This window comes from Macrosteles quadrilineatus, unplaced genomic scaffold (assembly GCF_028750875.1).
Source record: "Macrosteles quadrilineatus isolate MER2022 unplaced genomic scaffold, UCM_ALF_1.0 Scaffold_8__2_contigs__length_117827958, whole genome shotgun sequence".
Lineage (NCBI taxonomy): Eukaryota > Metazoa > Arthropoda > Insecta > Hemiptera > Cicadellidae > Macrosteles > Macrosteles quadrilineatus.
In genome coordinates this window covers 21,564,506-21,636,594 of record NW_026542601.1, presented here as the reverse complement: position 1 = coordinate 21,636,594, position 72,089 = coordinate 21,564,506, and the positions used below count along the sequence as shown (strand labels likewise).

Below are 72,089 nucleotides of genomic sequence, written 5' to 3'. Positions count from 1 at the left end.
GCTGCGATCTTAAGCTTTCTTGTAAAAATTAAATGTTTTATTCATCTTGATTGGTCGACATCCAATTTTCTTTTTTAAGTCTTTTGCTCAATGAAGATTTTTAGAAGCGTCCATTCTGAAAACCATTTTGATAACACTGTTATAGGCCTATTCTAATTTATATCTCTACTGATTATTTTGTCACAGTTACATTGCAGTAATGGTTATATTTTCCCTATTTCTTTAGTATTTTCTTTTATTAAGGCCACAATCTGTCGTTATCTAGATGATGACTGCAAATCTGTTTACAATTATGCCTCGTAAATTTATTGTGTTGGCAATAAATTGACAAATGTCTTTTTTAAACGGCATGCTACAAAACGCAACTTGGTCCATTTTAAAACAATTTTTAATCTATAAATTATTGTTATGATTAATTAACTAATTTTAATAATATATTATTACCTCAGAGTACTTTTCAAAGGGAAGTATGTTTCAAAGCCACGTTTGACAAAGTGATCGCGTTACAAGAACTAAATTAGAATATCACATATTTTATATGTAATTAGCAAGAAAACCCTGTTGACGAGAAATATTTATATTATCAGCAGTTGCAATGGCTTGGTTGCAGATAACTAACAACAGTGTATATATTTGTTATAGAATGAAAAAGACTGTTCGTTATTTCTTCATACGTCGGAAGAAATAGTAGTAAAGTGATGATTATCAGCAATTGTATATAACATTTCGGTGTCCTGAAAATCACAGTGAAATTCACGACCAGCACAGTCTCTACCTTGAGTTCAAAAAGTTCAACTATACCTAAAATATGTGAAAAATATACAACCCTAAGTATATGAATCGATAACTTTATGAACATTTTTGAGTGGTTTGCCACAAAAAGTTATTTTTATAAGAATTTAATAAATAAATTTCTTCCTATCATGCTATATTCACTATTTGGACTGGCCAAATATAATAGTTATTTGTGCAACTAGTGAGCAAAGGGAGCAATTGACTCACTCGAGAGAAATACTTACTCACGAGCCGTAGGTGAGTGAGTAATGGTTTCTCGAGTGAGGCAATTGCACTTTGCACTCGAGTTGCACATTATATTTTTCCTACAGTTACTATAAAACAAATAAATTGGTAAAGATACGTGACATATTTTTACACAGAAGTGAACTATTAATATTACATTTAATGAAACAACAGTACAACAGCTGACCAGCTGATTTACAACCAGTGCTGCCAACGTATTTCGCGCGCATACGACCTTGTCTTCATGTTACGCGCTCACTATTTCGTGCCTTCACGTTGCAAATCTGGAGTGAGTGAGACAAAGTAATTTAGAGTGAGACAATGTTAACATTGGCTCACTGATGAGCGAGTTGGCCACTTTGCTTTCTCAAATCAGTGAGAGAACATGTACATTGTTAGGTAACTGTAGAAAAAGTATTTTTTTTTTTTACATTTAAGCATGTTTAAAATCTGCTTAAAGAATCTTCAACTTTTTTCGTTACTTGCTGTTATAGTATAGCATTTCCTTGACAAAATAAAATCCTCGATTATGGAGGACATATGGTTTAAAACAGGTTATATTTCTCTCGTCCTCTCTTCTTCGCCTTGGTTACAGCCTTATGTACTTATGGGCGGAAGTCCACAATTATGACCAATGTATGATTATCGAAGAACCTAATTTTCAACCATATGTAATGTAATGAGTTATTTAAGATTGAAAATATATCTGCTATATGTTTAGTTATTCATGTTTGGAAATATTAAGTGTCATGTAACTGCTTTTTGACAAAAATTGCTCTTTTTGAGTCGGTGCCGTATTGTCATTACTTTAATTTACTAATTGCGATTTATGTTATGTATTTTTTTCTCATTAGAGGTTATGTATTTTTTGTAAATGTCATAGCACCCAATAGGGACTATGGTTTATCTATGCCAATACTTTACGCAATTGTTTTCTGTAGAATAATTAGAATTTTTATTTTATTTACTGTGTCAATACTAGACTATAAAATCAAGGGTTTTATCTTTGTTAGTATGTGTGCAATACTTTGAAATAGTCTAGGCCTACTAATTGAACTGATTATAAGATAATATTGTTATTATGATTTATTAAAGATTGTGGTAAAGAGAAACAATATCATACTGTATTTTATTTCTATACCATAATTGCTTAAACACAAACAAAATTAAAAATAACATGGAACAAAACGATTAAGGGAACTAAAATAAGGTGATTTGTTCTTAAATAGAGACGAAGAAAGCAAATAATTTATTACGGGTATACCTATAATGAGCTATAGCCTAAAACAAACTTCCATAGTCAATTTTATTTCCAATACTTAACCAAGGTACTTTTGCAATCACTAAGATTAAGACATAACCTCAATCTCTCACGGACGGATCTGACAGTTTACCCCAGTTTCTCCAAATGTTGCAGATTGAGATTAGCTGAGAAATGGATCAAGAATTTAGATTTAGAGGTTAGATCACAGCTCGCAAGTTGCTCTGCACTGTGATTGGTTCAAAATGATGTCATCTGTATTTCGTGCGGTGTTTGCCGCTTTCATCACCAAACGAGTCACTCAACTAGTGATTAACTCACTTCTCAGCTATTGGTTTTTTTTTTAAATACCAAATTCTGTTGTTGGTTGAGTTGAGTGTTGACGATTGACTCAACTGTCTACCATTTCAAAAATAGGGCCCCTGATCTCTGGATGTAAAAAGCCACACAAGTTTGTAATGATTTACTGTCGGCAATGCAGTATAAAGGCTATCTAAATACAGTTCTGTTTGTAGATTATTTACAGTAAATGTTCAACCCTGTTACGAGTTATTGTTAAACTTAGTTTGCAGTTGGGGCATGTAACCTCAGGTCAGCTTTCGCTTATCATCTCTAACGCATTATTACTCGACTATGTTTTGCTCCGGGTAATTCAGTCGTCCCATACTTAATGTACTGGACACAGCAAAACCAACAAACCAAACTCACTCAGATAATTCGATCATTGGTTTTTGTTCAGAGGGTTCCTTTAAGGGATCAATTTTACCCTTTTGTTAGATTTTTTTTATAAATATTTCTTATATTCCACTTTTTCTGTATCATAATTTCAGCTTAATTAACGGAGTTCTGTTTGAGTGTTGCGGTTGATGGCAATAGCTATATAAGATATACTTACTAACTGCTGTAGCCACTGATACTAAATGTTACTTGGACTCCTCAACGAACTGACTCCATACATCCCTGCATATTTCGTCCTCCTTCCATCGTTCCAGTAAGTCCCTTTTAACTTGGTCCCACCATCTCAGTTTATATGAAATATAAATAAACGAAAATTAATGGTCCAAAGAATGTTGCATTATATTGTCACCTTTCCCATCCGTCTAATTTAAAGGTTCAACTCAAATATGAAATTAAGAACGAGATACTAATTTCAGCGTAAATAATTAAGTTCTCGTATTTATGTACTGGTTTTGCTGAAGACATTTAAATTAAATGAATGTTTGAAAAGTCTCAATTGAAAACCTAAACCGCTAATCTCAAATCTCTTTGTAAAACCTCAATAAAATATGCATATATCAAAAACAAATTAAAATAGTAAAAAAAAACAGAAATGTATGGGGTATTTCGCTTATGAGGTTAATCACAGAAATTTAAAAAAAGAAAAAAGTTTGGAGGGATGGTAAGCAGTTAAAAAAAGCTTAAAAAGGAGGACAAGAAAAAGGTGAAATATTAAAATTCAGGTTAATTGATTTAAATTTATAAGATTAACTGACTACTAGAGTTGATAGTGTGTAACTGCTGAATTGAACTTAGTTAATTCCATAATGTTGTGCACTACGAGAAGGAAAGAAAAAATTGCTTAGTGTAACGTATTAAAAAAAACGCTTCTGCCCAAATCGATTATAAAATTGTTTGTAGCCAAAGAGTAGAGGAACAAACAGGATAACGATTACAATCAGCTTCAGTTTGGCAGAAAATTATTCATTGTCCAATAAATTCCACACCATTCTATGAAGTTATCATCCGCTTAGAACTTCTTGTTTGTAGGACTTGAAAGAAATAACAGTGAAGTGGTTTTATACTGATATTTGCTATTCTAACCCACCTTTGCGTGTAATAATTGCTACCCACTTAATTCTATAGCTTAACTTTTAAACATATAATCTTTTTTTTCTTGACGAGAAAAAAAGATTTTTTAAAGTATGCAATTGATAATTTTGCCTTTTCTATTTATATGTACATTAATTCAAATGTAAACTTGTATAAACCTTGGTTAAACTTTTGCATAAACAATAACACAATTTTTTTATGATCTCTACAAAATAGTAAAATGTATCTCATAGTTAATAAATATTGTTTGGATGTATTTAACTTAGACATGTGCTTTTATGACAGTATTAACAAGTAAAGATTGAAAAATGTAACTATTTAACATTTAAAACTAGTGCACATACAATTTTTACCATTTTGTGAAAGAAAAGTAAACAGTCGCAATGCTTTAAGTAATAACATATACCCCCCCACTCGTTTTTTAAAAAATTACGTAAGGAAGTGAACTAATAGGAACCTTATTTACGCCAAATGGCACAACTGACCTTAAAGCAAATTTTAATCAAATTATGGTGATTAACAGATACCTCGAGAGGGGCATACTGCTTTGGTAAACTGGTTTTGGTTTTAATGACGTACTACTTCTGATAGCGATTCCGATAACAGCTCATTTAACTGTGTTGGTTGCTATCACTATCGATTAGCATAACTACTTGTTTACTTACCAGTTTATTCTTTGTTCACAGGTAACAGTTATTGAGGTCTGGTGCTTCCTTGGTAAGTAGTATGTGTAAATATTTTATTTTTATTGTTTATTTTGGTCATACTGTCCGTAATCGATGTAAGATCTGAAGAATTATTAAGACCAGGCTACATAGAACTCCACTTATATTATAATTAGGCATGTAAAATATGGTACAGTATGTTATAGTTTAATTATGTTTTGCCTCAACATATGAACTGTATATTGGTGAAGTGGAATCAATAATCTCGTTTCCAGTATTCGCTTTATTGTTAGTAATTTATTGTTATAAAAGAAAGAAATTGAAAATGTAAATGATTTTCTATATTTATAATTAGTCAATGCCTTCAGAGTTTTCTAATTGAGTTTCCAATTCTTTTGAAGCATATAGTTTTTTTGTTCACTGGTTTCATTTAAGAGGATTTTTATTTTAAGTTAATAATTTTTTACCGAAGAGTACTATTAGTATAGTGACTGATTTTTTGGTCGATTCATTGTGAGAGCTATGTAGGATTTAATTATAATCATAATACACTGGAAGTACATTATGATAACTATTTTCAGCAAATATAATAAAATGTTTTCTTCAATAGGTTCAGTTTTAATCGATTATGGCATTACTAATCTAATACAAAATGTATTGACCGTTTTAACGTGGTGCTTAAAACACAGAGTAATTTGACTCTTCGATTTTATACTTGAATACAGCTAGAAATAAAATATCCAATACTGATCCTTCTATCTTAGAGCTTTAACCGCCTCTTTTTATGGTTCTCGACCCTTTCAGAAATGTTGATTGAATATAAATATCCAACCTTCTAAGTTTTGATCTTCCCTTAAACCTATTTATCCTTCAGCAAGTTGAACAAAGTTGAAACGTAACCCACAGGAGTTTGAAGTATTCATTTCTCGTCTAGATTTTCGGAGATTTTGTTGGGTTACAGTTCAGCTTTTCACACGTTTGAAAACGTATATCTAGCCGAAATAAAGAAGAAAAAAATTACAATCTTGTAACCGACTACAAATTATTTACTCACAATCGTGTTTTTAGAAACAGTCAAATAATACGCAATGAATAGAGTTAATAGGAGGTCATAATTACTGAAGATAATTTCTCTAAGTTTTTTGCTATGTTAAAATCTATATCCGAGATTAAGACTTCTTTGACTCAGTGTTATTAGATGGTTTGATCTACAAAAGCACGTCGGAATTGTTTTACTAGCTCAGCTGGCCTTATAGGATTGGGAATTGCTCTTGGGGCAAATAAACTATTATTCCTGAATCCAGAGGGAATTAAACAATGAACAGTTGCATAGTAGTAAAGTTTTTTTTCATATACTTATCTCGTACTAAAAGTGTATAGTAAAAATTTTACTATACATTTTCTATTATCATGCCTATTATCATTATAATAACTGCACACATGGTCATTTCTTAAAAAAAAAACACCACAGTCTTAACATCTTGGCTTAGGTATTAAACACTTATATTTAAATAAGAATGTTTTAATTATTTTAATTTGATTAGTAGTATATTAAAAATTTTACTTTTTTACTCTTACAATTGAGTTGAAGTAAATTAATAACTTATTTGCTGGAATCTTTATCGGTGACTAAATTTGATACGGCAAGTTTATTAATGCAATGTATGAATATTCATAATGTTATTTAGAATGTGTCTGGTACTTAACAAGGCTTTGGATCCTGGGTCAAGTTTCTGACAATAATAGGATTTACTCCATGGATTTGGACACAGGAGCAACGACAGAGATTAAAACGTCACTGTTAAATGTCGGCAATTGTTTCGCCCGTAAGTTTAATGGAATGCCTTTGTCACAACCTAGGAAATAAATGGCACCGTTAATGTCCTTTGCATTAATTACTGTTGTATTTGAAGCTCACGGCTTAACTTTACATGCTTACACATCTCTCACCATTGTTATGAAACACTGAAACCATAAATATTCACATAATTACCATTCTATTATGGTATGATACTATTCTAAATGTGGTAAAAGTGAAAAAGTTGTACCACATTTAGTATGGAAATTGCAATATATAACAAATATTTCGCGTTTAGTCAAACGTAAAATATTTTATAGTTTACTGTGCAAATGTTACAAAGATTCTATTTTGTGATTTCACTTAAGTTTATTTATCATGAACTGGTATATTATAACGTAAAAAAAAAAAAACTTAAAAAAATTGATCCATAGCTTGAGTTTCCTAGAAGAGATTAAAAATACTGCTTTTTATAAAATTAATTAAATGGCGAGTACTCTTTTATGAAATCCAATCGAACAAAATGTTTTCATAAACCAGCTACTTTGTTTGGTTTAGAAAAAGATCTTTAGAAAATTACGCCTTTTTAAAATATGTATTTAAAGTCATGTAATACCATTCTAATTCGTTATTATTTGTAGGCACACATATTAGTAGCAATATTATTAAAATTATTTAGTATTATAGATAATAAAACTGCGGATGTGAATGCTACGGTGATATTATAAATGGTTATAATTCATACGTTTAGGCTACTACTTTACTTACTTACTTACTTACTTTACTTTACTTTACGCAAACATATTGGTTTAGTTCGTTGGAAGTACGCCATAAAAATTGGGGAAAAAATCTACTCTTTTTTGTTTGGAATTGAGTCATTTTATTGATCTTGAAAAAATTTTGAAACTGAAAATGCTTATGATACAATTTATGATATTTTTGTAATTTTATCTTATGATTTTATAAGTGTAAAATATAGACGTACCTAGTATTGTCAAAAAGTTATAGATATGTTCATACTTTATTCATTGTGTACGCATTGTTAAGATGTCAAAATAATATTCTTAGTGTTTTAACAATATATTTTATGCGTATTATCATCGACTATATAACAGTAAGTATTGTTATACAGTCAATGGTATTATGCAGTTGTTTTTGTGATATAAATTGTGTGGTTTTGTTTGCGCTTGATAGGTTTTTGTTAATGTTTTGTATTTGTGCAATTAGTGTAATGATAAAAAGGCAAAAAGTTGAATTTTGAAACAGCTTCTGTACAAATGATTATGCTCGTTAGTGCACTCTACGTTGAATTCAAACATGAAAACAAGATGACCATTCTTTATTTATCATTAATATTTCAATAACAATATTGTTAAACAGTTGCGAGAGTGAACGTAAGAAAAGGGCTCGAAAAAAACAGTTTGTTATTACGGTAAAAACAATAAAACCATCTCCAGCTCTAGGGGCGAGCAGATAATTTGTGGCACGCCGTTATTGTATAAAGCACTTCCTTTCCTCTCTACTTGCATACCATTGTCTACTGTATTATCATATAAATCTCATGCATCATTATTGCTAAATCGAGGATAGCAGGAGTAATGGAAGTTAAATTAAACTACTTACTTAATGAAATGTGATTTATAATATATATTAAGGAAATTATTTGTTGCATAAAATTAGTCAGATCGATCATATTTTGGCCATAGTGAAAGAATTTTGAAGAATAAAAACAGATTTATGTAAACATGTGTAGACTAAGAGTAGTACTACACAAATTCCTATTTCCTACCACTGCATGGAAACAATCGCATGTCCATACCTGTAAATTATACACAAAATAGCTCATTGCCGCTCTAGAGCGGGAATGTATCATTCCTACTCTCTAATCAGCTAATTTCACAGTTATCGTTTCTACACCAATTACAGCCAAGGATCCGGTACTTTAGTTAACAACCGGTAAGCAAATAACATAACCTTCGAAAAAACCTAACCTAAATGAAATTGTATATACTAAAAACTTAATCTGTGTGTTGTGTGTATTACGAGCACAAACAGTCATTGCGCTCTTAATACACAAATACCTGTTTTAAACCCCAATTTTTTGGCCAAGTTTTTGATTATAATTAATGTAAAACTGTATCTAATAAGTTATAGATGATAGTAAACTGATGACATAGATAAAACATACTCCTCAAGTACTCCTTGAGGAGCATGTTTTATCTATGCTGATGACCCTGAAAACCAAGCGGTTTTCTAGTATTTCCTTTAGGTTTTCGTGCAAATAGGTTAGTTATTAAGAAATACGCGTTATCAACACGAAGTAAAAACAACACTTAGCCTAATGAGTGAAGGTAAAGAAGCTTTTAGTTATACCCTTGACTGCATCGACGGCCGCAAACCAATATATGCTGAATTTACTATATAGGTAGAATTATTTACGTAACAGATATTCTTAATATTGAATACAACTTTTAAGTCAACGTTTTAAATAACAAAGAGAATAATTGTTTATATAAATAACTCATTTGTTATAATAATTTGAAAAGTCTTATTTTGGTTGTATGTTAAATGAAATATAAATAAAGAAGTAAAGGTGATTAAATATGCAAATCAGCATAACGTAGATAACATACAGCTTTTAATACAACCAAGAAGGTGGAATAATTCAACAGTTTTAAAACCCTAAGTGAACAGTTTTAAGTAATTCACAATTCACTTGTACAATTGGGAAAGGTCTAACTGTATCATTTAAGGTACGCACAATACATTTAGCTCGATTAAATACAAATACTTACTTAAATAAATATATGACTTCTATTTTATTTAGGAGTTCTATCTGAGGTACTAAAGTTAACCTACTTTAATGGAATTCGTTTATGAAATACTTTGTAGAATGTAAATTACCATAATTCACATATTGTATTTTTCAAAACATATTAAAACAAGTTACAATGTATCACTTTTTTGTTTTAAAGCATTTTTACAGCCACTATAGAAAGTGGAAGTAGTTTATATTCTTATACTCTCCTTCAATGGGGGTTTTCAAGACTCAGCTAATGGAGATGCATGTAAATAGCGTTGGTTGAACCCAATTGACTCAACCTCTTTAAATATTTTATCACTCTATATAGTCATCACTTGACGAAGGTGGATGCAAATTATGTGACAGTTCGGTCCATTATTTATTTTATTTTTATCCCCCAACTTTGAATGTTGTAAAAATTCTAAGGAATCAAACCGGTTTATCACACACAGGATATGTGATTTTATTTTATTTTTATTGTTGAAATAATGCTTTATTACTTGTAACAATAAAGATTGATTTGATTTGTTTGATTTGAAATATTGTGACTGATAAAAACAGCATGGCTCATTGTCTATTGCAGTACCTCGGAGAGTTGATGAGATGCACCAGCTTGTAGACCACCTCATTGTTGTTAACTGGCTGCAGCTCATGTCGGATATGAAGATTACAAATGGCCGCCTGATGGTGCAATACCATTCTTAGGTTTCGTTTATGTTTCCCAAAATGGTGCTGAACAAAAACTAAGGTGATAAATAAAACTTCCTCAAATTAGTTTGAAAGTAACAAGTACCCAACGTTCACGCACTTTATTATACAGTATATTGCTCCTCACTTCCCCACTTTTCCATCATCCATAAGATAAATTAGTATTTTTTTAACACTATTATGTTTTACAGCATAAATGAAGTGTTGGCAATGGTTTTTGCAGTCCTTTTGAAGAAAGATGTTATAAAAGAAAACTAAAAATAAAAACGACACAAAAGTAAATTAATATTGCCAATAACCTTTGTAACATGGCGAAGTTTATTCTTTTATGTTTCTTATGTTATTATGATGAAAGACGAGAGACTTTTCGAAATGTAATTAGAAACCTTTGAAGAGTCTTATACGCTTTTTCAATTAAACTTGTTCCTTTTTGAAATGTCAAAAGTAAAAAATTAAATTGTTTTCTCGAATAAGTATGAATTAGTGAATTTATTTTTTAGTCAGAAATAGATTTGCGAATTAATAAGACTGCATTGAAAGCACATTTTACTGTCACCCCTTAAAAAAGGACCGTTGTCAAGTTTAAAGGTTCACTAACTTACAATTTTAATTTAAGTTTCTTTATATTGAAACAGTTACAAAGTAATACTGTTTGGAAGTTAGGTATTTTTATTAGAAAGAGAGTTTTTCAGCCAAAAAGTATTTGAGCAACTTTTGGACAAAACATTACTTACAACATTTAATATTAGTTTAACTACTAGTTAAGCTACCTTTACGAGGAACTTCACTAACATCCTTTAATGGTTTAAAAGTAACTAGTTTGAAAGTTACCTTCCATTATAATTTTAACCTTATTTTATTTAATCTACTTTTGATTTGAAAAAAAACGTCATTATTATGTATTTTTTTAAATTATACAAAATTTATTTCAAACCTGGCTAAGAGAAATCACACCATCAAAATATTGGATATAAACTTTCCGATTATGGAGTTTTTGTTGGTTTTGGAATAATTTGAATGCTAGTAGTTCCTATGTAAAATGTTTAGTTAAGTTTCTTACTAAAAGTGTCCAAATTTATTGTTTAAGGTTAATTTATTTATATGTGAAAAAATGATTAATTAATTTATTCTTAAATGGATATAAATATTTAAATGCTCCTTCGCAAAATTTTGGTTATTTTAAACCTGAAAGACACAAAAGTCTGAAAATGCAAAGTGTCTATATAAACTTGTGTGTGACTGCGAAAGCATGTAATCGTCTGGACCATCTAAGATGCAAAGTTTGTATGCGTGTTCCATTTAGGATTAAGTTTCATTGCAGTAAAAAGTTTTCCCTTTAGTAATCTTTGTAATTTTTATTGTGTTAGGTGCCAGGGGACCGAGCATTGCTCGATGGTGTTAATTTGTTTGAAAGTCTGTCCAATGTCCAAGCCACTACAGTTTTGTGCTAGGCCTACAAAAGGTACAGTTTTATTTTAAACAAATTTATTCCAATGATAAATTTACTTTAACAATAACATAAAATTCATAGGCCAAACTTAAGGGTTTGAGAGACGGAGAATGTCAAAGCCTACAACAGACTTTAAAGTACTACATTGAACTTTTTATACATCTATTTCTTAATAGTCACCTTTATCACAAGACAGCAATCTTTAAAATTACAAAATAAATGGCGTAATATTTATATGAAAGATATTTAATTTTTACGGGACATTTCATGAAGCCAGATAGAAATCAGCTTCGAATAGAAATTCGTGGCATTCCCCCTTTATTGTTAGGCTGTGAAGATATTTTCCTCTTGATATTTCCTTTAACGCAATAATATAGGATCATAATATTTCGGTGAAATGACTACAATACTATATAAGTTCTAGATCATTTCTGCACTAAACATGCATGAACAGAAAAAGTTAAACAAAATCAATACAAACTTAATATTAGCAATATTGTTTGTAGTTGCAATTATTATACCTAAACTTTCTAATTGAACATAGGTTTTATTTTCTCTCAAGTTTAACTTACGTACGAATGAGAACTTCAATTAACTTAACTTTCATAAACAATTGTCCACGACTTTGAGTTAAATAATCAAAGGAACATTATTTAATGAGCTATAACTTATGACTACACCCAAAATAATAAAGCACAAAATTTCAAAAAAAATTTTAAAACAACACAGTTTGAAATAGTACTCTATCATATACAAATCTCTTCCCTTATTAAGTACTTTTGTTAGTACTGTAGTAGAAATTGGAATAATCAGAATGTCGTATACCGTCTAAAATATTTAGATTTGTATGACTCATCACAAGTCAGTTGGTAGGATTTGAACCCGCATTTGTGCCAAACGCTTAAGTCTACAAAAAAATTGTAATATGTACTGTATATTTAAAAAAATCTCCAAAGTCTAAAACCATTACAAATTTCTAAACTCTAAAATACAATGATAAACATTTCGAAAGTGGAACAATGATAGCATTGTCAAATTTATTATTTGTTAATGAGTAAAACTTAAAATTCAATAACGTCATAAAAAGATTAGTTATTCGTGGGTTAAAATTATGTGAAAGAGTTAATAATTTGAACGAGGTAACAAATAATTACATCCATCAATACAATCTGGCGGGATTTAAATTGGTTTTTACAAAACAGATCTCAGTAATAATGATCGGTTGTAATTTTGATGTATCCAATATAGGTCGATTAAGGGATTTTGGTTTATAATTTATATCGAAGCGCAGTATAATGAGGGGGCATGGTTGCTCTTTAGCTTGTAATCAAATTAATAATATGGTTATCTGATGTAAGTTAATGTTTGTCCATTAACAAAAACTGACATTACAAAATCCACTCATATTGTGGTTTCATAAAAATGTCTACCATTGGGACCATGTGGGGTGATTGCTAGATATAATTGAAGATCCTTGTTCCTTGTTCCCAAAATTAAGCGTTAATTTAACAATAATTAAAGATCTTGCAGGATATACAGAATACATCAAGCTATATAAATAAATATTTAAGATTAAGACAACTGTAAGATTAAGTTTTTTCAAAAGTTTATATCAGATTGGTTTTTTTATTAATTTATATTTCATTTTAAACACACCTTATTGTAAATTTCATTATTGAAAAAATTACTATATGATTTGAGTTGGCTGTTTTATACAAGTTATTTGCACAAGTGAAACCATACACTTTTAATTAACAGAATCCAACAAAAAACTTATAGTAAAAATCCTGGAATATGAAAAGGGTATTTATGACTAAATTTTCTCTCAGTCCTTTGAATTTCTCTAGATTAATTCAGAAAAAAAAATTACATTTTGCAATAAACTGCGAACTTTAAAAATATTTTGGTGTATAGGGTATAAATTGTTTTGTATTTATCTTTTCATCGGAGGTAAAAAATGCGTTTACGTACACTGAGAGGCTCAATATCCACTCAGCGCCAGACTCTCGCGGGCTCAAGTCCCGGGGCTACTGGCTAAAACCCCATCATCTTCTCTTTTAGCACATTACATCGTGCTAGGCTTTTTTAACTATGTCATTCGTACTTTCCTTCTTATTTTCTTTCGATGGCTAAGGTCAGCCGAGATCGACCTTCAGTAGACGTGGCTGTTCAGTTACATTTTCTTAATTTTTGTTATGCTGTAATGTTGGTTTTAGAAGATAACAGTCATGCTGTCTAAAATAAAACTTGTGTGTGTAATGAAAGCAAGTGATTTACTAAGAACAAATAACATAAGTCATCGGATTCATCCTTTTTGTTGTAAACGTGATGCAGGTGAACGTTTCCTTAAGTTGTTCAATAACATCAGGAAACACGAGGCAAAGTTTTTTGTTGTTGATACAATCGTATGTCAGTCCAGTCATTCGATGAGGTTCTTCAGATCATGAGGCCCCATATAAAAAAAATTAACACGAAACGATGAAACATTAGTAGATTCTACAACCGCACAACGCAACAGGATAGTGTGCCAAGACTGAATGTGTTTTTTGTCTTTCTCCGGTTGTACCGCACGTCCTGCTATCCCGCCACGCCACAGCATTATCCAGTTGACAGTGCGTTGCGTTTTCGCGTCCGGTTTTGACCGGACAATGTGTACGCGCCAATTAAATACAATGTGTTGGCGTCTTCCTTCAAAAACGCTCCCTTAAACGGGACCGTTGAAAACGGATAGTGTGGACCCGGCCTTAAGCCTTAAGTATGGCCTCGGTGAACTGCTCGACACAGTTCCAGGCGCCCTCCTCCTGGAGCATAGCTCCAACTATGTTATCGGGAGTGATGTCAACGCCGATCTCAGAGACCGAAGAGGCTCGGCGGACAAATGTCGCAAACGAAGGTGTGCTAGGCCATGTCAACAATTCCGGCTCAGTAAAGACAGTCATGGCTGGAGGTCTTCCTTATTTTGTGCAAAAAGGCTCAAAAGTACCCGTGACCCTACGAAAACTGGGTCACGAAATACCCTACCTCACCATGCTCCCGTTCCACCCATGGTCGGATGCTGGGTATGAGCCAGGCGTCCCATTCTCGTTGCCAGCGGTTGAATCTGCGGTCGCTTTCATCTGTGGCAGGAGGCTCTCCATTCTTCAGGTCTCAAATCCCCATACGTATTTTGCACTATTGGATTTGTTAAACAAATAAAAATCCTCCTCGAATAGTGAAGAATATAATTCTTTCGTCTAAATGAAAATTATAGATAATGTCTACTAAAATATTATTCGAATAATGTTTAAGAGTTTCCCTTTTCTATTTAAATTACATGTTTAAAAAGTACTCTGTTCCTACGATTTATAACTTCTAGTTCTTGACTCGTGAATTTATTTATCGTTGCTATAGTACTTTTAGTGTACAGCTCTAGTTTGTTTGTTACATATTTCCAAATATTCATACAAGTCAGAAAATGTAGATGGTTATAACAGCTTTTTTATAATCAATAGCTAGGTTTACAGACCGAACATTTTGGCACACTTCCCAGCCACGAGTATTCCATATTTTGGCTTTATGTTTGGTTTCGTGCAGATTCATAGAATGTTCAATGGACTAGTGCCAACATAACTAAAATAACTGAAAACGATTTCATATTTTCTTTACGTTTTTGTATTTTCCAAAATAATAAATTTGACTCTTTCATAACACTAGCCATAGAAAGAAATTTTATGAGGCAATTATGTTAAACCTATAAAAGAACTGATCAAGTATCATATATTTATATGGTAAATAATTTGTATACATTGTTTTTTTTTCTTGAATAACAAAAAAAATATTATTTTTTATTAAATTTCATTCAGAAATTGAAATGAGAGCACTTTTATCTGTTCAACAACCATCTCTTAATCTACAACCCCCTTACATGGAATGCAAAAAAACAACTTTTTTGTAAATTTATATTACAAAATCGAATAGACAATATTTTTCGCTACTAAAAACATATTTATTTATCATTTGGCTTTTAAGTTAAAAGGGGAAGGTTAATTTACATCAAAAGCGGTGAAAAGTGGCAATAAATTTATCCCAACTAACAATCGAGCCATTGTCACCGAAAGCCATTAACGAAGCTATTTATATTCGGTTTCGTGAAAAAAGGCTCCATTTGAATCATGGAAGTAAAACACGTGGTTTGCGTAAATGTTTGACATTTTGTTCCCCTCTGTATGTTTCGATTACAATCAACATGTTGCAAACTATTTTAGAGAAGCAGTTAATTGTTACAATCACCCTCGACCAAATACATGCTTGCACAGTAAATATATGAATTATTAAGCATACAGGGTATTTATTTCTTATATATAAACACTAAGAATATTGTCTTCGTGATTTTAATAAGTATAACTACGATGATAGATCGTGTAATTCATGCATATTGTTCCTTCAGTTATTTAATTCGTAATCAATTCGGATTATAAAAAAATCCATATTTGCCAATTTTTCTTTTCAACCCAAAGACGACCATATCAAATAACCATCCTAAAATCTTTACGCGAAGTGTTTCATAAATAAAATACCCAACAATGTACACAGAACGCTAAGTTCACTTCCAATCTATATGTAATCTGCTTTTCACGTGACTTGAGCTACATATACAGATCAATCTACAATCTACATGCAAAGTAGCCTGCACAACAATGGGTGCTGCCCTAGTATAGCCAAATGAAGTTGGTCCCTTTGTCTATACCTTTGGCTTTAACTGTGAATGCATTGTCTTCAATGAAAGAATGACCATACGAGTTGTCTACATCGATTATGATACAACTGTTGGTCAGTATTCTGAAGTCAATGGTAACCTTCTCGAAATAAAGCATCCTTAGATTCCCGCTTTGTTCTGAAATTTAATTATCTTGATCATATATTTAATCTAAATCATCATAAAATAAAATCTAATATATAAAATTCTCGTGTCACAGTGTTTGTCTGCAAACTCCTCCGGAACGACTTCACCGATCGTTATGAAATTTGGTGTGTAAATTCTGTAGGTATGCGAATAGGAAGTAAACTATTTCCCGTTTCGAAATTCTTAAAAGGGCTCCGCCCCAGTGGCTCTGGAGTTTCCCATGTTAACCTTATGAGAAATGGAATTAATGAATCTTCAAGTTGGTTCTGTTCTATGATGTTCAATAGCATTAAAGTTACAAGGATTACCAACAGGGTGCAGCACTATTATTTCTTTTACATTTATGACAACAGCTAATTTGCAACCAAAAGGTGAGTGAGCGTAGCGAACGAACTTCAACCTGGAGGCGAGTTAGCGTAGCGAACGAGCTAACCTGAAGGCAAGTGAGCGCAGCGAACGAGCTCCAACCTAAAGGTGAGTGAGCGTAGCGAACGAGCTCCAACCCAAAGGTGAGTGAGCGTAGCGAACGAACTTCAACCAGGACGTGATTGAGCGATGCGAACGAGATCATCTTGAAAATTAAACGTAACGGTACTTTCTTTCCATCGGTCTGTCTTAGGGGAAACCTATAACTTAGGCGATACGAAGTTCGCCGGGTCAGCTAGTATATATATATAATTATACATTTTCAGCAGATCTACATAAAACTCCAATTTACACATTATATGATGATACAAGCTGCTATACCCGTGCTTTGCAACGGGAAGAAAATGTGACCTAGAGAGCTATTGAAGTAATTCTGATGTGTGTTTTAAAATACGGAAACTTTATGATTTAGTTTGAAAATATAAACTGATTTAAAAGTGTAAACCTGCTTACTTCAAAACCCTACTTTTCATGTTAATAGATCCAAAAGAATATGACAACATACCTTAGTGTAGCAATAGCATCAATTGATTCATATTGATGCTTCACGAATGACATGTTTTACCATAATTCTTCAACTTTAGTCAAGCCTCTTTACACTTAGCTTACTATATAAATTACAAAATGAAATCTTCGAGCAATTCTTTACAAACCGTATACAAACTTTTCTTTAAAACCAAACATAACCCTCCTAAATCTACATAAAGCGTAACAAACATATTTTTCGAGTAAATAAACAAACACCAGTTCATTGTACTGACCAGCTGTTTCATTAACTAAAATTAAATTAAATCGTGTAAACTTAGGAAGCATGCCAGGCGTAACCCTTTGAAAATTAGCCTGTGGGGCAGAGCCCTTAGGAAATTCGTCCATATCAATACTTTTCGGCAAATCTACACACTCTAAGCTTCATTTTGATGTGCCATATGCCTATATTTTCATTTGGTAAATGGCCTTAACCGTTTACATAAAATTTGATTGTATCACTTTAATAATATAATAGATTTACCATTAAAAATTACAAAAAATGTACTTTCCGAGAGTATTAGAGTAGTAAATAAATATGAATTGGGAGCAAACCCAAATTCAATCAATACAATTCAAATAAATAAATTCAAGCACCCAATCTCCTTTTTATCTCCTCAGTAATTGCAGTCGGCATTTAAAGTCCAACTATCCTCTACTGTTATAAATCAATACCCCGATATTATATAAAGAGAGTAAAGTTGGGTCTTATTTTACTCCATACGGATTATCTCATATGTTCAACATTGAATAACGCACAATTTATTACTGCGCTCAGACTGCAATGCTCAGCTCATTTGTAAATATGTTTTATTCATCCTGCTCCATAAATATTGGTATTCTTCTGATCAGCATTCCGCTGATATAATATCTTTTGCAAGATTTTGTCGTGAAAAACAATTTGATTAGACTAAATAATTTTAAATTTATAGTTAGTTCAATTGTATATTAGAAATTTTGTACTTTTAACACAATCCTGGGAAATATTTTCACGTCTATTCGTTATAAGTTTTTTTAGCCACAATCTATCGTCATGTTAATGATATAATGACAAAGACTGTGCTTAAGTACTATGTATGGATACAGCACAATATATTTCAAAATCATTTTATATAAGTAAATAATCGCTCAGAATGATCATACTTTTATATAACAACATCGAACAATACTAATAAAAAGTTATTCAGCGTTAATCAAAATAATTAATTACTATTATTTCCTTAATTTTAAACAAACAATAAATGAGTTTAAACAAATAGGCTACAGGTGATGCCACTGTTATTAAAATTTTCCCCCACTACAGCGAATCAACGAAATACCCAATTTTCCATTTCCCCGGTTGGATTTTCGCCAAACAATTTTCTTTAACATGCCAAATTATTCCACATTTAAATAATATTCGATTTAAACAAGTACTAGGGTTTGCAGCTAGAGTGAGGGGAATGATGTTTGTTTTTAATGGAGAGGTGATAGTATAAAATAAATAGATAAAAACAAATAATTTGGACAAGTATAATAGAAAAATGTTTTCATAGACAAGCATAAGCATATTCAAACCCTTTACTTATTTTCTGTCAAAATAAATATTTAATACTTAAATACCTTTTTATGAACAAGGGAATTTCAAATTTAAAGCCCTTCGAATTTCCTTCGTAGCCATTATGTGCACAATAACGTCTCATCATACTAAACTGTTTGTTATTCAAGCTATGTTTGGAAAACATTGCAAAACTTTATGTTCTGAGGGACCTAAGGGTTTCCTCATTGAAACCTCCAATAAAACCCCATTCTGATAGTTCTTGAAAACTCTTAAAACAAAATTAGGTCTATGAATTTGTACCAATTTTATTAAAAACTGAATGATTTTTACTAGATAGTTATTGTGCTGCAGATGAGCATATACTGTAGGCCTATAAATGAACTTAAATTAATTTCTTTGGACGTGTGAACGATTAGTAAATCAGTTCCGGGTCTATGTCTTACCATGAGACCTATGGTAATAGCTTATTTCCTGTAGAGGAAATGCGTAATGCCATATATGGCTGTGGTTTAAAGGAAACAGCGGAAACAGTTTTCATCATTTATTTATTTTTTAACCAAATCAACTGTTCTGGATTTTTATTATATTTCTTACACATTTATTACACTAAGATAAAACATACGTTTAAGTGTTGTAGTTTCGACAAAGTGAAATATTTTTTTAATGGATGAATCCAAATTATATCCAAATATACGCCACTTTCCAAATAAACTTCTATAGATATAAGTTAACGAAGTGATAATAAAATTATGTGTTTACACTAACTTGTGTGCACGACTTAATTCTACAATATTTCAGTTACTGTATTAACAACTTAGACGTTTTTTTTTTTCACAAAAGTTTACTACTCAATCTATCTATTAAGAATAAACTATGTAAATATAATAGTGAGATTTAATTATTAAAAACGATGAAATAATAATTTTATTCAGTTCACAATAACTAAATATGGATAGTATCACTATTTAACTAAGGGGTACGATTGCCACGCTTACAACAAATACCGCTAATCTGTGGTTAAACATATTGAATGAATGAGGTCAAACCTAAACAATAAATATTTTAGCTAAATAAATTTAGTATAGTAATGATTTCAGTGTCAGTGGTTTTTAGCTCCATTTGTCCACTATTTTAATTTTATAACATGACTAATAGCATAAGGAACTAAATACTTTAATCAACATACGAAACTACGTAACTTTAAATCGTCCGGTGGCACTTATTTGGAATATTACAATAATTTAAAATGTTTACAAGTTTTAAAGGATTGACAAGTTCGGGTTGTCCCAAAGCTAAGGTCTCCATCGTACTCTCGTGCAATTTTGTGTTCTTTACATCTATAGGACGATTAATCCAGTCATAGTATTAAATAAACTTTTTGAAAAAGACTTAAACTTTCAAGTATGAATAGCATTCTAGACGTAAAAAACATGCGTGGTGTTTTCAATGTGCGATTCTAATTCTTTTGTCCCGTTTGATGCAATGATCAAAGTTAAGGAAATTATGAATCCGGATTATGGCGTAATCGAATGAGAGATATTGTCGTATAAAACTAAAGTGTACAGGTAAAATTACCTGCTGTCAAGTGATTCTTATGACCTTGAAAGGCAAAAATCTAAATGAAGTTAGAAGCTAGTCAGGAATCTAAAGCCTGCCTTTCAAGGTCACAAGAATCACTTGACAGCGGGTAATTTCACCAATACACGTCCTTTCAAGGTCACAAGAATCACTTGACAGCGGGTAATTTCACCAATACACGTACTGATCAGTGATTCGGAGGCTTAACTCAAACATCACTAAGGCCAGGATGTGTGAAACACGACGTTCAGCAAGCAAAGTTTTCTCAAATTCAATCTCTATCTTCGATGGAAACTGATTAACAATTGATGTTAAGTAAATATTAAGAAATAAATAAGGACAAAACCAAGTTGTATTTAAGTGCAGCCCATTTTGTCACTCATACATAAACAGACTCATTGCTAGTTATTCTTTTCTTCCAAGTTGGCAATCCTGCCAGTGACGTAGCATTGCATACTCCTCTTTCCTCTTATCTAGTCCCTTGTCAACTTTTATTCCACTTTCGCTTATTACGCACCAGTTTGTACCTTGAGCTTTCTTACACTGTAATTGGTTTCAAAATTAAATAAATACCGTGTAGCACCTCCGGGAATCTCTATGTGTCCGTGGAGGACGTTATCTACAATGGCAGGATGATCTACCACTTACTCAATCCACAACACTTGCTACCGGCCTCCTTGTACGGTCTACGGAAAATCTTTTATGCTACTTTTGCACATTTTCTATTTTGAAACACTTTTGTGCACATATGTCAACTAACTACAGTTATCAACAGGTATAAGCCTCTTTATACAGTAACATCATCACAGAGCGCAATTCATAGGCCTACTTGTATGGAGCTTAAATTTCTTTCACAACGTTTTCGAATATTTTAACGTGACATTCTCCCAAGAGGGTGTATAATGGAATCGATAAAAAGTCATATTATGTATTTAATACTATACCTAAGCTAAAGTTTAGTCTAGTACAAAAGTAGTTACTATAGGAAAAAATTTAACTAAGAATACTAGGTGCCAATAAATTAGCAAAATTGATTACATATTTACGTCACTAGAAGATACCAATAATGTGTTACCAGGACCAAACCATTGCCTCCTTGTTTGTCTGTTACATGAACATGTAGCTGTCCATTTGTGCTGATTAATTATCTGTGAAGTAATTATCAAGTAGGATTGAACAGTGACAACATTGGTTGAACTACTCAATGTGGGTCGCTTAAACAGATTAACTTGTTAACAAAATATTTTTAATTATTTGTTCAAGATAGATTTTAGTTTTTTCAAAATAACCTATATTAAAAATATTTATGCGTGGTTAAATAAACGTAAAGCATCTCAAACTCGATTCATGTATTGTTTGTACTTGTTCATTTTAGAGTTTGACTTTGGTTTTCAAATACAAAATCTCACCAGATTTATTACAACAAGGCCTCTTAGTTGAAAGTAACTAACCATTTTCAAAATATTAATTTCAAAGCAGGGCAAACGCTTTGAAAAGCTCGGGTCGAACTATTTCTCTTACAGTCAAGTCTTACTATATGATATACTTGACAGTATATGACCAGTATATTATATGCAACAACCTTTACACAGAACATAAGTAATATATTGAATGTTATTATTTGAATAGCCATTTTACGTTGAGACTTTTAATTTTTACTAGGACTGACAGAAATTGTGTTATAAGATTCCAAATGCTTTCCTAATTAACAGACTTGTTTCTCATCTAACTTTTTTGACGAGGAGAGGAGGCAAGTTGAATCGTGTGTCTGATTAGTAAGTCTTTTTTAAATATTTTTATTATATTATGACTCAACTGACTAAACTGTTTTGATGGCACACATTTTCAGGTTTAGCTTTGTTTGAGGTGGCAGGTAGTCCTTTAATTATTTGGACTATGTAAGAACTCGATTAGAACAATTATTATTTAAAGCTACGTCTCTTAAGTTTTTTTTAACGCATCAGTTTAAATTGAGTTGTGCAGTATTTTATGCTCCACAAGGGAATAAATAACAATACAAATTAGTTACGGGTTTTTACTTTAAAACATGTTCTAGCTTAACATTGACAAGTAATTTTTCACCAACCGTCTTCACCTGGTGAAGGTTTAAAGACATTAAGTGGAATACACAATTGGCTGCTTCTAAGCATTATCGTGAACAAAAATTCATTTTGGTGAAAATCCCTAATGCATGCTCACAAAAAGATTATATATCACATTCATCATTTTGTACATTTGTGTTTTGTTAGTAAGGGATATCATTGTACACAAAATTTGTACGCATAAATAGTCTAAAGACTTCTTATGTCACGTGTCCGTTTGCATTTGTTTACAAAGAAACATATTGGATAAAGATGACATATTTAAAAATGTGAAACTGCCGTGCTCAAGCCAAATTGATGATAAAATATTGCGTTTAAGATTGAATTATTACTTTGCATCAATGTATTAAGTAATAATTTTACGTGTTCATTAAGTCTCTCGGAAATGAATGTCTTGGACCAATAAGCTGCGCTAGTTTTCATATGAATTTACCATGCAATCATTACTCGGAAAAGTTATAAAATATTCAAAAGTAATTATTTTGACTTGCCTTAGAAATTTAAAGCTAATAAACATTTTAAGATATACAACTATATATATGTAAGTAAAATGCCTAAGTATATTTCTGTAACTTTGTTGAAATTGAATATTACCCTCTTAAAACTTTAACGGATAACGTATCTTACATGGTACTGTGCACATGTTACATCTTACATGAGACTGCACTGTGTGGGTACTTAAGTCTGTAAAAGGTTTTGATAGTGAAATCATTACATACGTTTCCATTTTCTCTGAAATATACAGTATAGTCAAGTATATCATGATAAAGAAACTGTAGCCCAACGGCTGAAACTGATATAGACAAAACTAAAAATAAATTTAATTAAATCCGGTACGCTGTCTGTGGACAACAAATCAAGCTTCGTATGAAAATCAACTCTTAAGATGAGATTAAACACTTGCAGTTTATTTAAGTTCTTTTCTTAGACCTTATAAATTTAATTTGAAAAGTGATATTTTGTTGTTTTATGTTTTTTTTGTTGTGTGCTTTTAAATACAAATTTTTCTTCATTTAACATTTATTTTGTTGCACACCAGAAAAGAGTTTGATTCGGTTTTCGTGTTTAATCATGTAGTTGACAACTCTGTCGTTTTTGAAGAGAAATATCAAAGCCCTGGTAGTTTCACTGGTTGTAATGTCAACCTTTTTCAAAATAGCATGCTTATTTGATAGTTAATGTCAAAGAGCGTATGGATCCAGTAACGACTTCGCTTGGATTTGAACCAGATAGTTATTACCTCGGAAGTTTTAAGTATTTGATCATATAAATACTAAGCCGACGTGGAGCCCAAAATATTAATGGTCTTCAGTTTGACAGAAAGAAAAGAAGTAAAGAAACGATTTAGATTGCTGACAATTTTAAGGCTAAATATGCCACCTCCTAAAATATCAAAGCTACAAAAGTGGTGAATTGTTCCAATAAGTGCTTGTACAGCATTTATATCATTCTTGAAATTTATTATATTTCTGTCTTGATTCCCAAAACCTTTTAAACTGTTAGATAACACTTATTAAATTAATGGACATTTTGTAGTACACAAGTACAGTACAAGTAAAAAAATATATACATATAGTTATCAACAGACTAAGTTTAAAACAGACCGATCTGAACGTTATCTTGGGGTATATTTTGACGAGTTTTCCTCATATGTTTGAAGAGATTGTGATTTCATTAGACTCAAGAAACATGATTGATATCAAACAACGTTGTTTCCTCCTCATCCCATTGCAATGATAATTTATCTTCACATCCTAGGGGTCCAGTGCCAAAGAATCTTTATTGTGTGCCAACTACACATAATAACTTTGCAGAGTAAATCACATATCACTGGGAGCTGTCGCCATGGGATAGATGTAAAACATAATCTGTGGAAATTTTATAGTCTTTATCGAAATAAACTAACCACCACCAGAATTGTTTCCTATTATGTCGAGCCTTTGGGATATTTTGTTGAGTTTACTGAATTAAAAATAAACAACTCAACTTTACCTAATGGTTAAAGTATTTTACCTACGACCGTTTTTTAAAGTAGCCATTTCAGTCCAGTTCTTAGAATTGAAAAGTTTCACTTTACAGCTGTTTACTTTCATATCAGCATAGTTTTCTCATATCCACACAGGTAACGGACCAATGAGGTTCAAGTATTGAGAGAAAAGAATTAAAATTGTAATGTTTCGAACGTCAACTAATCAGCTGATCAGCTGATCAGTTGACCAATTTAATTGTTTATCCGACTTGTTCATGTTGATACACGCGTATTCTTAATTAAATTGGTGGAAGTCCAAAAATAAATGAAATATTTGCCGAATTGTACCTGATACAATATTATTTATGGTAAGAATGCTGCTAGCAATGTAATATTTAACGAAGTTTAACAAACACGTAATTACGGGAAATCAGCTGATTATACAACAAGTCGTTGCATCACTTTCAGTGGCAATGACAATACACGAAAACATAACCTCTCTAAAATCAGTAGTTATTGTTAGTAATTAAATCCAGATTGATAATAATTAAAAAACGGTCGTAGGTAAAGTAGTGTACGCAACTCGCGTTAATAGTCTTTACGACACTCGTAGAAGTTTTTAAGGCACTCGCCAAGGCTCGTGCCTTAAATTTTCTACTCGTGTCGTAAAGACTCACTTAACGCAATCGTTGCGTAAACTACTATTTAATGATAGTTTATCTGCTAGAAGGCACAAATGAAGAATAATTAAATAAAATTATAAAATACTTTAGTATCGACAAGAATAATTAAGTAACATTCCTAAAACATCTTGGAAGGTAATCCTAGGTGAGTAATGCCTATTTTTGTATAAATGGCTTTCACACTAGCATTATTCCGTAGTGAAATCGTAATTATTTTAGAACCTAAACTACATGGCGAACATGCCAGTACATGCAGACTCCTAGATTCAATAATTTACTGACTATACGTGTTTTTCTTTCAAACAAAGTTACAATCTTATAGCACCACCAGTGTAATACATAATATTCTAAGGAGTATTGGTGCGTTGTACATTAACTTAATACTCCACTTAAGAGGGTATAATTTAGGGGAAACTAGGGCTTACGGACTGCTAAAAAATGAGAGCTGTTTGTGAATTGAGTATCAGAGGTATTTATTTCCAAGAAATTTATTAAAAATTCCCCTTTCAATATACACTTTTCCTTCTTCTACATTTTGCCAAGCGATTAAACATATTGGGCCTACTGACTATCAATAAAGGTCTACATAACATAAAAGTATAACCTATAGGGTAAGTAATAACTATTGAATCGAAATTCAATATTTATTTGATTTCAAATGAGCAAAAACCAGTGCTTACAACATTTACATCATTTAAACATAGATCAGACATTTTAAAGGAATGACAAAACAGCCACTGACACTCTGACATAATAAAGATGATAAATTACGTATTTATTGACATTAGAGTTGCATACTATAGCTTTGAAACAGTAGAATATACTTCTTTTTTGTTGAAATGTATATTATATTATTATAGAAACTGTACTTTAATCTTCATATTGGAATACTTCAATAAACCCAATTTATTATAGCAGTAAGTAGTACATGATTTTATAATTTATTCATTTTCGACACTCCAAATCAATAAAATTTAGCTCACTTTAACATAGCCTAATGAATGAACTATCTACCTAATTTAAAAACTTCAATCTCCATTTCTTTAAATAATATTACTGTTTTTTGTATCTTTAGTCCTAATCATGATAAAATTTATACGTTTGTGTTTTTAAAACAACGTAAGACGATCTGTATTCGTATCAACCCTATACAGTACAAATTATAATTTTTCAATCAGAAAACAGTAGATAGAGAACGAAGTAAAAAATGTGGACAATGGCCCAAACCATAGAGCAATATTTGACACCAACAATAGTTTCTGTAAGATATAAGTTAAATTGCGATCTTGGTCAAGAATTTCGCTATTACAAACTTACTGAGTTGTGAGTTTCTTTCAATTACAAGTACAGCTGAGGAGCTATAACTTTGTTGATAACTAATCTAAGCATTTTTAGTTTCATTAAAGATTTTAAAAGTAAAATTACCATGAAGAAAAAATTAATAACACATTGTAACCACCAAATAACTGTTAAGTTCTTAAATGTGAAATTAATGCGTTTATAAAATCATAAAAGTATTCTTAAAAACTAAATATGAATAAAAAAAGTACACAAATTTAAACTTTGTCATTTATACTATAAAAAGTATTAAAAGAACCAGAATTTAATTAGTGTGTCTAGTCTAACCACTTTTACTCAATTCACTCCAGAATGATTATTTATATTTCGCAATATAAAACAGCTTAACTATAAACACAAAAATAGACCATAACGAATATTTTAGACTAACCTATATATATACATATATAATTACAATAAATAAATTAATTAATCAAAATAAATAAATGTAAATAAATAATAAATAATCATTCATTTAGTTAATTTAAATAAATATATTTTATGTTTGTTATATTAATATTCTATGGTTAGTATTGTAATTATTTTCTCATGTAGTATTATAAATTTATAACATAATAGTAGACAAAGTTTGAAGCTGTACAAACAATGAACACATCGTATAGTTTTAACCCAAAACAATAAACTATCAAGGACCTCTGGGAGTATTCTGCAATACAGATGAATAATGTATGAACCACTTTACTTCCCTTTATGTACAAATTATATTTTAACCATTTTATTCCAGTTACTTTATTTGTGACCATTTTAAATAATTTTAGCTATCCATACTTCTTAAAAACCAACAGAGGAAACTGTAAATAACCAATTAAATATGCCTTAGTAATCAACGACACAATTTATCCTCTAATATCCAACCCTGTGGCGTTAACAATCACCTAGATGGGATCGACAAATTAATAACATCTCAGTCATCCACACCATCAATCTACCAAGGAAGGCATCCGTTTCAATTTGTATTGTAACAGAGTATGTAAAGACCCGTCATAAGGGGGTGGTGCGGGAGGAGCCGAGGTTACCCGAGGTGGGGCGAAGGTTCCCGAACTGCGGCGGACTTTACCGAAGGGTCGACAGGGGTTCGACCGTATCGCGGCCCGGGTAGTGGTGACCTAGCGTTTACGAAGGACACAAGAGGTGAGTTCATATATACTTATCTTACTTAGTACATAGCGCTTCGGGTGCGGTCGGATCATGATTGGCGGGTCTAGGATAACTTGTTTGTCGTTTAAAACTGTTTCCGATATCCTATAAACCCTAATAATGCAAGAAATTACATTTTGGAAGGGTTTTGTTGAGTATTGTTTACGAAATATATTTGCAAATAAGATTCATAGTTGAGATAGTGATTAAAATTAGACACAAGTATTTTAACAGAATAATAAGGCGTAAATGAAATTTTGAAGGAAGAAGGAGGTTTTGTAAGAATATAACTCTTTGAATATATATCTCAGCTAATCAACAATAATCGCTAACTCAATGAAATTATTTAAAATACAGAGCATATTTTTGATATATAATCAAGTGAGACCGATAATATTGAAGCGTTAAAACGAACAAACTGCTAAATTATCGCAGAGTTTTAATGAGGCCCGCATAAAACTGTATACTTTGTGCGTGATGATTCTACAGCGTGCGATTTTAACAAAGGACGCTGCTTCTTTCAACCCCCTCTTGTAACTCGAGCCTAAGCTTGTACAAGGAACTAAAGCGACACAGCTAGTAATTAGTGTTCCGCTCTCGGCGTTCTGTTGTAACTTGTAAATGTTCTCTTGTTCCTCTCCTCGTCAAGGTAGGGGACCACAATCGATATAAACGGCCTCTCGGTCTCTCCCTCACCTCTAGCAAGCGATGTAAAAGTTCTGTTGTACAATATCTAGATATGGTAGAGGCACAGGAACAATTTCTTGTATATTCCTCGTAAAGTTAGGAAATCACACAATCAATATGGATTTGCTTTTGTTCACTTTACGTCAGAAGAGCTAATTTGAAACCAATTTATAAAGCTCATTTTTGTATTTAAGGTAGGTAGATTGGATGCTACCTGTATATAATTTCTTATCTTCAGCAAGGGAAGCACAATCGGTATAAGCGTTCTCATATTCAATGTCTACACCAGTGCCGTTTTAAAAACAATAGAAGCATCACAAACTTTTTCTATTTTTAACTTTTCAAGAAACGATCAAACTTTCAACAAATTAAAAAATTACTTTTGACTCTATTATTTGACCAGTAAAACTTTTAAAACACAACATAACTTACCTCTATACAGGATATAGGATGCTTATCTGTATCTCGTCGTAACACGATCGATATGTTCGCTCGCACTCCTCTGTTCAATTGATCAAGTTAACAACCGATGTGGAAGTTGTATTACTATATCAGGTGGAGGATATGGTAGCTATAAATAATATCTTGTCCATCTTTCGTAAAGGTAGGAGACCACAACTGATCAAATTGTCCAGATTTATCGTTGACATTATTGATATCTTTGATGAAATTCTCGTCGTTTTAGTAGTATGGTTGACATCTCACGAAGCGATAAAGTCTGCAACAGATTTTAAAAGTATCATGAAAAATATAGACAAGCAGAGAAATGGTACAATTCTCTATTTTTTCAAACGTCTGAATAGAAAACTACGATTGATGTAACTCTTGGTCACCTCTCGTCAAAATTAACAAGTTAGCAACTGAGGTGATGTAAAACCATGTTATACAAATTGAGACAAGGTAGCCGTCAGTGCAGAATTTCGTATTTGCCTCTTGTCTAAGAGGCCGGAGACCACAATCGATACCAATTTTCTCAAATAGTTTTGGTAATAGCATCGTTCACTTGTCATGGAATGACGAAGATTTTAATAGATTTAAAATTTTGTTTTTAAATATTGACGAGGTAGAGAAAACGTAACTGTAAATAGATCTTGTTCGTCGCTCGTCAAGGTAGCGATCCACAATCGATACAAACCTTCTCTTGTACACCTCACGCCAAATGATTAAGTTAGCAACCGATGTTAGAGTTCTGTTGTTTGAATACGGAAGCGACAGAAGTACTGAAAATAATCTTTTGATCATCTCGTGTTAAAGTAGGAAATTTATACATTTATTTATCACTAAAAGACATAAATAATTGTTTGTTTGACCTTTTGAAAAGCAGTAAGATCACAATCAATGTAAATGTTGTTAATTTTTTTAGTATTAATGAAATCAAGAAATTGTAGGAATATGTTTTTCAAGTTTTCAACGAGATAAGGCAATCATCAATATGAACAAACAATTTTTCTGCCATATTATGCGAAAAAGAATCAAAACAAAAATCCCTTTTTTCTATCCGTAGTCCTTATTACAACCAGAAGATAGCAATCCTTATCAATATTCCCTATTCTCTCAGTCTACATATAAGGTATAAAGGTTTTCTCGAATATATTTTGTAATTAAGTTAGTTTCTATAAAGAATATATAATAACTAATATCTTATAAATAATAGACTACATTTTTATACTCTCATTAAGTTTTTAACATAATTAAGACCAAGGTTTTTGATTGCCTGTAAATATTGAGGGAAGTAATAGGTAAATTAAATGTTTTATTTGTTGTTTATGAGTTAATTATTAAAGACTCTAATTGAAATAAAAAATTCTTATAACTATTTATATTTTAAGTATGAGACTATTATTAAAATAAATGTTATGATTTTTTATCATTAAAGTAAGTAACTTAGTACATTCTCTATCGATTAACTTCAAATAAAATACGGGTAATAATCACAATCGTGATTAATGTTTCATGTTTTGTAGTTATCAAAACATTTGTTCACGTGTTGTCTGTCGTCAAGGTAGGGAACCACAATCGATGTAAATGTTTCATGTTTTGTAGTTATCAAAACATTTGTTCACTTGCTCGTCTGTCGTCAAGGTAGGGAACCACAATCGATGTAAATGTTTCATGTTTTGTAGTTATCAAAACATTTGTTCACTTGCTCGTCTGTCGTCAAGGTAGGGAACCACAATCGATGTAAATGTTTCATGTTTCGTAGTTATCAAAACATTTGTTCACGCGCTCGTCCGTCGTCAAGGTAGGGAAGCACAATCGATGTAAATGTTACAGCGAACATTGTCGGGCGTCATTCTCTCTTAATGGAATTTCAAAACGAGTTTCAAGCGGCATCTTTAAAACTTACGATTATTTTGAGTGAAACGTTAAAACCAGAGGCGGGGTTTTAAAGTGTAGCAAATATCTGTATAGCCTTACTCGATGGTCGTAAATGTTTATAAATTTGAAATTTATAAACTGCAATGAATAAATAAATTATTTTATCTATAAATTTACTAGCAGAGTACCCGTCCTTCGTACGGGGTTGGCGTATAAGCTTAAAATGCTTATTGCATACTTGGCTTTGAGTTTGCAATGGGAGAGGAAACGGTCTTTGTATTGATATGAATGGAAATATTCAACAATGGAGTTGACCCAAAATGACCAAACCTGTTGCACCGAAGGCTACTTACTAAATAAAGTTTGCTTTAATTCTATAACATGATCCATCCTATGTTCGTGGGATGGTTATTACTAAGGGTTGGTATGTATCTTGTCCTATGGTTGCACTCAAATACTTTCAACAACATTCTATAATTTAAACAATATACAATAAGTTGTTACAGTTTATATCGATTGTGAAACGATGCGTTTCACTCATGTGTTTTTCAACATATTTCTATTCTCGAAATAAGTTACCAACGCAAAATTATTATAAAAATTGCAATGTGTTAAAGGAGATCCGGGCTAGAACCTAGCATCATAGGATGTGAAGGTGACATAACAAATACCACACTATCTCCTGCTTGAAAATTAACGTGTGATTTCACCGAGATAGAGTACTACTCATAGTTTTTCGTTTATTCTCTCAACATATTTTTTACCAGCCTTGAACCAGAAGCTGGCATCTCTTTTACAAACTACACAAGTTTACTTTTGTGGTTCAGGTCTGAAGCAGTTGCTACGGCATTCTTTCAAGTAAAGAGTACAGTGTGTACTGTTTGCTTGTTGCTCTCTCCAGGTTTCAGGGTTTTACAGAGGGCTATCAGCCCACGAAAAGTTTCATGGCTGTAAAAGTTCAATTAAACAACCAACTAGACAAGATCCTGGTGTGCAGTTTGTAAAGTTCTGCCGGACTTCTCGATTGAGCTGTCTGGGCTTTGCATGGATCAGGGCCACAATGTTTAAATAAGTGTTTCACGTCCAAAAAATAAGGTTTAATAAACAAAATTTTATGACGATAATTTTTAAATACTTAAAATATTGATGAAACTTCTTATTAAATTGATATATCTTTAAAATATTTAATATTTGAACATAATTAAAAGATTTTAATTTTCCTCTATCACGCTTATTTGCAAATCCACAAGTGCGGTGATCAATGTAATATATAAACAAATTCATATATAATAACATTGTGTACTTCAAACATATTTTAGAGCAATAATATGGTACAATCGTTGATTTCTGTACTAAGGACAATTAGTTTGAACATACATAGATAGCGCATTTGCCGCAGGGCAGGGGTCGATTCTTTCTGTAGTATTGGCCATAAATAACTCAAAGATGGTTCGCTGAGTAACCAGTTTTAGTCTGTCTACTTCAAAACTGGTCTATAGTTTGAGTACATGTGAATAGTATAATAATTTGTATGAGTTTTAAAATATTGGCAAACACTGGTTTTTTTATATATTTTTTTATAGTGATAAGAATCTCTTAAAGATTATTTCTTTGGGTCTGAATAGGAAAGAATCTTGCCCCCTTTTAATAAGAGCGTTTTATTTAAGTATTACAAAGCGTAAACTTAGAGACAATGATCGCTGTTTCTAAAGGTTGGATACGAAAATTATACATGATTAATATTTAACCTAAATAAAGATGTAGCATTATTTTTTATCTTTAAAACATAACAAGAGTTTATTTGAAAAAATATATATATATAAATTGTGTAGCATCGAGTTTTTGTACTGTGTAGTGCGAATATTATTTTTTTAAAGCTCCCTCACGGGATATTATTTGAAGAAAGGCAAAACTTATTAGCTATATGAGATAGCACGTCAAATACTTTTCTGTTAAAACCATAATAAGAAAACAACTACACGTTTGAAATACGCGTTTCACGAACTAACTGTTTTTATAATTTGTAATATATTCATGCAAAGCCCTCAAAGCTTAATAAATAGGCACTAATGTTGACCATTAAGATGATTGTGATAGGTTTCGTTGCAAGCGCAATATTGTGAAAAGTTTCGTGGCGTCAATTAGGCCGCCATTTTGTGTGTGAATATTTTGGACTAGATGCGTAGTTAAGTAAACCCAAGTAAACCTCTTTTGTAGTCAAAGAAGTCCAAGCTATAAAATATGTGAAGGCCATTTGGATGAAATCAAATAATAACCCGGAAATATGCCATTTAGACCATGAACACAAAAAATGTCAAAGCTTTACTAGTAATATTTCTTGTGTTGATTTGTTATTGTCTATTGCGCTTATACGTCTATCAGGGTTGTGTACTACAAATACGAATGTCACTGATCAATATTTGGTGTATGAAATTTGATAACTCAGCTGAGATTAGTTATATCGATAAATGGGGGAGCGAGCTGGTCTAGTGGTTAGAGCGCGGAACTTCGGTTCCTGAGGTCCCGGGTTCAAATCCCGCCTAATCACCAATGGATTCTATCTAAGTGATCATGCTGCAACCCCTATGTCTAGCCTGAAGTAATGTGAAAAACAATCCTGGTCTCGTGTGTAGTGTCCTAGGACAAAGAAAGTTATAACGATAAATGCACATTTTATAGTACATATGATATACAAAAAGAGCCTTGATCAGAAAAGTCCATGCATGATACATTGAAAAAAATTCGCCAGTCTTAAGATTTAATAAAGTGACAAGATAAGATAACGATTCCATAACGACTGACGAGGTATGAGAATATCTGTTACAGTATTATGTTTATCAATATGCTTATCAATATTCGGCCTGACATCTTGAAACTAATATCGTTTACAATGAACGATCACTGGAGAGATTGATGATCTACATGCTATATTGATCAATATTGACAAATCTGAAACTGAAACTTAATCAATTTAAAGATTTCAGATGAGTTACAATGATGAAGGATCACTGTGAGTTGTGCAGATCTGCATTTCATTGATCAAACATGTGACATCACGAAGCTGAGACCAGTTATGATGATAAACATTCACTGAAGATCACAAACTGAAGTCATACGACCACTTGTCTGTCTAGCTATGTTTCTTTGCAGTCCAACTTAGTTTTGGTTCTGATTTCCTCACTCCCGTTATGCACATAACATTAATTGTTTGTTTTCAGGCAGCTTTGAGTTGTTTTGTAACTTTTATCTTCATTACCGGTACAGCATTCGATTACATTACCATTTTACGTCTACGATTCTGTGTTTAAATTTTAGTATGTAATTTGATTCCTAAACTTTTTACTACTTAATTCATGGTTAAAATGTGACAGGTTGCCTATCTTTGATAAATTAGCGTATTGATTTGACTTTAGGTTTGAAATACATATCAACAATTTGGTTTCTCATTTTGTTTTTGGACTTAGATATTTACAAATACCCCCGCCGCAGCAAACCTGCCGACTAAGCGAATTTCCATTTGTCTGAATTGATTTTCAGTTAAATATATTTTAATAACATTAGGTTTAACGAGTACCTAGGTTTGCTGCTACAAGGAAACTAATAAAGTGTGTTTTTGAGTAAAATATTGATAGCTTAGTACAAAATAAATAAATTTGCCAAGTTTGATCAAAATATATCCATAATTAAGCAACAACATTTGACAATACTGTATTCTCCATAAGAATAACATGGGAATTTTAAATTTACAATTTTTTTAATTTTCTCCGTTACTAATAACCGAACAAAAATACTTTTATATACAAAATTATTTGTTTTTTTAAGCTCTTTAAAAAGGTCTAAAGAGAAATTGGGAAATTTTGTGTTTTGAGGGTCAAAAGTGAGAAAAACAAAATTTTACCCCATAAAACCCCCCGTAAAGCCCCGTTCCCATGGTCCGATCATGCTGGTTCGCGAACTCATTCAAGTTTATCCCGCTTTACACCTTTAAACCAAATTTCATCAAAATCGGACAAAAATTACTCAAGTTATCGCGTTCACGGACGTATATATATATATATAAATCTATATAGTATCTATAGTTTACTGTACTGTGCTATATTCGTATTTGTGAGTGTGTCTTTCGAAAATTGTTCATGAAAATTGTCTGTAAACTACAGTTTATATATATATATATATATATATGTATATATATACATATATAAAAATTTGAACGAATGGTGTTTTTGGCCTCTGGGGACATCAAAATGAAAAAGTAAATCGGTCCCGGGTCTAGGTCTTACCGTGCCACCTACGGTAATAGCTACTTCCCTATAGGGAAATTCGCTAAAAGTACTTTAAATCTTCGTGAAAAGCAAAGCAAAACCCAAAATGAACCAGATTTTCTTTCGGTCTCTTAGCTAGGGTTAAAGTTTACTGTACTGTGCTATATTCGTATTTGTGAGTGTGTCTTTCGAAAATTGTTCATGAAAATTGTCTGTAAACTACAGTTTATATCGCTATAATATCAAATAACAAATAAAACTATAAACGAAGTAGTTTCTTTAATACTACTACATTTATTGAATAACAAATATAGCTTTGGATCATCATACAGTAGTTTCTTGCAAAATCAATTGATATCAGAAAGAAAATATCTAAACTTTGTGAGAAAAACAATTACACACACACACTTTATTCAAACAGCATATGTTTTGAACGTTTCTAGCTGAATACCATGTGTACAATGAGAATCTAGTATGCATAGTGCAATCGTGTATGAAAAACTGATAATAAAGTCTATTGATGTGCATCGCAAATCCAAACAAACCAATACCAATACGTATTGGATGGCATGTCAGGGCTCAATATAGGGCTGTTCCTTTCTTTTCATATTTATGAGCATTTGTCTCATACACAGTTTAGTTTATCTTTCCGATACTGGCACAAGTTGCCTTAGTCCTCTTATTTTTGGATCATTTTATGTTGTTCTGATATCTTATATAGTAATTTGTTACTTCGAACCCATCCTAATACATTTTTTTACGTACTATTTAAGTTTACAGATTTCAAGGCATATGATTTATTTGGTTTTAAATTTGTTTATACATTGGCGTTTCTAAGTTAGCTATTTTCAAAAATGATTTTAGGGTACTAAGAATTACGAATAATTTGGTACTTTTTACATTTATTTGGTCCCTCAAGAAAAAAAATACAACATTTAAACATGCCATAACTTGAAATGTGTTAGCAAAATAGATACATTAAATGTATAGCTTATGTTAACATTTCCACATATTTACAATCTTTTATACAAATGAATCCATGCTCCAGAATACAAAAATAATGAAATACTCACAATCAAGCATAGCCTATAAAAAATAGATGTAAAAAATAATATACAAAACACAATATGACTTTGGAATGAAATTAATCAATAAATTATTAGTAATGTCTTTTGTGTTATATTTTTAGACATATTTCACCTAAGATTTAACTTGCAATATACTTAATATCACAAAAGTATTATTATTTCATGGAAAATACTAATCGTCCTTATTAACAAGGGAGCTTAGAAATTCAACGAAAAACACTGCCAGTAGATTGATTGTAATCATACTCAAAATTTTCATAGTGCATGTAAAAAGCCTTTGATACCAAAATAAGTATGCTGTATGTAATTAAAATTTGAAGGGATCACAGATATTTCACAATCAATATTTAAATAATCTATACAGAATACTAATGACTAAGTCTTGGCAATAGTATACAGTATTTCTGAAAATAAACCTGTTCTAAAATTTTCAGCCAACCCATTTGCAATTTTTCGAACACAAGATATGTGTATGAATGATCATTTCAGAATTTAAGATTTTCCCAGTCACTAAATAAGATACTCTAAGAATATTCTTATCATAAAAACAAAGGTTGAAAGAGTGTTTAAGAATGTCAACCAGCTCCAATTAATTTTCCAATACTCATTAAAATCGGAAGGCTGGGCGGGGATGGCGTGTTCCTGCCGCAAGCGAGGGCTGCTTTTATTGATTTGCAGCAAAATAGAATATTTTCAAGGTTAAATATGAGATGTTTCATAAGTTGTTGTAGACCGGATTACAAATGACACTTCAGAGCTAGGCACAGACATCGGGAATTCAAACCTGACTTTCAATAAAACATTATATCAACAATAATTATTCTTTTACTCTACCGGCTCCAACCACCAACTACAACTAGCTTCGATATCCGAAAATGGATGTAAGCATACTGATGAAAATAAATAATCTACCAACATTTTAATAAGATGGAAAATGTTGGATAATGTCCCAGAGCCACATCACAAATATAAAATTAATAAACTGTAGAAAGGAGAATGTAAAAAAAAAATTAATAACAATCTTTTGTAATATAAACTTAAAGAACGTTTTTAAGTGTTGAAAAAGTGTTTTTTTTAATGCAAAAACACTGCAAATGTAATTAAAAACACTGTTTAAAGTAATTTAAGTTAGTAGTAATAATAAAAAAAAACAGCTAAATGAACATCTCGTATAAAAAATTGTATTATTATGAAATAATAACAAGACCCAAAGAAATACAAAAACAACCAATAAACCTTTGAATAAAATATTGAATCCATCTGCAGAATCACAAAAAAATAACATTAATTTTATGGCATATTTATTTTGGAGTAGAATATTTAGTGTCATTATTCTAGAAACTTCTCTAGTTATAACAAATATTTCTTTATAGCACAGTTGCAGTAGTAAGTGACGTTGGTAGGCACGTTTGATGATAGAGAGAGATGGCGAGTGGGGCAGAATGCTGATTAGGAAAACCCTCGAAACTTTTATTGATCACCAGAGATACCAAACCTGCCTAAATGCCACTCTGAAACCTTCACCAATAAGCTCGTTGCATTTTTTAGTTCATTTACTTGTTTCAATTGCCAATATTTGCTTACGAGTGAAATTAAATGTATATTATTATTTTTTTTTATTATTTTGTAGCATGTTGTTATGTTTTATTTCAGTCTTTTCCTTTGAATGTTCTGTAGATAAAACTACTAACAAATCGAGGTACGATCGGGTACGATTTAAGGTCAATGTTTTTTTTATTTTACTTTTATAATTCATTTGGATTAATTGTAAAACACAATATTAATAACACAAATACTCTTGTAGTTGCAGTTTAATTGAAAATATTTTAATTGATAATCTTTGTTGCAGATTAATATAAAATCTTTAAAGTAAAATTCTATGAAAACCAGCCTTCAAAACAAAATTGTAAATGGCCGCCATTTTGAAATTTGATGAGTCTAATCAAAGATATTTTCGGAGAATGTTTGTACCTGTAGACTTAAAGTTTATACCAGGTTTCATAATAATATCTCCAACGGTTTTTGAGTTATTAGTTATTAAAAAAAAAAAAAAATGGCGGATTACGGCTAAACTAAGCCGAAAACGAAAAAACGTTATACAACATTTTCGACTTATTTTTGCATGTAGAATCTAAATCATAGCCCGATACGCTTTACTGAAACACCCTGCACAAAATAATATGATCAACTAATCTACAAACATGGACAACAGATCAATTCCAGGAACATTCTTGTCAAAGAACAGTACATATAATAAAACAGAGAGCTTATTTAGGCAATATTATTTCTACTCTGTCAATTGTCTGGACATAATTTATTATTTGTGGAAAATTATAACCTTTGTTATATTAATTGTATAGGTCATTTTCCTTTCGCTTTTTTTATACAGTGTGACAATAAAGTCTGGAACCTCTTTTTACATTTTTAAACCTCAATAAAAAAAACTTACAAAGTTCACAAAGTAACGCCCACATCTATCCAATTACCAACTGGATAACCACTTTGGGGGACGGCCCACTAGGAGTCAGACAACATTCTTAAATAGCAGCATAGGTCGAGTTTGGTATGAAATTTAAGATATTCGTTAGTAAAATACAATGCCTCAAACCCGAACTCAAATGGACAATGGAGTCAAAAATGACAGCTGTTCAAATATTCCTTGAATTTGCAATGCTTATTTTACTGTGAGGCGCCTGTTAGAAGCTGGATGAAAATCATAAACGAAAGCACAGGTCGAAATGTACATCACATTAACTAATATTAATGGTTTAAATACCTGATTCAGGCAGTCCAATTGTTGTGTTCACGACTATTTTCAATCTTCTAAGAGATCGTCATCAGGTGAGTACAAGGATGCTTACCTCATGTAAATCATGAAGCATCCTTAAACTAACCTGATGATGATCTCTTAGAAGACCGAAACTAGTTGTGAACACAACAATTGTATTGAGTGAATCAGGTATTTAAACCATTATTCTAAGTTATTCTTCGCAATCCTGAAACTATTCACACTACAATGAACCTCACATTAATTAGAAGAATACAATGCCGCAAATTTCAGCTCAAAATATCAGCTGGGTAAGAAATTACAGTCGTTCAAAGATTCAAAATGGCAGATTTAAGAAATATTTAAACGGTTGCCATTTTTGACTAGGTGGACAACCTAGTTTGAGTTCGGATTTGTGGAAATTTTTACTAAGAAGACCTTTAATTTTATACCAAACTCGTGCGTTACTATCACCAGTACGTGTGAACTTTGGTATGTATTTTTTTCTATTGTGGTTTGAAAATTAAACAAAGAGGTTCCAAGACCCCGTTTTGGTCACACTGTATAACAGTGATATACTTATATCTTACTAGGCCATTTTAAATCATTATTCCAATAAACCAATATATATAGATTGGTTGACTGAATAAAATGTAACATTCGATTACAGCGATAGATGATAAACGTTAACTTTTGATGTACTTTCAAAATTATTGTAAAGTAATAAAGAAAAAAATGAATGCGGCTCATTTGATGGAAAGTTTCCTTGAGTTCGCCATTGAACCGAGGTTAATCTAACTAATTTATGTAGGAGCCAGATGTCACCTTATTTTGCAGGCAACACGTGCACTGCAAGCTATTCTACTAAATTGAAACTTTAACTTATAATCTTTTCAATAAATAAGTATGATCAAAATTATGAGTTAATGTTCTTGTTTTATCAAGGTCGTATTAGTAAAACACAATTGCCAATTAACTTAAATATTTTTGCTATTACAATTTCTTCTTCTAATCTGCATACAAATTTTCCGGAATTGTTAGACTTTACATACGATAATTAGGATTAACATCGATGTTCGTATAAGTTAACAGAATACGATATTCATTTTGTAAATAAGTGGGTTGATAGCATTCATAACTTTTGGGTTGCATAATAATGTAAAATTTATTTTATAAGGTGATGTAAAAGGTTATCTTGATATAAAACGCGATTCTAAGCATACAAAATAACTTACTCACAGCCCTCTTTTTGAAAATTGTGTGTACTAGTCTTTTTAACCATGTTAAAAATATAACTAACAGCCTCTCTTTGAAAACAACCATCTAATATTTAATCGCCCTTCTTCTATAATAAGGCTTTGATAGATTTGCTTCTTCCAAAGCTAGCGAATTTGGAAAAGGAGATGCATTAATGAATTTAATATTCTTAATATCCATACAAATAGGTTCAATAAATACTTACCAAGGCATAATAGCTCTAAAGAAAAAAAACATGATTTAAGAGACAAAGAAATTATATCTTTGGACATCACAGTAGTGACATTTTCTAAATGATTGCCATGAGTAATTATTAATAGTTGTCGCAATTAATGTTCCAATACTAACAAGTAGTGACCATTCCAACTATGGAAACTCGTACTATTTTACCTGTAACTTGTACCTCAAGTGTCTATTATAAGTGTCGTTGTTTTATGTTATTCAAAATGCTTATTAAAATTTGCTTGAGTAAACATCATTTTAAAATTTGTTGGTTAGAATTTCACCCACAGTTAACCCTGTTTTAACACGATATTCAGATTAAGAGCCTACATAATACATGGACTATTACAATGATAAATGCCCAGGGGACACGCGACTCTAGTCGTTGTAATAAATATTCAATACTTTACATTACTCAATAGTTAAGTAACATAAGGCACAAGCGTATAAGGGAATCACCCAAATTTATGCTGTTGAATAATTTTAAACTGTTCAAAACACTGTTTCCCCACACTACGATGTTTAGCCGTTTTACAAACGTTTATTCGAGGCTGAAAGCTACGTATCTATGCTATGTATGGAAATTGGGCTCTAGTCTTCCCCTTGCTGGGGACCAAAGGACGGAGATCTTTTACCCTGACCGGAAAAGCCAAGCCAGCTTTGATTACAATTGTTAATTAACCAATATTGAAACCTTCCACACTAACCTATAGAAATATGATTGAGCACAAGATGATTTGAGATTGAAACTAAGCTATTTACACAGTAAGTTATTGTAATTCGACTAATGGTGGCCCGTTTTCTGGCATTTTAAGCGAAACCAATCATTTACCCATATTAAAACGATTCCAGTGAAGGACCCTAAAATTTTTATTTGAATTCTACTCTTAGAGCTGAACTTATCTGGGTAGGAATGAGTTATATGTTGAACATAGTTTTCAGGATGATTCTCAAAACGTTTGGCTAGGCAAGAAGGAGACGTTTACGAGAAGAGGAGTTTATCGTTAGACAGAAACTGTGAACGGCAGGCTCGAGGTCGTAGCACCGTGTAGCCGCGTGGTGCTAAGCGTTACAATTGTATTCAAAAGGAGTGTTTAATAAAAGGTTAACATGGAGCTGTGGAGTTTAAATGTATACGATTCTACTGACAATCAACTGAACAATGTTTATTAATGTTTTTTTTTTACAATTTAAGATCACTACTAGGTGTCAGAAGACTACACATGTATACATAGGCTGAATTTAATAATATTTTGCATATAATAATATTTTAGAGATTCAAATATGTTTATCACAGAAGTTTTTTGATTAGCAGAAAAAACAAAATTTTGTTATAACATCTTTAAAAATTAACAATAAAAAACCACGACAAAACAAACCCGGACCGCCATGTGTAAAAGGTTTATTTTATCATAAACATGAAAGCCAAAGAACTAAGCAAACGCTTTAATATTCCACTGAACCTAAACGGAGAGGATTATTCTAATGAGGAGGTTTTATGCACAAATCTCCACGAACTCTGAAAAACTGTTTGACTAAATGTCTCTTTATTACCCTAATCCAGCAGTTAAGAGTAAGCCAACTTACTAATTTCTGTTAGCTTTGTCTATAGTCGGTTTAAAATTATTTTTAAACTTGAAAGCGTGTTACTTTAAACTGTGAATCCAGATTTAAAAAGAACCAATAGTCTAGTTTAAATATATTACTTCATTTTTTTTAATTAAGATTTTTACTTTCTCAATTATTAATTTTGCAGCAACAAATTTCCATTTATATGCTACTGGTGGAAGGAGATAATGCTATGGCTATCCCAAGTATATTTACCACGAGGCTCTACCTTATAGGCAGCGTGTTTGTAATAAATCAATCTGTGTGTCCTAAATAGTCAAAATAAATTATATTTAACTTACAAAATATATTGGTACGGATTCGTTGGCATTAGATTCATTTCCCTAAGTAACCAAACAGATGATAAGTACAGTATTTAGAATAAATACTTTTTTATAAATTGTTAAAATATGTATTATATATTCATGTAAGGGTTAAGTTTAAGGACCCTAACTTTTGCTGGTCTAAATAAATAATATTTCATTTAATTAATTATTCGTTCAAATAGTCAACTTATATTTTTGAAATATAATGCTACAAAATGAAAAAATATATCTTACAAGTTTATTTTAAGATATTATATTTATCGTTCTGGAAAGATTATTCTGCACGGTCGTAAATGAATATTCATTCGATTCAATAAAACTTACGACTTCGATGCCTTATCGAAGCACTAACAGTAAACCGCTGAATAAAATAACCTGCGATATTCGAGACGATAGCGAGGATTTTGCTGGTTTAGTGCGCATTTTATGTTCAATTATACCATCAAATAGATCCACAAATCTGAAGCAATGGTCAATATCACCTGACGATTCTCCATAAAACTATATTTACCGCCGAAAATACTGATCACTAGGTTAACTGGGATAGTAGAAATAAAGTGAGTTAAACACATTTTGTTGCGATAAACAATGAGATCGATAAGGGTTTATTATACTGAACTGTGTATGCATACTACAATGAAATTGGTTGTAACCATATTTAAAATTAAAAATTACCAGGCTTCTTCATAATATAAAAATGCTTAAAAAATTTTATAAAAAGGTATCTACTGTGTATTAATTATATTAACAATAACAATTCATACTTCTGGACTGCAGTTATTTTAGTATAAGCTTATGTAAGGTTAAAAATATAAACTAAAAAACTGTAACATGAATGGAATATAAATTTATCATCAAATCTTATTTATCATCGTATTAAATTTCGTTGTGTAGTTTGCAATACTGAGGATTTAAAGTTCAAAACGAAACTGTTAATGCAATGCATTTATATCCAACTGATTTGGTATTTTGCATCAATGAAACTGGATAAAATAAGTGACTAGATAAGGATACACTATAATCTATACTTAAAATATTGCAAATTTTTCTAACAACAATTATTACTACAACCCAGTTTTAAGATCACTAAGATCACATTTTACTTATGCCATCATCATGAAATTATGTCATCATAGTTATACCTATAATGCAAGTATGTACTTTTCGTAAAACCCATCCACATTCTGTTTATATGCCACTTTAGGTTCTTAGTTAAGAATACTGAGTTGTATTAGTTAGCTTTTATCTAATTAATTAATAGTTGCTGTTCCATAAGTTTCCATAAATTTATACTAAGTTTGCCAGTACTTTTCAAACTTAAAACACCATTAAGTGTGTATCATTGTTTTTTCTTGTACAAAATCAAACATAACATTACCGGTCGTTATTTGTACAGCTGTTACAGAAAACTTAAACAAAGATGCAGCCTATCACCAAAGTTTTGTGCTCCGTGCTTCATGTTTTGTAATTATAAAGCCTTAATTCTCCGTAGAAAATTTTATTATAATTTAAATAGAAGCAATTTGCAATCTTAAGCCCCCGGACAATAATTTATCTTTTATCCAGTTTAATAAACGAGCAGACTGAGTAAGAGTTATGTCTTAGAGCTCCTAAAGATTGGGTAGGGACTCTCACAGGCGAGCCGTGTCTACATTAAATATGTCACACATATCAGATCCATCCATTAATATATTAACTCACATAAAATATACAGAGTGTCCCAATATTACTGACCCAAACTTCAACAGGTTATCTATGTAGTGGGTTGAGATATCAAATTGAAACTTTGCATAGTAGTTGGTTTTAGTAATTTACATTTCCTTTATGATAAAAAAAATGTCACTTCCGGTTTCAAAATGGCGACCATAACATATTTTCAAAGCTTAATTTCTAAAAATGCAATATTCTATTGACAATTTGTTATGGCCACCATTTTGAAACCGGAAGTGACATTTCTTTTGAAAATCACAAGGAAAATGTAAATTACTAATATCAACTACTATGCAAAGTTTCAATTTGATATCTCAACCCATTACATAGATAATTTTATTTTTATCTTTAACACATACAGACATATAGACAGAAAACTAAGTGAGATAGGACAATACATTATAAAACAAATTTTGTTTATTTTGACCCATACAATAACCTGGTAAAGTTTGGGTCAGTAATTTCGGGACACTTTGGGGCTATTGAGTAGGGACTGAATTAGTTTTTAATTACATAATTAATTTGATATATTAGTAACATAAAGTGTAAAATACTTCATACATAACTTAAAACACCGTTTGAATACTACCAACAACGTTTAAAAAAAATTTTTATTCTGTTTTTTAAGAAACTGTTCTGTATCCTACAATCTCAATTTTAAATGCACGTCTAAAGAATTATCTGCTCTTAGAATATAAACGTACTTTTCAGGCAGGATTGTTAAAATCATAATTTTTTTCAAATGTGACCTAATTAAGTATTTTAGTAGTATAACCTTAAATAAAACCCCGAGTAATTTTATATCAGCCCTTGCAGTACAAGAATCCCAACAGATTGTATAAAATAAATGGGTTTGAAAGAAACTAGTACCAGTACCATTTGACCACAAAAATAATATTTTTCCCCTCAAACACATATTTCCATTAATACAAGTGTTTGTAAATTTTATATTTCCACCGAGTATTCGTTTCCTATTTTTAAATAAAATACAAAAATCTGAAAATTAACTAAGACCAATCAATGTATGCTATTTCTCATCTATTCTCCATTTTATATTACCAATTTCATTTCATGTTAGAATAGCCAAAGCATTATACAAATATGTGTATAAACGATAATGAAAAAAAAAAAACACAAACTAATAATATACACAATTATGTCGTTTTGCAAGTTCATGTTTACCTGCGGGAACCAAAAAAGCTCGGTGTGATCGTCGCAATGTTTTGATTTTTAATGCCACATTCACATCAGAGGTGTAAATGTTACATTGAAGGGTAACAGTACGATTTTTGTTAAGGTGAGAAAAATGGAGTGGAATTTTCGAACGCTGAAGAACTGGATTTGGCGTGGCATTGGCGCTGAACCCGACCCTGAAGAGGGTAAATACCTTTCTGCGAAACGTTCTATTATCAATCCGCTGTCAGCTGTTATCAGTAATAATACTCCACCAGCACAGTTGATACTTGGAAAACACAATACATATTTATTAGTCAAGTTGAAAAAAGTAAAACTCTTAATGAAAACAATCTGGAGTATTATTTACATTGTTTCAATTGTATGTCTTATCGATTTTATCGTCTTGAAAATGTTTACGAAATATGAAAGTTAACTATGAAAAGAGTCAGTAAACGTTGTTTAAATTGGTGATAAGTGTTATTGAAAAGATTGTAAGTAAACCATTTCCTATGTATGTAGATTAGGAATATTGATGCTAGAAGTTTTTTGAAAACGTTTTATCTACCAATTCAGCTAACTGGAACACAGCCTATTGCTTCAAAATAGATATATATAGTTCAACATAACAAAACATGAAATGACAATAAGCCAGTTTAATATTACTAAGTACATAAACTCATTGGCTAAATATTTTTATAATGCCATTATTTCGAACATTATAGCTCTGAAGCTATCCAAACATACAGTTTACATTCATTTTATATGTGCACATTGAAGTATAAATGTATTCAGTACAAATATACAATCCATATTCAATGGAGCGTCTAAGAACACAAATGAACATTTCAAAGTCCTAGTAGACAAGTTCTTCAGATGCAAATAAACTTTAACTGGAATATCTACGCGTATATCTTTATGAAATGTTTATGCTTCGTGTAGATTTCGATATGTAAAACACAGATAAGACATTACAATTGAAACATAAACGTTGGATATCCGCTTTGCTGATGTTATCCTCGTTGTTTCAGTATGTTGCATGTCTCGGATTATATTGATTGTTAGTAGCCTGAGGTCATCTCCACTCGACTGTTTGTTCTGCATCTTCCGTTCGCATGCCTCTTTATTTCTACATTCCAATCTTGACATTTCATCTCAGATATTTTCCTTCTGCTTTTTGTTTTCACTATATTCACAATTCATACTTTCACTATTTTAAGCCAGGTAAGAAAATCGGTTACATGTTAGATTGTGTGTTTTGTAAACTTTACTTTCATAGATATAACTGCTTCAAAAATGTTAAAAATTAAGATTTTTTTTTGTTTGAGTAAAACTAAAAATATAAAAAAATAATAAATAAAACGAAACTAAATGTATCAAACAATCATTGAGGTAATTTTTTTTATTGATAGTAATCTGTAATTATAAAGCGACTTGAAGCACTGTCTCTAGCTAGACAATAAAAACACTTGATTTTCAATTCTTACTACCATTTCCCACTGACGAACTTGTTAATAAGTATTAAACCAGTAAGATATATGATTTTGATTAGTGTAATAGATATGAAAAAAATGGAATTTAAATATACAACTAATGATTACATTAAAGTAAATAGAAATGTTGAGCTTTAGTTATGTAAAATAATAACAAATGAATCGTAGCATTAAAAATGATAATTGGTAACTGTAGGCTGTGCAAAATATTGTGTACAGGAGTGATGAATAAAATAAATCATTCAGACACAATTATATTATCATTATCGTTATCATTATGAGATGCACCATTTAGGTGCGTATTTTAACCCAGTAAAAAGTCATCCCAGTATAAATGATACATTAAATATTGAAACATGAAGGGATTGAAGTGAGTCTGAATGAAACAGTATTAACGCGAAAACTCATTTTATATCTGTCAATATCACGAACAATATCTAAAAGAATAATTATTTTCTGTGAGTAAATCCTGTCAGACCTTTTAGAATACTTTATAGTCCGGTGTGTGTAAACATTTTAAGATAAATTAATTTAAATAAATACTTTTAGGCCCGGTTTCCCCAACTCATTTAAACTTAGTTTTAAGTTAAACGGCGATTTAAACTTAGTTTAACTTTGATTTGTGTTTCCCCAAATTTAAACTAGGTATTAATCTAAGTTCAAACTAAACCACCTCTCGACTTGGTTTAACTACCGGGGATAAAATAAACTGAGTTCAAATTAGTAAATTACAACAGTAACATAACCTCAAATCAAAACAAAAAGTAGGTGTTAAAACAATAATAATTGAAGCAACTACAAATTCATTTGGACGAAAATAGGCTTGGTTTAGGGCTAGCTTATAAGTTAAGTTTTATTTATAATTTATTGTTTTTATTGAGTTCTTTTTTTTGTACATTTGATTTTATTTCAAGTTAGGCTACTGTTAAATGCAGTATTTGACCCTTAACTGAAACGGAAGAGTTTAATAGACATTTTCGAAGATGAAGATTATGACTCTTTAGTACCTAGAACAAGAGGGCCTACTAAAATAAGGGACAGAATTGGCCATTTCAATAAATGGAATGAATCTGAATTTGACAACAACTTATAATAACTTGATTTGATAACATAACCTTAAACAGTGATGCTATTCCGTGTGCTATTCTAGCTGCATTCGCACTTTGCTGTTCTGAGTTGTAGCGCAGCGTTGTGGTGGTCGTAGGAAACACTAGCCCAAAGCCCACCGAAGATTCCTTACAAATACACATTCAGGATTGCCAACCGCTCGAATTGCCGTTTATCTTAAACGAAGGCAGTAAAATGTTGGAGAAACCGAACACACAGTTTAAACGGAGTTCAAAAATAAACTAGTTTATTATAAACGTAGTTTACACCATTTTGGGGAAACCGGGCCTTAAAAAAAAATTTCCCTAACCAGACAACTTAATAATAATCTCATCGTTACATAACTACAACATAAAAGTCATAATACAGAGGATGTGTGTAAGTTAAATCTTTAATAGTTCGAATATTGTTTAGGAAAATATGTTACAATCTTATGTATTATGTTTGAGAAGGTCTTTTTACTTTTGATTGTACTTAAATCTAAAGTTTTAACATTTTACGATGTCAAGATGAAGTGAGGCAATTGATTGTAAAATAGATATATTGTAGTGTTCGGTCTCTTACAATAATTAGAAAAAACCCCAATTTGAATCCGAAAATAGAGTTTACTATCCCCAAACTATGATCGTAATTTCTAAATCACTTCTATCCTAGCATCACAGACAATATATAGAACACCCACATCAATTGTCTACTCTCAGCGCTAGCATTTAACAAAAACAAAACAGATTTTTAGGTTTAATGACAATTCCGGCTTTTTACATACAGTCCACAGTGCATAAACCCTTGGCATCCTGTAACATTAGTGGTTGAAGGGTCAACCACTAATAACAGTATCCCAAGGGTGGGATACTGTTATTTTATACTAAAACTTATTCAAAATGTTATTCCAATATCTACTAGTATCTATCCACAGAGCACTAAATAAGAATTTCTTATTTAGTGCTCTGTGTATCTATCTATCTTTAGAAAACATATAACATAACAATCTCAACGTTACAATACAACTACTTAGGTAACAGCATAGATTAAAGGAGTAGACTACTCTTTGGTACTAAATGTATACTCCTTTAATCTATGCTGTTACCTAAGTGGTAGTATTGCAAAGTTGTCAGTGCTACATTACGTGTTTTCTAAAGCTAGATACTAGTAGATATCGGAATAACCTTTTAAATAAGTCTTGGCATAAAACCTACCTTTATAATTCTTCCATTCAGGCAATTTACACACTCTAATTGATATGAAAACTAGTTAAAAATAATTAAAGTAATGTACATAAACGGGTAAACTTGATGTTATGGGGAGGATAAAGATCATAATATGGCTATACTGCAGAAATTAAAAAAAACATAGATAAATTTCTTGAGATTTATTAGTTTAAATTAATTAAATCAAGCTACTAAAAAGCATTTAACTGAACCGACCTCATCGTACTTTACATAAACGGTTTCTTTGAATTTGTGAAATGTAGGTAGTTAAGGTAAAAAAAGTTTCCTAATAACATGTTGTCATCTCAAAGATGGGGATAAAGTTAATCCGTCGGAAAACATCGTTTACTGGACAAATCTTTAGATCTTGGACAGCTTTGCCTTGAGAAAACTTCCGTCGCTTGATGCAGTAAAACGGTTCGTGGTGTTTATGTTGTCACGCGAACAGAAGGTGGGCTATTGGCAAAAATGAGTTTTGCCATGAAAGCGCAGCACGCCACTTGGTTCTTACAGGTGAAACTACAAAATGTTGTCTTGTGTTCTAAGACGACAATGTGTGTATAAATTGTCGAATAACATTGGTATCGGAAACATTGTAAACTGTGAATTGTAGAATTCTACTATTGTTGATCCTTAGTAGGTCAAAATATGTATGCGAAATCTTAGCTTCTTGGAAAACAAAAATCTACCTTGGTAGTATGTATAATTGTTGGACGAGCGTAATTCGTAAATGATATTTTACTTCATTTATTGTTTATTTTGTTGTTTAGTTTTGCAAATAACAAGTTCAGGCTCATGTACATTATTTTTGTTTGTTTGATTCTATCACAACGCAAAACAATGGAACCTAGATACTATATATTTACTACGTACCTAAATCCGTGTCGTTGCAAACAAATATTTTGTGCTGTTGCATTTGGTTGATCTTGTCTTAGATTCTAAATAAATCGGGCAAAACACTCTAGGGTCGTCTCAAGCGTGCCTGTTTTTTTATAGTAACATGTTTGTGAAATTTCCTCTCAGACCAGGACCACACCATCGTCATGAGCCAGCTGTCCATACAGTCCTAGAGTGTTCTAGTTATAGAAGTGTGTATACATTTGTACAATTTATGGACTTTTTTGTTTCAGAAATCGACCCAAACGACCCGGAGGCCCAGAAAGCTGCGGTTAAGATACAAGCGGTGTTTAGAGGACACAAGACGAGAAAAGAGATGAAGACAGACCAGGACGACACAGAAGTGCAAGACTTTGAAGCAGAATTCCGTCCGGACGATAAAGGTTGGTACAACGACGTTAAAAGGAATCATTTGCTGAAATTCCCCAATATTAATAGATTTCACTACTTATCAAAAATAAATATCAACTCAAAATAGATTGCCAAGAACAAATTCTTTCGGTAGGTACAACTTCTTGGCAACTTTGCCAACAAAACGTTTACTCAATATCATTTGCTGGTTCATCATGGGTTGATCTGTGACATACAAAAACAGTTTTCGGATTATTTCTATTTCAATCATTGCGAAAAAGGTTTTTAAAAAGGAAGAACCTTCAAAAGAATGTTTTTATTCCAATAATTATACGAATAAAATGCCATTAAATTCAGTAATATTCATTCTATAGTCACCAATGTTGGTAATTAACACTGGGTTCATGGCTCTACGGAAAATAAATGAGCTTAAAAATCATCTAGTTAACAACCCCTCAACACTCCCCTCCCTCAACCAACCCTCAAACTTGTTTGTTATTAACCCTCAAACTAATAAACATTATGATAGTTTATACACAAAAGGATTTCCCTAAATAAAATTACGGGATATCTAATATTGATGACACAGAAGATTTTATCTTTCCACGGTAGTAAAGTTGAAACGTTGCAGAACATTCTAATAATGATAAAACAACGATGGAATTGGCCAAATGGATGTTACGACTCATTTACTAGGTTTACCTCCGAAGCTTATCAAGCATATTAGCTTTTCTGTTCATAAAGTTCAATCTCATTATGTTGTAATATAAGCCGTAAGGATTTCTGACTTTTAAGAATATACTGATTTTAAAATAGCCTTTATCTTAGTATTAAACATCGAAGCACACACAATACAATGCCTAATTAGTTGGCTAATTGTCTACAGGTGTGGGCAAACATCATTAGTGAACAACAATATTATGACCGGTGTTAAGTCACAGTATTAAATAATTATATAGCTTTAATGGTAACACGTATTGCTAACTTATTACTTGGATGCTCTAATGTGTTTAAAAGTTCAACAAATCACACACACACACACACACACAAAGCAAATCAGGAGGTACAGTGGAGGTTTTGTACTTAATATGATAAAAAACATTCACAATCATTTTAGTGGAAACAAAAAGCAACCTTATGAAAAGTGAATCAATATCTTTTAAACGTTTACTGTCTTGTAAAACCTAAACGAATGTTACAAAAGAAAACTTAAACATTTAACAAAGTTTTCATCATTTTTACTCAAAAACATCAAATGCTTAGTTTAGTTAGCTTCAAGTGCTAATAAGATGGTTCAAATTCTACTAATTTTCCTGGTTTTTTTTTGTAAAGATTCATTCTAAACATATTACAACATATATATGTCGGAAAAGATTGTCTGGAATTTTTCCTAAATTATAATGGTCTGTGGAACACGAGTATCAGAACATGTATTGATATATTGATAATGGAAGGGAGGACGGGTTCCCAATGGTCAACGGGTTACCTCAAAGGCCCCTCTGCCATCATTCTCCCCCACAACCACAGCATTATGTGCTGCCCTACACACATGACTCTATAATCCTTGTATGGCTTAATACATTGATACCCAACGTGCCTAACAGTCTAAAATTGTGTGAAAGAGAGATCACTTCTAACTATATTATCCTCTCTCACAACTGCATCAGTATTGTGTTGTGGCCTACTTAGTACACTCGTGTCTAAATTATCGTTGTTAAAGATATTGAGTATAACTTAATTTACTCATACTTTTACTATCACATTCCCTTCAACCCTACAATGTTCAAAAGGAATATACTTCTGTCACCCTCCTTTACAATCATATTAGTATGTGTCAGCCTCTACACATGTATCTATAATCTTTGGGGTAGCACACATATGCCCTCTTTATCACCCTTCCTAACAAATTCAAACTGCGTTTCTATATAAATCTCCTCCAGATCCAGCACATTATGTGTTACCCAACCAACACGTCTCGTCTCTTTCATTAATAACTATTAATACTACTTACTTGGTACTACTACTTGGTACTACTTACTTTGTTACTTGGTTACTGGGTTACTTTAGTACTACTTACTTTGGGGGAGCGAGCTGGTCTAGTGGTTATAGCGCGGGACTCCGTTTCCTGGGGTCCCGAAGTTCAAACCCCGCCAAATCACCAATGGATTTTATCGAAGTGATATTGCTGTAACCCCTAGGTCTAGCCTGAAGTAATGTGAAAAACAATTCCGGGCTCGTGCCTAGCGTCCTAGGACAAAAAAATTTATACTACTTAATTCATATATGTAGCAATCCCTTTATCCTCCCCAATCGCCTACAAACCCAAACTGTGTGAAAGCAATATACTTCTACCTTTTAGCACACTCCTTCAGAACATTAACATAACACGAGGACCTATGCAAATATCTGTATAGTCCATATAGCAGCAAATAATGGTGGTTCGCTCAAAGATCCCTCTACCCTATATCACCCAACAACACAACCACAATATCCATACTATACCAATGACTCTAATCCACGTCACAACCAGCGAGCACAGAATAAAAATAGAGAGGACATCCGTGCGCGGCGGTGAAGCCAAATTTTCCGCGGGTTTGACCGAATCCGGAGTGGGGGGAGCGATGAGTCACCCTAGTACCGAGCGTCTTGAGCGCTGTCACGAGGCTCCGCTAGACAACATTTAGTCGGTTGTTGACATTGCATTCAGCAGAGCTGTAGTGTTGTGATTATGCCTGAAACTTGTGTGGCCTATGGATGCAACAACAGAGGAAGGATTGAAGGTTTAACAGAATTTGAACAAAACCATCTGATCTTACTGCTGAAATCAATTTGCAGGAAGTATGTGAACATCAGACTTCATCATTACAGTAAAATATTCAATGATAAAGTTCATTCCTCCCGAGTCAGGCACCACCTAACCAAAGTTGTGACATTTCTAGGCCAATAAGGGTAGAATTGTAAAACCACCGACATATTGAGATATGAACTTATAATATTGAACTATATTTACTTGTGAAATACAAGCTTAGAACTAAAACCTGTTTATTTCTCCACACAATAAATCATCTACAATCATTACCTGAAGAGAAAAAGTGCCAGTAAGTACAAAAATATTTATGTAGGTTAATTAGATAAGTGTTTCATTACTCGATTCTTAGGGCAGCAGTGAGTGACGAGACACGGTCGCAGTGACAGCGTGCAGTGCCCGAGTCGCGCCGCCGCGCGCCGTAGGACGGATTTTACTGCCTCTTCAACCTAATTTATTTCCTTTACCAGCCATCACAGAATTGTCAGAAAAATATATGTTAAGGTTCAACTAATGCTCTCAAACTTTGCCGCAGACGAAACTTTCCTGACCAAAAAATAAAAAACTTCCTCGATTACTAATAATTTCATGTTTTCACAAAAGAATTAATAATTTCTTTCAGTTTTATCAATTAATAAAAACAAAATAGGATATATATAATATTTTAAAGCTTACTAACATTGAGCAGTACTAATAAATTTTCCCTATTCCAAGTTTGGTAATTTTAGGACTACTGTAAGTGCGTCTAATCATCGAGTATCATAAAAAGGGTTTTTGACGCTGTTTTACTCGGTCACGGCGAGTTGACCGAATCCGGAGCGGGGGAACTTGGCGTCACTGCCTATAATGTCATTTAGATACGCATGGCCCCTCTATTTTTATTCTGTGCTCGCTGGTCACAACCGATGATGGTGGCTTAACTCGTTGACGCCCGTTTACTTTATAACCCTATCCCACAACTGCAATATAATTTATTATTTAATCATTAAATATTTTTGATTAAGCTGTAAATGTAATTATCCAATCGTAAATGGCTCAATCCACAACTGCGAAAATATGTGCCACTTAATATGCAGCCTTCCATAACAGCCAAAGATGGCGGTGTGCCTTACAGGCCCTCAAGGCTCTTTCACCCCCCCCCCCTTCACTATATACCCCCCTCTCGTCAGCCGGAAAGCTTCATTACCGTAATGGTGCTGACCTTTGCAGCTTTAGTTCCACCAAGTGCCACATTTAGTCGCAAGTTCACCTTATCTAGTTTGACATTTTAAGGTTCAGGCAGTCCTGAGATCATGATGGTCCAAGTTGGTGGAGATCATTCAAATCAACCATTAGGCGAAAGGTGTAAAATATATAATTGTGTATCAGAATATTTACAATTCGGCCGGATCATTAGTTTTATAATACTACGAAACTGTTTCCTTGGTCATAAATTTTCAAAATAATTTCATTAAATTTTAATAATATATTCTATAAATTTCTGTCAAGTAATGTCTATTCTAATAGTCTCCCTCATGCATAAAACTCCTCGTGGCGTTTACAATTCCTAAATAATTATTATATCAAATACTCTCAACTATACAACAAAATTTCACATTTCTTAATTCAATATCGAAATACTGTCATCGGAATGTAAGAGCTGCCTGGTAAATCATGTATAAAGTCAAGCTTAAGCTTTTTCTTTTGCTTTAAGCTTCATGATAAAAGACATGTCGTTTGGACATGCAATGCCCTACTTAGGTATACATCATAAGCAATTTTGTTCTAAACGAAATCGCTACATTTGCTAGATTTGTTGGGCCATAGGTAATCATTGTGGCATCTCCAATTTGTCTGAATGATAACAAAATAAACTAGTCTAGTATAATTTAGTTTTTATCTTCTATTTCAACCTTAAAAAAATTAGGTAACAAAAACAATTATTATTTAAACCTAAAATGTAAGGGAAGGTGATTCAATCAAAAGACTTTTAATTCAGAACGAGTAAGTAACATGTATTTTGGTTGTAAAGAGATTGTTAATTATTACTGCGTAATTGACAGTAGACCTCTAATAAACAGAAAAGTATTGTTTCTATATTGTATTTCCAATCCTTAAAATCATAGGGGATTTTAAATTTACTTATAATTTCCCCTTCCCAAAATGATTGTCACGTGTATATCTTTTACGTACAAAATAATTTTATGGTGTACTATAATACATAATTTTATGTAATCGGTGATAAGATGATTTGTACTACAGATCCGTTTCCCACCAGTTCTGAGGTAGTGATCATTGTACGGATTTACATTTACACTACTGATTTACCATTTTCTCTGATTTTTGCCATTATCTCTCAATATTAAAACCAAATTATCACCACCATCCTATTATGTATTGGTTGTTGCTCACCCAGTTGTTTTGTCATTGTTACTCATAGCCAGGAAAAAAAGCAAAACACACTTTTGCACCGAAAATGTATAGTATTTAAATAATAGTTTAAAATCAGCAGTTCCACATATTTCTAAAAACATAACTTTTCAAAGACATCCAATGTCAGTCCAATATTGTATTGGAATATGTATTCATGAGCCATGTCTTGAAAGACTTCAGTTTCAGGTACCTTGAAAACGGCTAGGTTATTGAAAATAATGAAATATTTATAAGAAAAAATCTCCCGGAACGTTCATATAATAATCATGTAAAGAATTACATTTTACAAACGCATATTGCATACTTGAAGTACCTAATTGACCCATAAAATATTAAATAAATGTTCATAGCATTTGTACGGTAAGAAAAACAATTATTTTAAGTTTAACTCCGTATATTCCGTATATTTTTTTATAAGTAATCTTTAACTTTATTTTCTTTATGATAAAACTAGATATTTTCTTAAGTTATTCTGAACGTTGCATGTGGGATCGCTTTACGAGCGTTTGCGGCAAGGAGATTATGTAGCTCTTACAGTCACCGCACCCGCATGATAAACAGATCTGCATATACAACGGTGTTTACTTTCTACGGAAATGTAGTATTAGGTTTTAATGACTAATGGCATGATATTACCTTAAAATTTTTTTTTCTCTTAGTACCTGAATTATGTAAGCAACTATAATACGTGTAGTTAGGTCCATGTAGATAACTCACTATAGTATAACTTAGTTTTTAAGGTTGTATAAATAACTTTATAATACTGTAAAGAAGTTTTCGTTAATTATAAAAACTCAACATTTACACACAAAGATATTACTATAAACCTTTTTATATTAAATTATTTCTTTAATATATTTTCCGTCGAATTTTGTTTGTGTAGTTTGGTTATATTTACGTGTATTAATCCGTGAACTTCTTAAAGTATGGATTATTCTGTATTATATTAATTTCTATTTCATTTACCTTTGTAAAGTGAGACCAGATACATAGGTATACAGTAGTATAAGACTACTTATAATTCCACTACTTGCCATCAACTTTGTGATGCTTGAATCCACCATAATCGGTTGTTGAGGAAACAAAAATAATGAACAGAAAAAACAACACTCTCAGAGATTCTTTCCAATTCAAATACTTTCCAAATTAATTAAAAGAAGGAAAAAAAATCTTTACACTGATATTCAATACTCAAAACCAAGTGAGCCGTATGCAAACCAGGGAACTACAATCTTTGTAATTTTTAGGTAACATTTTGAATATTTGTATGGTTATTTTTACACAACGCAATGCACTATTGAATTGTTTTTGTTTAAACGGCCGTGTACATTAAGCTGTAGTTAATATCATCATTCACTTATAAAATTTCCTTGCCGACTTCGATGTTACATTTAAATTTACTGTTGTTTTACGAAACTTTTGTTTTCAGAATTATGTCACGCTGCGACGAAGATTCAAGCATCCTTTCGTGGACACAAAGTGAGAAAACAGGCAGAAGAGACGGACAAGCTGACCAAAGAAATGGAGAAGGCTAAGGTACGAAACTAATATTTTATTATAAGGTTTGTCATAACTATGGGGATTTTAGATCTCATGCGGATACGGCAAAAATCTAAAAAAAATGCCCATACCTTGTTGAAGATTCAGAAAAGGCCTAATGGAAAAACGAATCACAACAGAAACCAACCTAAGTTGTTTAATTTTATTGTTCTGTAAATAATAATCAATTTACAATTTGACTGGTTAGAATGTTTTTGAGTGTTTTCGAATATTCTAATACACTGTAAATATCGATAGATAATCTTACTAAATCTGAGGTGTATTTAGAGCCAAGTATGAGCAAGTTTAGTATAATTTTTCATTTCTGTTTTAGCCTTTACTGACAAAAATTAAACCCATTTGTTTGCCATTTTCATTAATTCAAAACACAGTAGTTAGACAGTTCGGTCTAGTTTCAGCATAACCAAACAGTTTGGCTTACAATCATCTACACAGTCATTTACTATTATTATAGTAAATTTATAATCAAGTATAAAAATTAACCGTTCAGATAAAAATGTGGCTACTTAAAATACTTAGTTTTTGAACAAACACAACTATTTGGTAATATCTTATAGAAAATCTATTTACTGTAACAATGTTATATAAAGTATAAATACACAAAGTATCCATCTTCATTGTATGTCTGGACTCAAACTCCGCCGGGTTAGCGTCGTCTGTTTTCTTAACTGATCAGTTACCATAAATGTCTCGTATTCGTGTTTGTGTCGTGTTTAAATGTTTACTTATTATTTTCGTGTAAATTATACGACGCTCTTCGTATGAAGAAATAATACTGTCCTTGTGCAGCCTGATGATGGTGTCACACAACCTAAACTAGTTGTGCTAACAACAAAATTGGATTGCTTAATAGCATGTATTTAAGCCTTTTCTAACAAAGTGTTCATTATACTGCCACTTGAAAACTGTTGTTTTTAGATGGAAGAAGAGGAAATTCAGAACATCGACCTGACAGATCCTGAACTGAACAAGGCTGCCACTAAGATACAAGCTTCGTTCCGGGGCCACAAAGTGCGTAAGGAGGAAGGTGATGGTGAGGCTAGCGGAGAGGCCAAGTCGCAGTGAATTCGAGGCCATATTGGCCTGTCATGTCTTTCGGCCTCTGGCCTCGCTCTATCAGAGCTACGCTCCTGTCGCCCTAGCCTCTTCCGTTCACACAGGAGCTTCTATGGTTTAGCGATTTACATTTTTTATAAACCGTAGTTTACGCCGGTTTTGTATCAAGGTATTTTAGCCTGGGTGGCTACTGAAACCGTGGTGAAATTTGCCAATTCGGTTTGAACCGTTGTTACTGAATTAAACTGAGAACAATCGAATTTGTTGTTGTTGACATTTGGAAACTATATCGTATCTTGACATAAAGTAACATGTCGAGCCCCTACCACGTTAGTAACGTACACGCTTTTATAATTTGCTAGTTAACCGGGTAGCTTGCGATGTTTGTTTTGTAAATAGCTTTAGTGAAAATGCTGCTCGTAGCTTATCGAATTTGTTGAGCATTTTGTAATAGTTGACGGTTATGCTTTCTATCATCTGTTCTATCTAAAGTTCCTTAACCGATGTTAGTATTGTTCATATTGTTCACAAAAAATATTTATTAAGGTTTGTATTGAAAGACATGTCATAACTATTATATAGAAGGATAATTATTTATATTTTGAATTGGCGCATTTTGTATAAAGTAGTCGCTTGGTTTCTCCAACACATCTTGAATTAACAGTTGAGTTGATATAGTTATATTACCTAATTACTATTTTGGCCTGTTGGGTAGACTATTTCTAAAATCATTTCACACGTTCATGTCATTTTATATTGTTGTCTCAACGAGACTCTAGTAAGGCTAAATATCTTAAACAGGTATTGTAGTTAAACTATAGATGATTGCTCATAAATTAAGCTGAAACACGTGTAGTGTTAAACCTATTGTACCTCGAAATTTGCCTTCGAATCTATTATCTTATAATCCTCGATAAAATATTTAAGAAATTCATCTCTATAATAGTTTACTCATACAACTACGTAATATAAGACTTCGTGTTTGTTATAAATATCTTTTTATTTTGTTTCTAGAAAACTAAATCCAATCCTTCTAGTTGATAACTATATAAAATTATTTTGTGATTTTGACGATTATTTGTATAAATTGTTAGAAAGTTTTGGTACAATTTGATCCCCATAACTATAATCTGCATAACTTATTTCTAGTCGTTGTTTAAAAGGGGGAATAACAATGAAATTAGTGTTCAAGTTAAACGTCTTTAATAATAAGTTAGTATTTGCTTGGTAAATAAATATTACAAACGATACTTTGACATGACAAAAAATTAAATTCTTTTGAGTGTTGGAAATATCGTTCGAGATTGATTTTATTAAGAAACATATCTACATTGTGCATGAAAGAGAACAAAAATATCTCTTTTTTTGTTACTTTCGGAAGTATTTAATAACATATTTGTAATGTTGAAAATGTTGCAATATTCAAAAGTAAAGAACAATTTGTACAGATTTTTGTTCATCTACAGAGTAATGAAAATTTTGCATTTTTAACATAAAAATATTTGAAAACAATTATAATGTTAGATTATTGTAAGCAATATGACAGTCAATTATGTAGTGTGATGCTGATTGAAAAGATACTTAAAGGCTATGAATCAATCGTCAAATGTTTAAATTTATTGGTACACAGAAATGACAAAACTGATGTATTTTTCAATAATGAATAATAAAACGGGTTTAAAGGGGACAGTGCATGAAATCAGGATTTATTTTAGTACTAAATTATTGATCCTTACACTAATATATAAGTGTTTATCCAATCGTATTATTAGTAAAACTCTAAAAAAAACTTGTATATACGCACAATAATTATTTTCAACCGTTACTAAATTCATTCATTTACTACTAATGTAAAAACGTAGTCAGTTTTCTGACAAAACATTTAAAATGATTAAATATTGCTTTGTTTTTTTGGCCATTTCTACTTGTCAGCATCTAATTTATCTATGGGAGATTAAAACAGATGAAATATGTTAATAGTCTATTTAATTCTACCGATTTCTTGAAAAAAAAAAATTATTGACATATTTTTTATTTCCAATGTGGTTATTTGTAATAATTAGTACCAAAATCATAAAAATAATATTACTACTCTCGTTTGCAATGATAACACTGTACTAAACAGTCTATCTTTAGACATTTGATTTGAATTTAAGAATTATTTAAAGTACCGCTAATAACCTTCAACTAAGTATTATACATATATGTAAAGGCATACCATCTACTAGTTTATTTTAATTTAACTTGATACAATATTGTTTGTGACAAAAATCTTCTAAACATCTTATTTCCTTTGTCGGTTGTAAGATAGACATTGATTACAGCATAGTAAAGAGTTACTTATGTCGTAACATAATTATGTCATAGTAAAATGTACGTTTACTTTGAAACACAAGTTATGAAGTTGTAAAAACTTAGTATTCTCTAAGGTTACGTACAATCATAGTCTATAGAATCCGGTTGGGTATATTTTATACTTGCTCTGAGCTTGTGTTTGTTGGCGACTGGAGCTTGCCATTGATATTTAGCATTTAACGCATTTCTTCTGATAAAACTGTTACTACGGCTCACAAGGTGTTTCAGGTGGAAAATGTAAAGGAATAATCTTATCACTATAACTAAAATTATATAGTTTCTGTATCAAAGTTATTATAAGTTATTGTTAAATAAAGATCTTGTTCTATTTACTAGTGTTGTATATTTGTTATGAATCCTTAAACACACATGCATAATATGTTATTCAGCTAAACACAATAGAAAGGATGCATTAAATGGTTAAAAAAAATAACAAAATTGATTTCCAAAGTCATGCGTGTGAAAACACTTTTTAAAACCAAACATTTTATGAAACTTTTTTATTAGGGACTAATGAACAAGTAAACGTCATAACTTATCGAATAGGAATTTGCAAATATATTGTTTTTTAAGAAACAGTTTTCTTTTACAATCAACTAGATACAACATCTCTGATACCCAAAAATATTATACAAAAATTCAAACCTCTAAGAGAAATGTATATATATATATATATAAGAAGTAGCATTCCATCACATTAACCTTATATTCGTAATATTTTTTATATTTGCAATCACGAACTACAGAAAATTGCAATGATAAATGTCTCTGACGTATTATGTATCCTACACTGACAACGACCTGAAGAAAGATTGTTGTGTACCCATACTAATTCAAATATTTAAGTGACCTGTGATGGGTTTGAACAAAATAATATCCCTTTCGTTCAACTCTAAAAAATAAAAATAAAAATGTGGGGACGAATGCAAGATGTGGCATAGACAGGGCTTCTCGGTAGTAAGCAGGGAATCCCCTAAAGTGTTTTATCCATGTGGGACTCACCTAACCAACATTACCAGGCTTTGGTGATCAAAATGTATATACAAAACACATCGCAATTGAGGCTACAAAATTGTTGCTCCTCACATTAATATAGAAATGTTTTATCCAATCGTATTATTACTTAAACGAATAAACTTGTACATACGCACAATAATTATTCTCAAACCTGATTACATTAATTCATTCATTACTAATGTAAAGACGTAGTCAGTTTTCTAACAAAACATTTAAAATGATTAAATATTGCTTTGTTTTTTGGCAATGTTTACTTGACAGCATCACATTTTACCTTTGGGATATACAAAACACATCGCAACTGAATATGGTATTACATTTTAGTTTAGGTCGGCCAATAGATATACTACTTTTAGATTAGGTCTTTCGATTGATCCTGGAGAAAGCATGACAATACTGGAATATAGATATAAGAAAGCTAAGAGCAGAGATAGAATAGATGGATGGCAGAGAGAGTGGCGACATGTAGTTGGTGAGGCCAAAAACCTTCTGAGTTTTGAGTGGCCACATAAGAAGGGTAAGGTAAGAAATCTACTTCACCTTAGTATTTTGAATAAATAATATTGTTGTGCGTGATAAAAAAAGTTAGATGTCAAAACCATACAAAACCCCTTCATTGGGAAATCGAGCAAACCTCTATAAAATGTTAATATCTCTTTCTCCATATCCGTTGTTTCATACAATATTCCACTGTATCATTAAATTAAAAGTGTTTTGTACATTAAAAATTTTATTAATGCAGTTTAATTTATCGTCTTCTTTATCCTTGGCTGCACTTGGAGGACTTAGAGTTTGCCAATCTGCTCCTGTTTTGAGCAATACTGCATTTCCTTTACGAACAAGAACCCAAGTACTGTAGACCTATGGCATACTTAAAAAAACGGTATCAGCAAACTTACACATACTTTCACCCATAAGCTTGCAAACAACCTTTATCATGGGTAAGCGGTAATACGAATAAATCACAAACGTTGCAATAACTTGTGAACCGAAACTGTTACAGTAATGGGAAGTTGCACTATTTTTGTTTAAAATTAAGGACCATTGCACATTCATTTTAATCAAAACCGGCAGTTTTTTTCTAAAATCCGATATTTTTTGTTTTATGGGGGTTTTATGGGAAATAACATAAGTCACAATAACTATTGAACCGTAAATTTTTATGGAAATTAAATTTGTATTAATTTACTTCACTTTGTTCAAAATTTAAAGGACTATTATATACTAAATTTCTATCAAAATCGTTCGGATAGTTTTTAGAAAATCCGATTTTTCCGTTATTTCATGGGGTTATATGGGGAAAACACTACTATTTTTTTTGTATAAAAAAACGCCTGGAGACATAATAAATTAGTACCAACGAACCAAATTTCATCAAAATCAGACGATAGGTTTGGTCTGTAGCTCTGTACATATCCACACACACACACACACACAGACAGTCATCATTACAATAACCACTTTTTTGGGTTCAAGGGGACAAGAAACGGATATATACATGAGAACTCAATTCGAAAATGTTGACTAAAACAACACTTTCTCTCCTATATATAGGGGGGAAAGTAAAAAGTAATCCATACATATAAATAAGTAGGTAATATACATAAACATATATTTGATTCTAAAGGTAAGATGTTACTCACAAGAAAGTTTCAGAAAACCAGTGCATAAAAATAGATTTGTTCCTATGGCCGAAATTATGCAATTGTAAACAATAGGTAATGGAAGCCGTCATTTAAAACTATTCATGTTGGCTAAAATATGATACAGGTATTATTTTATATTCAATTTAAGATAAGAGAATTATTTACTTAAGCGAGTCTTATGAGCTGAATGATAAGTACCATAAAGCAAGGCAGCATCGAAGATGAATTGTTATGATCAGATTTAAACTGAGGCTTTTAAAGCCAAGCTTTGCATCTTACAATAAATCATCTTTTAGCTCATCCGCTCTAACCCATCAATTCATTTTTTTACAATTCTTTCTCATTATTAAATAGCCAGTGATCCTGCATGTTGTATTTATTTTATTAACATGGTAAATTATCAAAATTATAAAGTTCTCAACACATACAAATATTTCCTTAAATTAAACTCTAGTTTGGCATTAACAAAAACATGTATATGTTACATTTTTTATGTTCCGAAATTGCATGTAGTTTGTATAGAAATAGATGGCCACAATTTGTATATTCTTACCTATTATATAAGGTTAATTAGCAAGACTATAAAATAAACCATTTTAAATTAGTTTTATAAATAACATGTACACTACTAAATAGATTGTGTGAAATGTTTTTTTTCTTACTTTTAGGACTGTGGACAGATATAGCAATGCCTAAGATATTACATAGGATAATCTTTTATCAATGGATTACATTTAATATTCTTGTCAAACTAATCAATTCATGCAGTCCCTGAGGTGTATGATTGGCGCTGGATGAAATTACTCGCTGAATAGCATACCCCGATTGGGATTTGATACACTTATCAAGTAATCAAATTAAAATACCTTTTTTCCAAGAAAAAATCTAAGATATACAGGCACTAAAATAATATTTCTGAAAGAGCTCTTAACATCAGGAAACACTATCATTAATAGCACACATTGTCCATTATGTAACTTGGTTGAGTAATAGTAGTTGGACTGACGATTCTAGATCATGACTGTGGTTTATGAGTACGATTTCTCAGGCAGTTAAACTGGAGTTGTATGTCCGATAGTGAGTTCAAAGCATCGTAGGTAGAGATGATATTACAATTAATTTAGACCTTCAATGGATGATGGTATTGCAATAGTATAATTATACTGGGGAGTAAATTCGCATTTAAGGCAAGCAAATTATAGTATCTGCAGCCTCCTGACCTATACTCATCAGCAACTCATAAACTATACGTTTATACGCAGTGTCACTGCCTGATTCAGCAGCAGTTATGTTGAGAGGATTCGATAAAGAATGAAAAGAGTTATAAGGATGACGCGTAACATTTTGATTCGTCACTTTTACCTTAAAATCCCATATACAAAACGTATAAATCAAATTTTTGAAGCAGCATCAAATAGTAATAACGAAACGCATACCATTGATACCGTTTTGAAAGTTAGTGCTCACAGATTACTACCGAGAGGGCTATCTTCCGTAAAGTTGCACTACACCACAGCTTTCTCGTTATAGCTCCTGAACTGTAAGAGCATTAACGATGGGAGTTAGAGCACTAATCAGCACTAACGAAACACTAACCATTGATACATGTTTTATAATTAGCGCTTTCATGTGTGGGGGGTGACTTCAAAGGCCTCAAATTATTGCAGTAAAACAACCAAGACAACAACCAACACATGAGAGGAGGTTTTGATTACGATTTAACAATGGATCATTTTCATTGGACCTTTTGGAAACTAATTTCCAATAACTCATCTGGTTTTATTGTATCTGTAGTTGATCGTTTCAATCATAATTTTACCTTAGCAATGCAAGTAGATTATCAAACTGAACAAAGTAACTTTACTAAACACATTTATGGAGGCTACAATGTTTTATTTAATTAGTTAAAACACCATTCTGGGTAGAGCTAAAATTATTTTTACAGTAAATTTTAGGTAGGTATTGTGGTACAGTATTGAATTTTGTAAGAAATATTTATTTAGACTAACATTAACAGTCAACACTTATTACTTAAATGCACAGTATTCTATATGTGTTATGTGACGAATATTTAGATTTTCGTTTGCTTTTAAATAATGTGTCATTAACTATTCAAAGTTTGATTTATAAGCCTAAGTAGTGTAATATTTTTCAGAAATAAACAAAACATTATAAGAATCCATATTTAGACAAACAATAATTTGATCTACTGGAGTTCCTTTGTTCCCATCAGTAACAAACAGTTTTGCACATTTTTGTATATCAAAAACGTCTTGTACTCACGAACGTGGCACCACCTACCGTGATCATCGACAAATCTGTCCTTTTTAGCCTTCAAGCGTAAGCTGACACCTAGAAGAACGAAGCAGATATGTTGTTTAGATATCACCCCACAAACACTACTTAAGTTGTGTACTAAGTAGTTTCATTGCACTTTATTTTATCGTATGTGTCGTTTTAAAAATGATGGTTTGATTGTTATAATCGAAGGCAATAAAATGGCAATTGATGTGTAAGTATTATTATATAAAAAATTACAAAAAATATTGGGGATACGGAGTACTACCCCCCGGCAAAAACCACCACCACTGGTGAAACGTGACGTCACGAAATCTGCCAACTAACCAAAATGGGAGCAACCCCTCCTATACAATTATGATTTTATGTATTAAAGTTAATTTCGTACGTGATAATTACCATTGTAATCTTAATTGAAGTAATTCCGTTTGATAGCAGAACAGACCTGTTGGGAATACCAAACAGAATGTTGAAATGTTATAGCAAGTTTGGTTGGTTAGGTTAGGTTAGTTTAGAACTGGTTGACAACGAAACTTAAGTGTCCGTGACTGGAAAACTGCCCCCGTGATCTCTGACGTCAAAATGACGTAGGAACCTGCTTGGGGGGTAGTTGTCCGGGGCAGTCTTCCGGTCTTCCAGCGACTCCAAATATTGAATAAAACACGATGTATTATATACTAACGCAGGATTCATGAAATGATTTATGACAGACATAAACTATAATACATCACCTCAAGACATTTCAGGTGTAAAATTTAAACAGCAAAAGATCTATTATCTGTTATTCCTCCAGTAAAAATGAAGTATGTTTCATGTAACAGCTACAGTTAGGATAAAGTTTGGCATTAACGAATGTAACTGGTACTTAATCCATATTCCAGAACAAACCCTATTGGAAGAATAAACCACTTTGAAGAGAATATAATATGAAGTTTAGTGAAGTCTCGTGTTTTCTGATTCATAGAAACAATATCTAGACTTTTTGTTTTAGAACTTTCTACATTGTTTCTTCATTGCAGTAAATTGCAAATTCAATACAATTTACTTAGTGTCTAGTTCCTAATACACTTACTATTTTTTATTTTGTATTTTATTTATTGAGTTATTGGAAGTTAGTTATTTTCTAAAACTAATGAACTACCTTTTCACTAGTTATTTAACGCATTGATAACATTTAAAAGTTGATGAAACTTTAAGAAAAGGATGAAAGAGCAGTGAATAACAATTTGGAAAAATATACATCAGCTCCGGGAAATTAAAAAGCAAACTGATCGCCGTAGGATGGGGGTTATATTTTTCACTTGGTTTCGAACAAGACATACTTTACATGTATGTTAAAATAATATCAGAATAGAGAGGTTCATGAATCTGAATCCAAGAGAATTAATAATATTGATCATGAATTATCAGAACGTGTTAACCTTAATGAGAATGCCTGCTTGATAAGCAATACCATCAATAGCCTAATGGTTTCATCAATTTGCATTTCCATCATGAGTAAGCAATATAGTCTGATAAGGAAAATAGACATTGGTTAATAAACATGCACTGATCACCCTTCACTACCAATATTTCATATTAATATTTGGTTTGTATGTAGCAAGGGACATAAATACAGATTACTATGAACGACCACCAAAAGTTTAAAAAGATTCAGGATTCAGGATGAACTTCACAGAAATAATTAATTTACTCAGACAAGAGAAGAAACTATCAGTTCATACGGGTACAATCTTTAATGTTAACAAAGTAACCCGGTTTCCATAAACTTGCTTTATCTTTTGTTCCTCTCTGTTGGTGAGAGACAAAGTCTAATGAGTAACGAGAAACTCTCTTTAAACTGAAAACCTAATCCTGAATGAAACACGGAAATACATAGCCTTTGTTTGGAGTTGAGATTTGTTGTACCATATCTTTGTAATAGAAGAGCTTATTATAGAAGAAGGGTCCAGAAAATTTGCATTTCCTTGAGAGAGCAGCAGATGATGATATGGAGTACGAATATCTCCTCCATGCCTGGTAAGGTATCTATAGAATGGTAACCGATGGAATGAATATCTTTTAGATTATTAACTGCCGACATTATAGCTCTGTGGATGATGGCAATGTTAAAATATTTCACGCCCGGAAGACTCTTCTACATACATTAATTGATAATTAATTTTATTAAATTAAATTAATTTAATTTAATTAATTTCTCCCATACATGAATGGAGTGGGGATACGCACACTGCACAGCCTTTCATACCATGCCATACCGGCAGCGACCACAGAATTAAAATTCACAGAATTTTAATTCTGTGGTCGCTGCATACCAGGCAAAGACGCAAAGACGACTTCATTACCATTTGACTGAGAAAAAACAACCATAGGTGACTGTAACTAACGTTATTGTACCTGAATTAACCATATTTATGAACTAATTATGGATAACCAAACCACGTCGAAATAAATAACTAGGCATATTTTAATATATAAATATGTATTTCAATGACATACTTCTCGATATTATAAATTAATACCTGTAATATATAATTAGCTATGATTGTAATGAATAAGGATTATGCTTATCGTAGACCATTGTATGCTTAAACAGCTAAGAGAGAGGAAAAAATATGTAATCAGAACTCGCAAAATTATAACGTTGAACAATGTCCATCTTTGTTTAGAGACTGTTAAGTGAAACAGATAGATTTCGCAAAAAATTGAAAAAAAAATGTTTGGATGGATATTTAATAAGCAACCTTCCACGTAAAAGCCTATTGAACAACCGCTGGAGTGGGTAAAGTGTTTGCATAGAATTTCCAAACTACAAGATCTCCATGTTGAAGTTTGTATATTCTTGTTGTATTTGCACAGAAATACTAAACTACCAACATACGAGTGCCTTTCAGAGAATATTGTTAACATTTTCATCATATGAATTAATTAATTGAACAGCTGAGTATCAAATTGTTTAACTACACATATTAAAAATATGTATGTGGTTAAGATCCAAATGGAAAAAATATGTTAACCTCAAAATTAGAATTCTGTGTGCTGTTAAGTTGTCTGTTAAAGTATTTAATTTAATTAATATTGTGCGTCAATATTACTTGATTTAGGCAAATACTATGTATAAAGTATATTTGTTGTCGTATTTCGTTATAAAGAACTTAAACGTCGTCAAGGATACAGCTTTGCCTTCAAAATACAAAGGAAACCACTCATTGTGTTTAACCAAACTACCACACAAACTCAACATTTCTATTTATCATGATTAAATTATACCATAACTAAAACCCACAGTTCGTAAGTGAGCTTAAAAATAGGTAAGAGTAAATTGTGTAATGGTGATAATGCAAAATGATTATACTATAGTCTTTAATGCAATCATGTTTTTGATGTTAACATGTATTTAGTAAGAAATATGAAGAATACTATGCTACAAATTATAGTTAAATAATATCATTGAAAATTGTAAATATAGTAACAATCTACGATATAAATAGAGGTAGAATAAATTCATTGTTTTATCCTTTCTTTGATTTGAAACAAAAAATTAAGATGGTAAATATTGCGTTATTAAATTATACTGCCTTGGTAATCTTTTATCAAATGATAACATTAATTTACGCAGCAAAGTAATCAATTCATGCAGTCCCGGTGGTCCATGATTGGAACCAAATAAGATTACTCGGTGAATAGAACTGCGAAATTAGGTTTGACATACTGATATTAGGTTAAGTTATTGTTGAAAAGTCCTCTCAAATAAAAATAGATTGATAGCAAAGTGTATTATTAAAAACATCAAGCTAAGGTAAGAGAAGGAATGGACCAGGAATATTCGATGGTGGTTATTAAACATAGTCGACCGTAGTATATTTTTCGTGAAAAATCAAATAAAAAGAATTAGTTGATACGGAATCACATCATAAATTAATTGACATTTCACACTCATTTAACTTACAGTAATTACAATAATTAATTATCACAATCAATATTGCCATAATGCCGTATTCAAGAAAAAGCTATTTAAATTTAAAATATTTAGGATTTAACTAAGATAGTAATGCCATAAACAGTTTTAACCAAACCTTTTACTGCAATAGTAGCCAAAGAGTAAACTCTTTTTGATTTTAGTATAATCTATAAAACAAAGCTTGTGATCCAATCTTTCTCACTCAAACACTAAACGATGTGTGAAAAGCTTTCGAGAGTTTAACACTAGATAGACTTATTAGTATATTGTTATTGTACAGTTTGACTATTCCACCTAATTAACTAATGTAGGACTACAATCAGTGGTTAAATAAACATTTACTAATTATAAATTTACCTCAATAATTGCTTAATCACACCAATACAACGCAATGCGATTAATTTTATAGCAATGTAAGTATGGTTAACAATCATGTATAATAGTAATGTTCTTATCGATTTTTTACCATGTACATACTTTATAAACATATATGTTCTGATACTGGGTGAAAAAACCCAAGAGGGCTATTTCCATTATAGAGTAAAAGGAAATTATACCTGAAAGTATTTTTGTAATTTACATCACAGAGAAAAATCCAATATAAATAAACAAAAGAATTAATTACGTGTAAATTCAAGCTGTCACCATGTGACAGTTGCTAGGATCAATTCAACGTGATCGTCACCTGGGCAAATACAGGTGATATAAATATAAACACAGGGATTAGCTAAATTTAAGTTAAATACGGTATCAGGAAACATACTTTCTCCCATTAGCTTGTCAAAAACTCTTACAATGGGTAAGTGGTGAACTCTCACCAGTTACTCACCAGTTACTAATCTATAATACTTTTTGGGTAAAACAAACAATTGAACCTATAACCTATATTTAATTATAAACTTTTTAGCCCTAAGTTTTACAAAAATGAAAAATCTTAATGAAAATCGATTGAACCGTTTTTGAAAATCAAAACTTTTTGTTATTTCATGAATGGGTTATAATGAGAAAGTCATGATTAAAAATATATTTAAAAACGTTTCCAGGGGAAACTGTATATTAGCACCCACATACCAAATTTCGTTGAATTCGGACACAGTGTGTAGTCTGTAGCCCTGATTATAAATCAACTACTATTTACTAAGAACATACAAGTTTTATAGCAACTTTAACTTGCATTTAAATGCAGAGTATTTTATAAAACCTTTAAATGCACCTTTACCCTAATTTGTCAAATGGCAACTGCAGGTGAATTAACCCACATTGTTGAAATGCCAGCCAAACTAAGGCTAATGTTGTTGGAGCCCACAACGTGCAAAGCACACTTGGGACATATTTAATGTAAAGTTTAATCCATTTATGAATTTCGTTATGCTGGTAGTTTTATGTTGTACTTAGCTTTGAGTATTTCAAGTCTAATTCTCCATTACTCTAACGGCACTTCACTATTAATTAATGTTAGATATCAGGATATGCAGAATATTTGAAGGTTAATGTTTATCTTGATCACTGAAAACATTACTTTTTGTGAGGTATATTCCGCATAAGTCATTATTTAAAATAAATTAATAAAAACAATCTAGTATAGCATGGACTAGAATGAAAGGAAACGAATGAAATGGACTACAATGAACTAATGAATTGAAAATGAAGTGGACTAGAATGAATTTTACATTCATCAATGTATAAACTATTGTTGATTATCAACGAGTTAATGCTCGAATGAATTGTTGGTACTAAGCAACATATATTCACCCATACGTTTTCTTGTGTACAAGATTCATATTTTTAAAATGGCCCAATCAGTGTAGTGGTTGGACATGAAAAAAACCCTCCGCGGAAGGCTTAAATCATTCTCAAAAAGTATTGTCAATTATTGACTCGTTGGTTAGGGCCCATTTGAGCTGTTGTCCAATCATCGTACAATTTTGACCAACATAACTAAAACCACGATGATTCAATGCATGAGCATTGTGCACTAGTATTAAGCCCGTATCGAACCACAAAATTTTAATGACTAGCCATGACTAGATTCCATTATTAAAATATTTTCGTATAAAAAACAAACTACCAAATTTTAAAATTTAAAGTGTCAGTACAAACACTAAAAACTAAAGATTCACTGAGATATAAATTCATCTGTCGAAGTACTTTACTTTAAGGGCGTCTCAATCTTGCGTGGTGTAGGCAAAGATCATGAATAAAGTATTTTAACGTCGTCAAGGGTACGACTTTGCCTTTCAAGTGCGAGCGTTTGAAGTAACACAAATTTCATTCAGGTAGAGGCTGTTTATAATGAAAATGAATATTATTCTTAGGTAGTAAGTAAATATAAATAAAATAAAAAAGTGAATAATGCTTTGATGGTCGGATATTGGTTTAGTCAAGAACAATACAATAATACCTCAACATACGTTTTACCCTCAGTAAAATATAGTAAAGAATCATCTACATCATACAGTATTATTTTCGTTGGTATGATTATCAAAGTGGTTTTCTCAAAAACATATTAAGAGAGTATTCGAGGCTAAAGTATTATCTAAAGACATTGTCAACTCATTTGTAATCTAATAGTATATTAGAATATATATAAATCAACGGAATATATCCAACAATAAAGTTCACGACAGAAACAGAATTAGATGGAAAACTCCCATTTTTAGATGTAATGGTAATTAAAGCAATATACATTAACTCGATTTTGACATATACAGAAAGAAAACACATACAGATAGATATAACCAATGACTCAAACCATCCACCATTTCAG

At 31.7% G+C, this 72,089-nt stretch overlaps 1 protein-coding gene across 1 annotated transcript; it reads left to right on the top strand.

Moving 5' to 3' along the window:
- The first annotated feature begins 27,690 nt into the window (after nucleotides 1-27,690).
- Nucleotides 27,691-60,732, top strand: LOC128999691 (neuromodulin-like). The gene is made up of 5 exons (XM_054426318.1): nucleotides 27,691-27,730; nucleotides 45,280-45,361; nucleotides 50,094-50,243; nucleotides 56,859-56,965; nucleotides 57,908-60,732. Exons 2-5 carry the CDS (start codon nucleotides 45,289-45,291, stop codon nucleotides 58,052-58,054), a joined length of 477 nt encoding a protein of 158 aa, XP_054282293.1. The 5' UTR covers nucleotides 27,691-27,730; nucleotides 45,280-45,288; the 3' UTR covers nucleotides 58,055-60,732.
- Nucleotides 60,733-72,089: the final 11,357 nt, after the last annotated feature.

Coding starts and splice junctions, on each gene's coding strand:
- LOC128999691 (XM_054426318.1), top strand. CDS start 45,289: ATGGAGTGGAATTTTCGAACGCTGAAGAACTGGATTTGGCGTGGCATT. Junction 45,362..50,093: donor TGAACCCGACCCTGAAGAGG/GTAAATACCTTT, acceptor TTTTTGTTTCAG/AAATCGACCCAAACGACCCG. Junction 50,244..56,858: donor ATTCCGTCCGGACGATAAAG/GTTGGTACAACG, acceptor TTTTGTTTTCAG/AATTATGTCACGCTGCGACG.